This window comes from Musa acuminata, chromosome BXJ2-8 (genome assembly GCF_036884655.1).
Source record: "Musa acuminata AAA Group cultivar baxijiao chromosome BXJ2-8, Cavendish_Baxijiao_AAA, whole genome shotgun sequence".
Classification (NCBI taxonomy): Eukaryota; Viridiplantae; Streptophyta; class Magnoliopsida; order Zingiberales; family Musaceae; genus Musa; species Musa acuminata.
Window position 1 is genome coordinate 37,132,449 of NC_088345.1, and position 72,089 is coordinate 37,204,537.

Here is a 72,089-nt window from a genome sequence, read left to right on the forward strand (position 1 = left end):
TCCTTCATGGAGAAGTGTCTAGATAACCAAGTCTTTGTTGAATCTCGTATTTTGATGATGAAACTACTTGATATATGTTTATGATTTAATCTGCGTTTTGAGTGACGCAGGATGCTTCGATCAGGATGAGACAATTAAAGCAGGAAAATCATGTTGTGCCGAAGGAACATGTCAGAAGATTGGACGTCGGGCCGGTGGATCGGTCGGCGTATCGACAGAAGGCTTCGGGCCGTGGACTCGGGCATCGGGCCAAGAAGAGCGGGTATTGTGCCAAGGATATCGGAGTTGCGGAGTCAACTGGCCGATTGGGCAATAGGCTGCACGAGAGGACGATGCGCCGAAGAATCGGACGAAGCGTCGAGGGACCAATGACATGTCGGACAACTTGGTTAATTGCTTAGGATTAATTATCTCGATTGAAGTTTTGTTTTCATTCTGCAGGATTAACTATGATAACGATGAAGACATAAAGCGAAACAAAGTGTCGGAGTCAAGCGCGAAGGATTTGTTGCGAGTTCGAGAGTTCGACGGAAGTCCGAAGATTCGTTGGGAGTTCGCGGAGCTCGCCGAGAAAGATCGGAGCTTGCCGAAGAAGCTCGTTGGAACTCGCTAAGAACAAATCGTGAAGTCTAGGAGCTTGCCGGGAGTCCGCAGAATGGTTTCCGAGAGTTCATCGGAAGACCGCCGGAAGTTTGCCGGAAGCTCGCTAGAAGAAGTCTTGACTTGCGGACTTTGTAATAGCTTAGAAAATGTCTTTAAATTCATAGTTAGCACGTTAATTAGGGTTAGGATTAGGTGTTAATCCTATAACCCAAGTAGGGGCCAATTAGGCCCAAGTTCGGACTGGTTTGAACCAAGTTTGGAGCCAAACCAAGTGAGCTGGAATAGTGAAGAGGTGCCACCGCCAGGGTTGGAGGTAGCACCGCCCAGGCTATGTCTTCCTGCGAGGTTGGGAGGTGCAACCGCCCCAGCCAGGAGGTGCAACCGCCAGGGCTGCGAGGCTGGGAGGTGCAACCGCCCCAGCCGAGAGGTGCAACCGCCCAGAGCTCAGTCTTCGAGCTAGACTGGGCGGTGCAACCTCCTCTGTCAAGAGGTAGCACCGCCAGAGCTCAAGTTTCGAGCTCTGCCAGGCGATGCAACCACCGAGCTCTGGCAGAGAGGTGCATCAGCCTGAGCTCAGTCTCGAGCTCTGCCAGGTGATGCAACCACCAAGCTCAGTCTTCGAGCTTTGGCAGAGAGGTGCATCAGCCTGAGCTCAGTTTCGAGCTCTGCCAGGTGATGCAACCACCGAGCTCAGTTTCGAGCTCTGCCAGGTGATGCAACCACCAAGCTCAGTCTTCGAGCTCTGCCAGGTGATGCAACCATCGAGCTCAGTCTTCGAGCTCTGGCAGAGAGAAGCAATCGCCTGAGCTCAGTCTTCGAGCTCTGCCAGGCGGTGCCACCTCTCCAGTCAAGAGGTGCAACCGCCTGATCCCAGAATTCTGGGATTTGATCGATTTGATCGTTTTGAGCTCGAATTTTGAATTGGGTTGGGGCCTATAAATACCCCACCCATTCAGCACTGAAAAGATATAGATCCACACCGAATTCTTGATCTTTTCAGTGATTCTAAGAGCTCAAATTTGTGTAAAGTCCTAAAGTTCTTCTCCTTCTGTTCTTCAAGTTTTGAGTTGTAAAGAGAGGAGAGAAAGGATCTGTAAAGGTTGTCTCCTGAGCCTGTCAAAAGGAGAGAAATTGTAAAAGGGCAGTTTGGCCTTCGCCTATTGAAGGAAGGCCCCTAGTTGACGTCGGCAACCTCGTCGGTGGAGGAAGCCAAAAGTGGAGTAGGTCAAGGCTGACCGAACCACTCTAAATCTCTGGTTTGCGTTTATTTTCGAGCACTTTATCATTACTGCAAACCCCCTTCATTACTACTGCTCTCTGCGCTTTCACGAACAAGTTCTAAGTGCTGTTCTTCCGAATCTGCATTCAGACGTAAATTCGTATTTTCATACATTACTGTTTACGTTTACGTTTGATTCTGCAGAACTGTCTTCCGTGCTTTTACGAACGAGTTTCTTTGCAGTTTACACTTACATTTTGATCCTATTGATAACTGCAAACTTTCCTCTACGATTTTACGAACGAGTTTCAGCATTTAGACGTAAAACTGCATTCAGACGTAAATCGGCTTTCCTCGCTCAATCATCAGATCTCAGTTCACGTTTACGTCTTGATTTCAACTGCATACTGCCTTCTGCGAGTATACAAACAAGTTTCAAAGTTTAGACGTAAATCTGCGTTTAGACGTAAATCTGAGTTTAAGACGTAAATCTGAGTTTAGACGTAAATCTGCGTTTAGACGTAAAACTGCGTTTAGACGTAAATCTACGTTTAGACGTAAATCTGCGTTTAGACGTAAATCTGCGTTTAGACGTAAATCTGCGTTTAGACGTAAAACTGCGTTTAGACGTAAATCTGCGTTTAGACGTAAATCTGCGTTTAGACGTAAAACTGCGTTTAGACGTAAATCTGAGTTTAGACGTAAACTGCGCTTAGACGCAAAACTGCGCTTAGACGCAATCTGCGCTTAGACGCAAACTGCACTTAGATACAAACTGAGAATTTGCTTTTGCATCATAATAGTTTTTGAACGAACGCAGCTTTTGGTTTTTAATCGCTGTAAGATTTCCGCTGCACTAATTCACCCCCCCCCCCCTCTTAGTGCTCTCGATCCTAACAATTGATATCAGAGCGGGGTATTTCTCATTTCGGATTTACACCCGAGAGAAATGACTTTTCAAGAGGGCTGTTCGGTCTTTCGTCCACCGTTCTTTAACGGATTGGACTACACTTATTGGAAAACTCGAATGAGAGTTTTCTTAATTTCTCTAAATCTGGATTTATGGAATATCATTGAAAACGGTTTTCAACTTCCCTCTAAACTGATGAACGAATGGTCGGTTTTGAAGAAGAAGAATTTTTCTTTAAACGCAAAGGCTATGAATGCCTTATTTTGCGCATTGGACAAAAATGAGTTCAATCGGATTTCTACGTGTGAAACGGCTTTCGATATTTGGCGCACTCTTGAAATCACGCACGAGGGAACTAGTAGAGTCAAAGACTCGAAAGTTAATATTCTACTGCTTGATTTCGAGCTTTTTCATATGAAACCAAGCGAAACCGTTGTTGACATGTACACCCGTTTTACGGATGTCGTCAATGGTTTAAAATCACTTGGTAAAAGCTTTTCGGATTTTGAACTCGTTAACAAAGTTTTGCGCTCACTTTCTAAAACTTGGGATTCAAAAGTAACTGCTATTCAAGAATCAAAAAACTTGAACCATTTTCCACTTGAAGAACTAATTGGTTCATTGATCACATATGAAATGACGTGCAATGCACGTGAAGAACTTGAGAACCACCTTCCAAAGAACAGGAAGGATTTGGAACTCTGGACAAATGAATGTCACTTGAGCGATGACTCAAGTGATGAGGACAATGATGAACAAACCAACCTTCCAAAGAACAGGAAGGATTTGGGACATAGAACATTTGAAGACCACTCGAGCATAAGCTCAAGTGATGGTGAACTTAAAATGAAACGAAAATTAAAAAGCAAAAAGAATGGAACTACTTGCTTTAAACGCAAGAAGAAGAACAAAAATTGGGATGAATCGAGCTCATCTGAAGACGAGAAAGTCAACAAAAGCGAGGCGACAAAATACGCCTTACCAGCCTACGATGTTGAGGTAATTAAAATGCCTTTGGTTTATTTTGAAATTACTTGATGCTTTCATGATATATTTTTAGTTTAGAATTAATTTTCTTGAAAATTACATGTTTAAAAATAAAAATACAGAAATTATGATCATGCTGATAATTTCGAAAATAATATTATAAACAAACAAAATGATTTTGATCATGGTTAAGAAGTAATAATGTGTATCATGTTTGATTAACATTGTTGAATGAAATCACGTTTGATTTAAAGTAATGCATAAAGATGTAATATGAAATAGTTATTAACAATTTTATGCATGTGATTTTAAGTTATCCATGATCATGAGCTCGTTTGATCTTCTTGACTTAATTTCAAGATCTATAGCAAAAATCATGTTTGAATATATGAAAGTGTTAATTTCATTTTCGGATTCAGTTAACAATTGGTATCCTAACAATCGGATTTTCTCATACACTTATGAAAAATATTTTTCTAAAATGGATTTGATAAAATGATTCATGCTTATAAACTCCATCTTGAAATATGAATGATAGTGTTTTTGCTTGCAAAGATTTGTTTCACATTCATATCTCCTATGATTCGTGTACAGAAAAAGAATTTATAAATCATAACACAATGTGATTTCTTATGCAAAAATAAAGTGCTTTTGTGATTCTTTGCTAAAGAGAATAATTATCTAAATCATAATCTTGATCTTGCAAAATTGAAGTCACAAATAATATCTTGTGGTAGTCATGAATTGATACTCACAATATGAAAACATTGATATTCATGACTTAAAATGGATTGAAACATTGTATGCTTAATTTAATCATTCTCCTATGTTTCAAAAATTCCTTAAATGCCTTATGTGATGATTGAAAACTAATCTGCTTTATGATGAATTACGAATCATGACTTGATCTATGATATAAATGCCTTGAAATGATTGAAATATTTAACACTTTTATGCTCTTCTCCCTACTTTCTTCTTGTTTTCAATGATAAAATGGGGAGAAATTTTGATCATGCATGGTAGGATATAATTTGACAAAATTGATACCATCATGATATGAAACATTTATAATGTACAATTATCCATGCAATACTTATGCTTTCTAATTATGATGTGATGTATTGCATATGATGTAAATCATGATTTAAAATGCTATGAGTGCCAAGTTACACATTTTGAGAAGAAATTGTTATATTGAAATATTAATGTAATTATGAATGGTGATATGATATCATACATGTAATACTTCAATTTATGATAATGATGCATGCTATGATAAAATATTCATGATGAAAAATTATCTTGACATTCATAACTTGATTATTCATCATTTGTCATGATTTTGAAATCGTTGTAAAAGGAAAAGAGAACTACAAAACTGTATTCTCTCTTTCTTTTTTACAATGACAAAGGGAGAGATAGCTAGCTTGTACAAGTCAAGAATATGCAAAAACTTGATTTGCTAGCTTACCTATTTTAAGAAGCAAAGATTGCTAACTTGCTTATTTCAAGAAGAAAAATTGTCTTCTTGAACATCACTATCTTGAATATCTCAAGAAGCAAAACTTGCAATTTGCACATTGCAATAGGAAGCAAGAATCATGAGCTTACACAAGAAATTTATCTTGCATTTGCTTTCGAAATTTTTGCTAGCTTATATATTGTGAAACTTGTATATCGTAAAAATTGCTAGCTTGTTGGTCTAAAGAGAAGCAAAAAGTTGCTATCTCAAAAGAAGCAAATGTGCTATCTTGCCTATCTCAAGAGGCAAAAATGCTAACTTGCGCATCTAGCAAAGTGAGCAAAATTTTCAAGAAGCAAGAGTTGCCTTCTTGAACATCTCTAATTTGCTAGCTTGCATGATGTAGAACTTGCTATCTTGAACATTACCAAAAGTGCTATCTTATAAACTTGCATATCTAAAACTTGATAGCATGAATGTTCTAAGCATGATGTAACACTTGCTAAATCTTCTAGCTCCAAGATTGCATGATGATAAAACTTGATACTATGTTTTTCATGCAATGAGTTAAACCAATATCACACACACTTGATTGTAGTACTTCTCCTTTTTGTTGATGACAAAGGGGGAGAAGTATGTTGATGAAAGAATGTTGATGACATGACATGTGATGCATAAGTTTATGCATATGTTCATATTGACGTGTTGCAAGTATTTATGATGAATATTGCAATGACTTGAATTCAGTTTGAATTCAAGGTTCTATCAATATGGCATATTGATAGGGGGAGTTTGTTTAAACTCCGGGAGTTAAGTTTAACTCCGTCATCAAGTGGTTGTCATCATCAAAAAGGGGGAGATTGTTGAATCTCGTATTTTGATGATGAAACTACTTGATATATGTTTATGATTTAATCTGCGTTTTGAGTGACGCAGGATGCTTCGATCAGGATGAAACAATTAAAGCAGGAAAATCATGTTGTGCCGAAGGAACATGTCAGAAGATTGGACGTCGGGCCAGTGGATCGGTCGGCGTATCGACAGAAGGCTTCGGGCCGTGGACTCGGGCATCGGGCCAAGAAGAGCGGGTATTGTGCCAAGGATATCGGAGTTGCGGAGTCAACTGGCCGATTGGGCAATAGGCTGCACGAGAGGACGATGCGCCGAAGAATCGGACGAAGCGTCGAGGGACCAATGACATGTCGGACAACTTGGTTAATTGCTTAGGATTAATTGTCTCGATTGAAGTTTTGTTTTAATTGTGCAGGATTAACTATGATAACGATGAAGACATAAAGCGAAACAAAGTGTCGGAGTCAAGCGCGAAGGATTTGTTGCGAGTTCGAGAGTTCGACGGAAGTCCGAAGATTCGTTGGGAGTTCGCGGAGCTCGCCGAGAAAGATCGGAGCTTGCCGAAGAAGCTCGTTGGAACTCGCTAAGAACAAATCGTGAAGTCTAGGAGCTTGCCGGGAGTCCGCAGAATGGTTTCCGAGAGTTCATCGGAAGACCGTCGGAAGTTTGCCGGAAGCTCGCTAGAAGAAGTCTTGACTTGCGGACTTTGTAATAGCTTAGAAAATGTCTTTAAATTCATAGTTAGCACGTTAATTAGGGTTAGGATTAGGTGTTAATCCTATAACCCAAGTAGGGGCCAATTAGGCCCAAGTTCGGACTGGTTTGGACCAAGTTTGGAGCCAAACCAAGTGAGCTGGAATAGTGAAGAGGTGCCACCGCCAGGGTTGGAGGTAGCACCGCCCAGGCTATGTCTTCCTGCGAGGTTGGGAGGTGCAACCGCCCCAGCCAGGAGGTGCAACCGCCAGGGCTGCGAGGCTGGGAGGTGCAACCGCCCCAGCCGAGAGGTGCAACCGCCCAGAGCTTAGTCTTCGAGCTAGACTGGGCGGTGCAACCTCCTCTGTCAAGAGGTAGCACCGCCAGAGCTCAAGTTTCGAGCTCTGCCAGGCGATGCAACCACCGAGCTCAGTCTTCGAGCTCTGGCAGAGAGGTGCATCAGCCTGAGCTCAGTCTCGAGCTCTGCCAGGTGATGCAACCACCAAGCTCAGTCTTCGAGCTTTGGCAGAGAGGTGCATCAGCCTGAGCTCAGTTTCGAGCTCTGCCAGGTGATGCAACCACCGAGCTCAGTTTCGAGCTCTGCCAGGTGATGCAACCACCAAGCTCAGTCTTCGAGCTCTGCCAGGTGATGCAACCATCGAGCTCAGTCTTCGAGCTCTGGCAGAGAGAAGCAATCGCCTGAGCTCAGTCTTCGAGCTCTGCCAGGCGGTGCCACCTCTCCAGTCAAGAGGTGCAACCGCCTGATCCTAGAATTCTGGGATTTGATCGATTTGATCGTTTTGAGCCCGAATTTTGAATTGGGTTGGGGCCTATAAATACCCCACCCATTCAGCACTGAAAAGATATAGATCCACACCGAATTCTTGATCTTTTCAGTGATTCTAAGAGCTCAAATTTGTGTAAAGTCCTAAAGTTCTTCTCCTTCTGTTCTTCAAGTTTTGAGTTGTAAAGAGAGGAGAGAAAGGATCTGTAAAGGTTGTCTCCTGAGCCTGTCAAAAGGAGAGAAATTGTAAAAGGGCAGTTTGGCCTTCGCCTATTGAAGGAAGGCCCCTAGTTGACGTCGGCAACCTCGTCGGTGGAGGAAGCCAAAAGTGGAGTAGGTCAAGGCTGACCGAACCACTCTAAATCTCTGGTTTGCGTTTATTTTCGAGCACTTTATCATTACTGCAAACCCCCTTCATTACTACTGCTCTCTGCGCTTTCACGAACAAGTTCTAAGTGCTGTTCTTCCGAATCTGCATTCAAACGTAAATTCGTATTTTCATACATTACTGTTTACGTTTACGTTTGATTCTGCAGAACTGTCTTCCGTGCTTTTACGAACGAGTTTCTTTGCAGTTTACACTTACATTTTGATCCTATTGATAACTGCAAACTTTCCTCTACGATTTTACGAACGAGTTTCAGCATTTAGACGTAAAACTGCATTCAGACGTAAATCGGCTTTCCTCGCTCAATCATCAGATCTCAGTTCACGTTTACGTCTTGATTTCAACTGCATACTGCCTTCTGCGAGTATACAAACAAGTTTCAAAGTTTAGACGTAAATCTGCGTAAAACTGCGTTTAGACGTAAATCTGCGTTTAGACGTAAATCTGAGTTTAAGACGTAAATCTGAGTTTAGACGTAAATCTGCGTTTAGACGTAAAACTGCGTTTAGACGTAAATCTGCGTTTAGACGTAAATCTGCGTTTAGACGTAAATCTGCGTTTAGACGTAAATCTGCGTTTAGACGTAAAACTGCGTTTAGACGTAAATCTGCGTTTAGACGTAAATCTGCGTTTAGACGTAAAACTGCGTTTAGACGTAAATCTGAGTTTAGACGTAAACTGCGCTTAGACGCAAAACTGCGCTTAGACGCAATCTGCGCTTAGACGCAAACTGCACTTAGATACAAACTGAGAATTTGCTTTTGCATCATAATAGTTTTTGAACGAACGCAGCTTTTGGTTTTTAATCGCTGTAAGATTTCCGCTGCACTAATTCACCCCCCCCCCTCTTAGTGCTCTCGATCCTAACAGTCTTTACTATGGATAGCATTCCTATGTCATTCCCAATGATTAGGATGTCATCCACATATAATACCAAAAAGGTGACAGCACTCCCACTTACCTTCCTATACACACAAGGCTCATCTTCGTTCTTAACGAAGTCAAAAGATCTGATTGCCTCATCAAATCTTATATTCCAACTTCGAGAAGCTTGCTTTAGTCCATAAATGGATCTAAGCAACCTACACACCTTATCTGGGCAGTTTTTAGACACTAATCTCTCAGGTTGTATCATATACACCTCTTCCTCAAGGTTCCCATTGATGAATGTGGTTTTCACATCCATCTGCCAGATCTCATAATCATAGTGTGCTGCAATAGCCAATAGAATTCTGATGGATTTTAGCATTGCTACGGGTGAGAAATTTCATCGTAGTCAACACCTTGCCTTTGACGATACCCCTTAGCCACTAGCCTTGATTTATAGGTCTCTACCTTTCCATTTACTCCTATCTTTTTCTTAAAGATCCACATGCAACCGATGGGTACAATACCTTTGGGCGCATCAACTAGGTTCCAAACCTTGTTGGAGTACATAGAATCCATCTCAGAATTAATGGCTTCTTGCCACTTCCCGGAGTCTATACTCATAATAGCCTCCTCGTAGGTCTGAGGATCAATATCCTTAACATCCTCTCCTCTAATATGTCCCACATATCTCTCAGGAGGATGGGATACTCTATCAGACCTACGTAAAGTTGAAACTTGTGTATTAGGTACCTGAATAGACTCGGGCTATAGAGTGGTGCTTGAGCTTTGTTCTCCAAACTCGCTCAACTCTATCATTCTCCCACTATCTCCGCCAAGAATATGTTCCTTCTCAAGGAATACTACTCTCTTAGCTATGAAGACCGTTTGGTCCTCGAGATGATAAAAATAATACCCACAAGTTTCCTTGGGGTATCCCACAAATTTGCATCGCTCTGTCCTTGATTCTAACTTATCGGAGTTGTGTCTTTTAACGTGGGTAGGCAGCCCCAAATCTTAACAACCTTAAGATTAGGCTTCTTCCCTTTCCATATCTCATATGGTGTAGATACTATCGACTTAGTTGGAACTCTGTTCAGAAGGTAAGCTGTGGTTTCTTAGGCATATCCCCAGAATGAGATGGGTAGGTCAGCGAAACTCATCATGGACCGTACCATGTCTAATAGCATATGATTTCTCCTTTCAGAGACACTATTGAGCTGAGGTGTATAAGGAGGTGTCCATTGGGATAATATCCTATATTCCTTGAGGAACTAAATAAACTATGTACTTAAGTACTCACCTCCTCGATCTGATCGAATAGTTTTGATACTCTTTCTAGTCTAGTTCTCCACCTCATTCTTATACTCTCTGAATTTCTTAAAGACCTTGGACTTGTACTTCATTAAGTACACATATCCATAACTTGAGAAATCATCAGTAAAGGTAATGAAGTAGGAGTAACCACCAATGACATGAGTTGACATGGGTCAACATACATCACTATGTGTGAGTTCCAATAGCTCAGTGGCTCTCTCTCCAGTTCCACTAAATGGAGAGTTGGTCAGTTTTCTACGAAGGCAAGGCTCGCAAGTTGCATATGACACATAGTCGAATGGATCTAGATATCCATCATTTAGCAACTTTTGAATCCTTTTTTCATAGATGTGACCTAGCCTACAATGCATTGTTCATCTCATCTCGTTTTCTCTTGGACACATTTACATTCATGATATGTGGAGTAGTGTCTAACATAAATAAACCATTATGCAATGTTCCTTTCATGATGATCTTATCATCTAATAATATCGAACAACCATTGTTCTCAAAAACTAATTTATATCCACTAACTGTCAAACATTAAATAGAGATAATGTTTTTGATAATAGAATGAACAAAATAACATGCATCTAATGCAATAAAAGCTCCACCAAGCAGATGCAGGGTGACCTCACCAATAGCTACTACAGCAACTTTTGCTCCATTACCCATCTTGAGGTTCATCTTGCCTCTCTCTAGTCTCCTAGGCTTTGCTAGAACCTACAATGAATTGTATATATGATAAGCACTATCGGTATCCAATACCCATGTGTTATCATAAGAGTTTGACAAATGGAGACTGATCATGAATGTACCTGAAGCTTCATCAAGCTTTTGTTTTACCCTTTCTGTAAGGTACTCTTTGTAGTTCCTCTTCCAGTGCCCATCTTTACCACAGTGGAAGCACTGGCCTTTGTCCTTTGCTGGGTCTTTCTTAGCAACATTTGTTTTACCTGGTCTGCCCTTGCCCTTTCCCTTCTTAATGGACCTTTCTGCTTTCCTTTTCTTTCTGGTCTCACTAGTGTAGAGAACTGGCTTCTCTTTCTTAATAGTACTCTCTACCTCCCTCAACATATTGAGGAGCTCTGGGAGAGTCACCTCAAGCTTATTCATATTAAAATTCATTATGAACTATAAAAAGGAATCTGGTAGGGACTGAAGCACAATGTCCACACACAAGTTATCCTCTAGGACCATTCCTAGACCTGTGAGTTTCTTTATCCACTCAATCATCTTTAGGACATGGTTCTGAACCGATATCCCCTCGGTCATCCTAGCGCAAAAGAGGCTCTTGGATATCTCATATCGCTGAGTCTTTCCCTGTTTCTCAAACAATTTACAAACATGTAGGAGAATGGATCTGGCATCCATCTTTTCATGTTGTCTCTGAACTCAAGAGTCATAGAACCCAACATATAGCACTAAGCAAGAATGGAGTCATCAATGTACCTCATGTAGCGACCGATCTCATCCTCGCTTGCCCCTTCTTCGGGCGCAAGCATCATTGTATCAAGGACATACACGATTTTCTCCGCCGTGAGAACAATTCTCAAGTTACGGAGCCAATCCGTATAATTTGGACCAGTGAGGCGGTTGACATCAAGTATGCCACGTAAGGGATTTGAAAGCGACATTTTCTAAAAATAAAGATGCAATAGAAATGAAAAACATGCAGATTTTGTAAGAAATAAACTATCAAGATATGAACTTCTATCTTAATATGCTCCCACTATTTTACTAACGAGTCACGTGACACCCTCAACACGTGAAACGGAAATCTCCGGCAAACTTATAGTGGGGATTAGGATCCAATCAGCGTCTTAGTGTAACCTCGAGGGACTCGACCAATCACACTAAGCCTAAAAGGTAGGCAACTCTTGCCGATCACAAATCTTTGTGATTCCCATCCTATTCGACCTCCAAATCACCATAGTCTCGAGGGACTCGACCAACCATGATGCTCGGTTAAGTCAACATCTTCGTTACAAGATGAGTCTGATTTGATGATATACCCTCGAGGGACTCGACCAAGCATACCATGTCCTCAGGTCACCAGTGACATCTCTATGTCATAAGCAAGATAGCGAATCGCGATATAGGTGAGTCTCGAGGGACTCGACCAACTCAACCTACACCGGGAATCGGTTCCTACTTATAACAATGGAAGGCCACGTGGGTCAATCTAATTTCCTCACGTTTACCGACTTAATATTATCGAGAGAGATGTTTCTAGGATTTGGTCTCCTAATATGACATGTCACACAAATACATATTTAATGTATATCTACATCATATGCAAATATATATACATATCTAGTATGTGCATAAGCAATCACACCGGATGATCATGGACCACAACCTAATGTGATTAGGCCCGAGTCAGTAGGCCTAATCACTCACATTAAGATCTATATGTGCAACGGTGCATCTCCATATCCTGTGATCGTCCATCTCGTCCTTGTCGGTTCCGTCGACATCTCGATGCATCTTCATGCATCGCGATCATCCGTCTCGTGGGTCCCGCTATCGCATCCATGCTCCCGCTGCGCCTCCTCATGTAATTACAACTTAATCATAGGCACGCAAACTCGATAATAAATGAGAAATATAATGGAGGCTCGTAGACCCCAATAATAATAATTACAAGTACACACATCACACGGTCCATGATCATCCGTCCACACATCATACATCACATATATAAATAATCATTATCATGTAGGACTACTAGATAATAATAAACATAATAATCAACTAAACTTTTTAATTAATTAGTATTTTATGAAATCAGGGACATATAGGAAATTTCTTAATTCCTAGGGATATTTTTGTAATTTAGACAAAAGATAGAAACTATAATTTCTCAAATTCCGAGGGGCAAAACTATCTTTTGCTCAGAAAACCCTAATGCCCTCATCCTCCCCTGCTACTACTGCTGCCGCCGCCTCCGCCACCCTACCGGCGGTGGGTTGTGCGGCCGAGGGCGGGGTCGCTGCCCTCGCCTGCAGGCGGCACGCCCGCTAGCGACGCTGCCCTTGCAGCTGGGCGCCCCCGCGGGCATCGCCGCCTCTACGGACGGGCGCCCCTGTGGGCGTCGTCCCCCCCGCGGGCGGTTCTGCCCGTGAGGCAACGCCCGTAGGTGGTGCTACCTCGCCGGGCGGCTTCTCATGCATGGTTTTTGCTCGCGGGAGCAGCGGCCACAGGCGTCGCTGCCCTGCAGCGCGTCACCATGTGAGAGCAGCGGCCACAGGCACCACTGCCCTTGCGGCTACTGCTGTAGGTTGCCTGCCTGCATGCATATGGCAGTGCTGCCATCTGAGACGATAACGAGGGCAGCAACAGTTGCTGCCTTTTTCGCTTTTACGTCAACGATTTTGACGTCGAAAGCTTCTCCAAAACACAATACACACATTTTAAAATCAATCTATTGCACGAACAACCTGGCTATTATACCACTGTTGGGAAAATCTTTGGGGGCGATATCACATGCGCAGCAGAAGAACAAGAAAACAAAATCCCCGATTCCTAAAGAGATGTTCGTCGTCGTGCGAAGATTGGTGCGCAAAATTCGTGAAACTGAAAAACTGCATATATAATAGATTGTGTTACCTAGAGAGATCGTATATCCATATTTCCTTACAGATCCTTAGGAGAGGGTGAAGGAGGTCAAGTATCCTCCTCTCTAGTGGTGATCCACACAGCAGAGCTGCGACGACGCTCCTCAAAACTCCAAGTCTGCTCTGAGGTGGAGAGGGGAAGGAGAATAGGAGAGGCAAGCAAAGGCTCTAACTTATGAGGCTCTGAATCCCTCCTATTTATAGAGGTCCCCTGTCAAACCCTAATGGATCCTTGCCTAGTGGGTATTGGATCTGCATCCAATAACCCAAGCCTTTTAGATTAGTAGATCTCTATCCAATAATCTCTCATGGGCTCTTATTGGATCTCGTCCATGGGATCCAATAATTCAAGGGTTTATTGGATATCTAATAAGACAAGGGCTCTGTCAGATATCTCATATCCGAACCTCTACTCATTGCAATGCCTACCATATGTGTGTGACCCTCTGTTAGGATCGAGAGCACTAAGAGGGGGGGGGTGAATTAGTGCAGCGGAAATCTTACAATAATTTAAAAACCAAAAGCTGCGTTCGTTCAAAAACTATTATGATGCAAACTAAAATTCTCAGTTTGTATCTAAGTGCAGTTTGCGTCTAAGCGCAAATTGCGTTTAAGCGCAGTTTTGCGTCTAAGCGCAGTTTTGCGTCTAAACTCAGATTTACGTCTAAATGCAGATTTACGTCTAAACGCAGATTTACGTCTAAACGCAGATTTACGTCTAAACGCAGTTTTACGTCTAAACGCAGATTTACGTCTAAACGCAGTTTTACGTCTAAACGCAGTTTTACGTCTAAACGCAGATTTACGTCTAAACGCAGTTTTACGTCTAGACGCAGATTTACGTCTAAACTTTGAAACTCGTTTGTATACTCGCAGAAGGCAGTATGCAGTTGAAATCAAGACGTAAACGTGAACTGAAATCTGATGATTGAGCGAGGAAAGCCGATTTACGTCTGAATGCAGTTTTACGTCTAAATGTTGAAACTCGTTCGTAAAATCGTAGAGGACAGATTGCAGTTATTAATAGGATTAAAATGTAAGCGTAAACTGCAAAGAAGCTCGTTCGTAAAAGCACGGAAAACAGTTCTGCAGAATCAAACGTAAACGTAAACTGTAATGTATGAAAATACGAATTTACGTCTGAATGCAGATTTGGAAGAACAGCACTTAGAACTTGTTCGTGAAAGCGCAGAGAGCAGTAGTGATGAGGGAGGTTTGCAGTAATGATAAAGTGCTCGAAAATAAACGCAAACCAGAGATTTAGAGTGGTTCGGTCAGCCTTGACCTACTCCACTTTTGGCTTCCTCCACCGATGAGGTTGCCGACGTCAACTAGGTGCCTTCCTTCAATGGGCGAAGGCCAAACTGCCCTTTTACAATTTCTCTCCTTTTGACAGGCTCAGGAGACAACCTTTACAGACCTTTCTCTCCTCACTTTACAACTGAAAACTTGAAGAACAGAAGGAGGAGACTTAAAGGCTTTACAACACTTTTGAGCTCTTAGAATCACAGAAAAGATCAAGATTTCGGTGTAGGTCTGTATCTTTTCAGTGCTGAATGGGTGGGGTATTTATAGGCCCCAACCCAATTCAAAATTCGAGCTCAAAACGATCAAATCGATCAAATCCCAGAATTCTGGGATCAGGCGGTTGCACCTCTTGACTGGAGAGGTGGCACCGCCTGGCAGAGCTCGAAGACTGAGCTCAGGCGATTGCTTCTCTCTGCCAGAGCTCGAAGACTGAGCTCGATGGTTGCATCACCTGGCAGAGCTCGAAGACTGAGCTTGGTGATTGCATCACCTGGCAGAGCTCGAAACTGAGCTCGGTGGTTGCATCACCTGGCAGAGCTCCAAGCTGAGCTCAGGCTGATCCACCTCTCTGCCAGAGCTCGAAGACTGAGCTCGGTGATTGCATCACCTGGTAGAGCTCGAGACTGAGCTCAGGCTGATGCACCTCTCTGCCAGAGCTCGAAGACTGAGCTCGGTGGTTGCATCGCCTGGCAGAGCTCGAAACTTGAGCTCTGGCGGTGCTACCTCTTGGCAGAGGAGGTTGCACCGCCCAGTCTAGCTCGAAGACTGAGCTCTGGGCGGTTGCACCTCTCGGCTGGGGCGGTTGCACCTCCCAACCCCACAGCCCTGGCGGTTGCACCTCCTGGCTGGGGCGGTTGCACCTCCCAACCTCGCAGGAAGACATAGCCTGGGCGGTGCTACCTCCAACCCTGGCGGTGGCACCTCTTCACTATTCCAGCTCACTTGGTTTGGCTCCAAACTTGGTCCAAACCAGTCCGAACTTGGGCCTAATTGGCCCCTACTTGGGTTATAGGATTAACACCTAATCCTAACCCTAATTAACGTGCTAACTATGAATTTAAAGACATTTTCTAAGCTATTACAAAGTCCGCAAGTCAAGACTTCTTCTAGCGAGCTTCCGGCAAACTTCCGGCGGTCTTCCGATGAACTCTCGGAAACCATTCTGCGGACTCCCGGCAAGCTCCTAGACTTCACGATTTGTTCTTAGCGAGTTCCAACGAGCTTCTTCGGCAAGCTCCGATCTTTCTCGGCGAGCTCCGTGAACTCCCAACGAATCTTCGGACTTCCGTCGAACTCTCGAACTCGCAACAAATCCTTTACGCTTGACTCCGACACTTTGTTTCGCTTTATGTCTTCATCGTTATCATAGTTAATCCTGCACAATTAAAACAAAACTTCAATCGAGACAATTAATCCTAAGCAATTAACCAAGTTGTCCGACATGTCATTGGTCCCTCGACGCTTCGTCCGATTCTTCGGCGCATCGTCCTCTCGTGCAGCCTATTGCCCAATCGGCCAGTTGACTCCGCAACTCCGATATCCTTGGCACAATACCCGCTCTTCTTGGCCCGATGCCCGAGTCCACGGCCCGAAGCCTTCTGTCGATACGCCGACCGATCCACCGGCCCGACGTCCAATCTTCTGACATGTTCCTTCGGCACAAACATGATTTTCCTGCTTTAATTGTCTCATCCTGATCGAAGCATCCTGCGTCACTCAAAACGCAGATTAAATCATAAACATATATCAAGTAGTTTCATCATCAAAATACGAGATTCAACACCCTCTAGGCCCAATATCGAGCTGGCCGTGACTCATACCTGCCAGAACTCCTTCTAACTCAGTGAATTATTATCTTTGTAATAATTCACTTGACTCATCGACTACGGATGTACTAGGCCACTACGCCGTAGTCCCCAAACGATATAGGGGAATCCAATCCATTGGACCTGTCTGTCCTCAGTTACTGTGTACCTATAGTCCCTCATTCATCTAATATCCCAGAGACCATATATCGAGCAAGGTGCTATCAGACCCATATGGTTTCTACTCGAGTCTCGCTCTAATCGGATTCTCCCGGAGAACTCTTTCTCTCTCAACCCGAATGACCCTGGCCATGGATTTGTCTGAGCAAGAACACATGGGATATTCCTCTCATGATGCCGAGAGTGGATGATCCTCTATCGACACTCAATAGCCCTCGTAAGGTCGACTACCACTCCTAATGACCAGCTGTACTAGATCTGGGATATCGAAACCTATAAGTCTGGTATCAAATAGTGGAGCACTCATACAGGACATCCTTGGTGTCTCAAGTCTAAGGACCAGATATACCACTAGGACTACAGAATCATTGTATGACAATAAGGCATCATCAACCATCCAGCATTCCGTAAGCAGATCAATCAGTGAACTCATTCCACAATGAGTACTTGTACTGTGTCCCTAGTATCCCTACAAGAGCAGCTATGAGACCCGCTGCATCCATTATATAGACGGGTATATAGTGTTGAATCTCGGATTTTGATGATGAAACTAATTTATTGTGTTTAGATGTTTAACTGCATTTTGAGTGATGCAGGTCTACTCGATCAGGATGAGACAATTAAAGCGGGAGGAATTGACGTTGCGCCGGAGGAGATCACGTCAGGATATTGGATGGCAGAACGCTTCAGACGTCGGGCATCGGGCCAAGGAGAGCAGAATTACGCCAAGGATATTGGGGTTGCGGAGGTCAACCGCCGATTGGGCAACAAGCCGCAAGAGAGGACGATGCGCTAAAGAATCGGACGAAGCGCCAACCAATGACGTGCCGGGCAACAGAATGTCAATTCGCGTTGTAATAATTGTCTAGATCGGAGTAGAGTTTTAGTTTGTGTGTGTAGGAATAACTACGATAACGACAAAGACATAAAGTGAAACAAAGTGTTGGAGTCAAGCGCGAAGGATTCGTTGGGAGTTCGAGAGTTCGACGGAAGTCCAAAGGTTCGTCAGGAATGCTGCCGGAACTAGCCGAGAATGAGTAGGGAGCTTGCCGAAGGGTTTTTCGGAAGCTCTCCGGAAGGTTCATTGGAAGTTCGCGGAGCTTGCCGAGAAAGATCATAGCTTGCCGAAGAAGCTCGTCAGAACTCGCCAAGATCAAATCGTGAAGACTAGGAGCTTGCCGGGAGTCCGTAGAATGGTTTCTGAGAGTTTATCGGAAGACCACCGGAAGTTCGCCGGAAGAAGTCTTGACTTGCGGACTTTGTAATAGCTTAGGAAATGTCTTTAAATTCATAGTTAGCACATTAATTAGGGTTAGGATTAGGTGTTAATCCTATAACCTAAGTAGGGGCCAATTGGACCCGAGTTCGGACTAGTTTGGGCCAAGTTTGGAGCCCAACCAGTGAGCTAGAATAGTGTAGGCGGTGGCACTGCCTAGAACCTGAGAACTGAGCGGTGGCACCGCCAGCCTCGGAAACCCAAGAGAATTCAAAATTTGGAGCCCAAATTTGAATCCTCTTGGGGCCTATAAATACCCCTCAATTCTCAACTGAGACTACAACCTTTGAGAAGCAAGAGATTGAGATAAAAGTCTTAGCAAAGCCTTTAGCAAGTCTAGTGTTCAATTGCTTGAGTGTTCACCTCCTTCTTTCTCTTTAAAAATTTGTAAGAGAGTGAACCACTTGTAAAAGGTTATAAGAGGGGTATTTGTCCTTCCCCTTCAAAGTGATTTGCTAGTGGAAGTTGGGAGCCTCTTCGAAGAAGGCTTCGCAAGTGGATGTAGGTCATTTTGACCGAACCACTCTAAAATTGCTGTGTTATCTGGTTTGCATTTTATTATTGCCATTTACATACTGCAAACTACTTTTCTTAGTCACTACGCTTCCATACGCTTCTAAGTTATTAAGCTTCCAAAATCGGTTTTCATCAAAATTGGTTTTTATCATAGGAAAGTTTTTAAACCAACGTTATTTTACCGCTGCACTAATTCACCCCCCCCTCTTAGTTCCGCTCCGATCCTAACATACAACACATCAGTCTGTCCGGTTATCACGATGTCCCTCTCGAGTAACCTATTACCGGGATTATTTAGGATATGTGTTTAAAGGTGAATCGATCTCATTTTCGTGATCTCATCATGATCCGATTTTCATTGCACAAATCAAAGGACATCACAATATATATATATATATATATATATATATATATATATATATATATATATATATATATATATATATATATATATATATATATATATATATATATATATATATATATATATATATATATATATATGCATATATGCAATAGTTATAAAGTGATATATGCCAAAATATAATAAACAAAAAATATTCTGTATCAATTCACACGTGCCATCACTCACGTGATTGGCTTGTTGGGCACATATAACTAACAGGAATAACCTCTCTAATAAGATGGCATCTTCGAGGGTGTTTAAGCGGCGTCAGACGACACTGCCCTAATAGCAGACGACACCGCCCCCAACTCTGTGAACAAATGAACAAATGAGCAGATGGCACCGCTCCCAGCTCTTGGGGTGGTCAGGCCGCATAGTCGCACCTTTGGAGCTTGATGTGGCATGCACCCCACGGTTCTGGAGGTGTACGGTGTTACGTCGATCTACAGCGTCTATCGGTGGTTCACATAGGGCCAAAATATACTTCACAGTGTCTAAGGACATCACAATATATATATATATATATATATATATATATATATATATATATATATATATATATATATATATATATATATATATATATATATGTAATAGTTATAAAGTGATATATGCCAAAATATAATAAACAAAAAAGATTCTGTATCAAGTCACACGTGTCATCACTCACGTGATTGGCTTGTTGGGCACCTATGACTATCAGGAATAACCTTTCTAACAAGATGGCATCTTCGGGGGTGCTTAAGCGGCATCAGACGACACTACCCTAATAGCAGACGACACCGCCCCCAGCTCTATGAACAAATGAACAAATGAACAGATGGCACCGCCCCCAGCTCTTGGGGTGGTCAGGCCGCATAGTCGCACCTTTAGAGCTTGATGTGGCATGCACCCCACGGTTCTGGAGGTGTACGGTGTTGCGTCGGTCTACAACGTTTATCGATGGTTCACATAGGGCCAAAATACACCCTATCACTTCCCCCCCTCCGAGGCGTGCCGACAGATCGCTAGCGGTCCAGGAGGCATGCTTGGGTTTGAGGGTTATGACAACACTGGACTTTTTGTGGGAGGAATGAATTGATTTGTCGGGGGTAATTTAGGGGGGCGGTGCCCCATCATTCAGGCAGGACTGACCCTGCTGGTTGAACGATAGGGGCCTGGTGAGGCAAAACCGAAGCGTCGAAACCAGCGAAGCGAAAACAATGTGTCGTAGGTCGGATAACGGGTTTGGCATGGCTCGGAGTTACGGTTGCCGAGTTTGCAAGTCGGCAAGTGAGTCGAGGGTCGACGTGGAGCGACTTTGATTAACGAACTAGGCCAGTGATTCGGGCACTAGATTGACCGAGATGTGACTCGAGCATAGGATTGGCCGAGATGCGACGTAGGTGTTGGATTGGCCGAGATGCGTGGCTCGAACGTTGGATTTGGTTGAGATGTGACTCGAGCGTTGGATGGTCGATATGCGTGGCTCGGACGCTGGATTTGGTCGAGATGTGACTCGGGCGTTGGATTGCCGATGTGCATAGATTCGGCTCTGTATCGAGTCTGGGGATCGAGTTGTGAGCTCGACTTCGAATTGAATCTAGGGACCGAATTGTGAGCTCGACTCTGAATTGAATCTAGGGACTGAGTTGTGAGCTCAGCTCCAGATTATGTCTGGGGACTGAGTTGTGAGCTCGGCACCGAATTGATTCTGGGGACCGAGCTATGAGCTTGGCTCCGGATTGTGTCTAGGGACCGAGTTGTGAGCTCGGCACCGAATTGAGTTCGGGGACCGAGTTGTGAGCTTGGCTCTGAATTGAGTATGGGGACAAAGTTGCGAGCTCGGCTCTGAATTGAGTATGGGGACCGAGTTGTGAGCTCGGCTCCGAATTAATTCTGGGGATCGAGTTGTGAGCACGACTCCATATTGAACCTGGGGACCTAGTTGTGAGCTCGGCTCTATATTGAACCTGGGGACCGAGTTGTGAGCTTGGCTCCGTATGGGGTTGGGTTGCCGACGGATCACTTGTTGGGGGCGATCTGGAGTGACCCGGGCAGGATTTGAGCTTGGGTTACCGACGTATACTTGAACGACGCTCGGCGTCATGCCACTTGGCGGGTCAAGCGAAACGCAGTGGGACTTGGTGGGAAACTCCTTTTTGAACGACGCTTGGCGAGGTGATGGGACGACGCTAGTGGGGGGTCCGAGGTGGGCGAATCTGGCGGATCCAAGGGGTTGTGATGGGTCGCCAGTCGGGAGCAATCTGGAGCGATCCGGGCAGGAATCGAGCTTGGGTTGCTGATAGGTCACCAGTCAGGAGCGATCTAGAGCGACCCAGGCAGGAATCGAGCTTGGGTTGCTGATGGATCGCCAGTCAGGAACCGATCTAGAGAGGCTCGGACAAGAGCTGGGCCTGTGGGCTGCAGGTCGAGAACCGATCTGGAGAGGCTCGGGCAAGAGCTAGGCCTACGAGCCATAGGTCGGGAACCGATCTAGAGGGGCTCGGGCAAGAGCTGGGCTTGCGTGCTGCAGGTCGGGAATTGATCTGGAGAGGCTCGGGAAAGAGCTGGTCCAATGAGCCGCAGGTCGGGAACCGATCTGGAGAGGCTCGGGAAAGAGCTGGGCTTGCGGGCTGCAAGTCGGAAATCGATCTAGAGGGGCTCGGGCAAGAGCTGGGCTTGCGTGCTGCAGGTCGGGAACCGATCTGGAGAGGCTCGGGCAAGAGTTGGGCCTACGGGCTGCAGGTCAGGAACTGATCTGGAGAGGCTCGGGCAAGAGCTGGGCCTACAGGCTGCAGGTTGGGAACTGATCTAGAGGGGCTCAGTTGAGAGTTGGGCTTGCGTGCTGCAGGTCAGAAATCGATCTCAAGAGCTGGACCTGCATCTTTCGATGGGTCCTCTGGGACGTGGAGTTGCTTCTTGGGGTTTCTCGAGATAGCGCACGAGGTGACCTTTTCGAATGAAGTCCTCGCTTCGATTCTGGAGGTCACGATAATCTTCCATGCCATGGCCGTAGTCCCAGTGGAACATGCTCAAAGGGAGAGGCGGATGCCTCGGGAGCAATAGCTCTTGTCAGTCGAGCCTCTAGTGGGGTTGCACGAGGGCTGTTGAAGTTGTTCCCCAGGATTGCTCCGCCCTTGGCCTCTTGTTGTTCATGTGCTTTCCCACCACTAGAGCTTCGGCGGCGACATACTGGTTGGCGCGCTGGAGCATCTCGGGGATGGCTACTGGCAGCCTCTCGATCAGTGACCAGAAGAACCTTGAAGTTTTCAAGCCCATCAGAAATGCCTGCATGATAAGAGAAGGGTGAGCATCCGGGAATCCTCGGATCTCAGTGGCAAAGTGTGCCACGAATTGAGAAAGCGACTCGTCTTTGTGTTGAGATAGCACGAGCAGGGTGGCCATGGAAGGCCTAGGTTGTGCACTGGCAAGGAAGTTATGCTCAAACTCTCCAGTGAGTTGGTCGAAGGACGAGACCGAGGATTGGTATAGCCGGCTGAACCATGCTAGTGCCGGTCCCCTTAGAGTGCTCGGAAATGCTCGGCACATCAATGCATCGAAGGTGCCATAGAGGGCCATTTGAGCCCGGAATGTGGATACATGCTCCGTGGGATCGGAGCCACCGTCGTATGTCTCTAATGTCGACAGCCTAAAGTTGAGATGTATCGGCTTGTCCTGAACTTCCTGAGTGAAAGGGGACTCGCCCCGCGATTTTCGAAACTCACGCTGGAACACATCCAGACATCGGTTGACCTAGGACAATTGGGCCCTAAACGAGTCGTCCGTCGAGTCAAATGATACGGTGTTAGGCTCGAAGTGGGGTAGTGTGACTTGGCAGGGTGCAGGTATGCTCTGCTCAAGCGGACTTCTCAAGTCTGTCATTTGGTCTCAGGCTTCTATCATCTCGACCTGCTCCCTGCTTGGCCTTTGCCAAGTTGGGCCAATCGAGGGAGCTGCTAGTTGCACGATTTGGGGAATAAGCGAGACGAGCATCTGCATCATCCTTGCCATCACTTGTACTTGGTTGGTTAGGCTGAGGAATGCCTCGGGCGACACAGTCGAGGATCTTGCAGCAAGTCCGAGAGGTGGTAACCTCGAGTCATTGAATGGGCGCTAGCAGCGATCTGGCGTCGAGGCCGGGATCACCCCATCTCGAAGGATGATGAGGGGCTGATCTCCGGGCCCGACAAAAGGGTGACCGTGACCGGCCAGTGGTTCTTCCTCGGGGAGAGCTCCCGTGGGATGCTTCTGTGACATGACCCTCCTTCTAGTGCCAAAATGTTGGTGAACAAATGTGTCGTAGCTGATGAGTCAGCACGGCCTGGTTCCCGGGTCAATGTCGGGAGTCTTCTATCGGTTGAGCTAGATGTTGAGGTTGATCGGGCCCTCACAATGGGGTGTTGATCAGTGTTCCTTGTTGTGCCGATCCGAGCGCCGTGTATGCTGAGCCGCGTCTCTCCTCCGGGGTGGTTGACCAGCACTCCTTCCCAAGGGCACGACCATCTCGCAATGCTGGTTGGCATTGGTCAGGATCCAGACCGATCGGCTGTTCTCCTTCATGCACTGGATGGCGATTCCTAGGTGATTGGCAGCTCGTTTTTATGAGGCGGTCGTGTTTTCCTACAAAAATGGCCATCGTCAGGATCACCTGACGAGGCCCCTCCGACGAGCAAGTCAATAGAGTGATCAATTGATTTTTGTCTCCCCCTTTCCTGGATTAGGTCAGGGGTATTTATACCTGCGTGCGAGAATTGGTCGGGCCCTGGTCCGACATGGCCGTTGACTCTGGGGGCGGAATAACCTCTTTGACGAGATGACGTCTTTGGGGGTGCTCGAGCGACGTCAGACGGCACTGCCCTAACAGCAGACGACATCGCCCCTAGCTCTGTGAACAAATGAACAAATGAACAAATGAGCAGATGGCACCGCCCCCAGCTCTTGGGGTGGTCAGGCCGCACAGTCACACCATTGGAGCTTGACGTGGCGTGCACCCTGAGGCGTACGATGTTGCATCGGTCTGTAGCATCTGTCGATGATTTACATAGGGCCAAAATATATCGTATCGCTACCTAATTATGTTATATTTGTGAATTGAAGTAATATTATTTTCTGTTGTTTTGCCGAAAAAAACAACTAATGCGAGGTCATCGAAATTATGGACTACAACGTATAACTAATGGAGTCTGTAATAGTCGAATCTGACTATATTATGGATTACACCGTTCAATTAACGGAGTTTAGAATATCCAAAGTCCGACAAGATTTTGGACCACTTACCAAAAAAAAAAAGGATTTTGGACCACACCGTGCGGTTAACGGAATTTAGAAGACCAGAATCTGACAAGGTTGTAGACGACTACCCGTCTCCTTATACTGTCCCAAATAGGAGTCCAAACCGGCACCACATTTTGTCGGTACATTCTCTAAGAAGACGACGTGGTCTGGGGAAGACGGCGATGGCGGTCGAAGATGTCAAAAAACTCGGATGCGACGCCATGTTCACCAAGGACGACATCGTCGAATGGCTTCTGCCGATACCACGATTCCGTAAGAAAATCTGAAGAAAAAAACCATCTTTGCCCTCGATCTTTCCTCCGTCCTTTCTTGATCTATCGCTCGCTCTTTGATTCAGCTTCTCCGGAATCGTTCTTGATCTTTAATTGTCATACAGACCGCAGCTTTTTCTGTTATTATCTCGGGATTTCTGCTTCCATTGTTGATGTATTGTAAGCATTGTAGCTTTATGGGTTTTCCTAATTCATCTGTTTCGTTGATCTCGTGCATGATATAAAGGTTGCTGCACTCATTCGAATCTACTGTTCCCTAGTGAAATTTATTATGTTTCCCTAAGAAGGACCTTACATAATTAGCTGTAGGTGAAGTAGACAGCATCAATTTCTTTTGTTCTTCATTAACGATTGGCCATACCAGAGAAGGTGGAGCAATTTAGGTTACGAAATGGTTCTTCTTTTCCCACAGATCTTTATATGTCTAGTTATTGTACTTGTATTTCACAGGATTCTTTTGTTTTCTTTCTTTCTTATTTACATGCTAAATTAAATCCCAGAATAAATTTTGATCTTTGATATTGGGCTTCTCTTCTTCAACAGGAGTAGGTGAATTTCCACACATGCTGTGTAAGTGTTCTATGATCTTTCCGGCCTATATTTCATGATGGTATGAAAAAATGGAGCTGTTGCAAGCAAACAAGTCATGATTTAAGCTTTTTTTTGGTGATTCCAGTGTAAGCTGTTCCTCCTACCGACTGATAAGAGCATGTTGATTTTAGTAAAGCATAGTCTCATATGAAATTGTTTTATTAGATATCCTTTAACTGTATCATTCTTTAATTGCAGCCAAACTTATGATTCACCGTCATTGAAGTGAGCAGTGTCGAAATAAATCTTATCTCCTAGATGTTTTTTACCTAGTAAATTTAGTTCTTCCATGCATTACTTAAGACGTAAGTCTGGTAAGCATACAACTGGTTTCACAACTGAGAAACTAGTTACCAAGATCGTGTCCGCAAACACTCAAAAGCTAGTGGCAGTTCAGTTTTCCACTCAAAAGTATTAAAAAGTAGTGATTCTTATTCAAGGTGCCATCAAGGATGTTTCTGCTCTTGCCATGGTATATTCTTTCTGATATGAGATTGTTTTGTAATCTTTCTATAACTTGCTGGAAGGCTTAGATGTCATTAATCTCTTTGACATCAGCCTCTTGTAAGCTTAGGTTGAGGACTTTGGTATTCACAGTATACTGAAGTTGTAAATATTGGTTTAATACTAGTTTTGGAAGATTTTCGGAGCAGTATGGTATCGAGATACCGAATAATACACTGTGCTGCACCCTGGTATCATTGAAAAAATTATTCGAATTGGCTGGTACCGAGCTATATGTTTCATTGTGTTTGGTTGGAGTGGTAGATACCAGTAATTACCTACTGGTAAATCAGACCAGCATTTTCAACCATCATTTCTTTCAGAAATGTCTTTCTTTTGAGTTTACTTTGGTGGACTTGGCATTGGAACTTACTGATGGAACTTGATATACTTCAGGGTCACAGGGGAGACCTTTGAACCAAATTGTGGTGACCAGTACAACAAACACCACCAACAGTTCTACCCCAGTTGAGGAAAAAGGCTGGTATAAAATGAACCCAGCCTGATGTGTCAAAACATTCAAGGAGAAAAGAAAACCATGAAGCTGCATGTGAATACCATCTAGGCCCAGCAGTATTTCATGACTAGATGTGAGGCGTAAATTTTCTTTATTCTAGCAATCATTTATCAGATCATCATCCTGTTTTCTTCTCCCTTATGCAATGGAATTGTTGTGACATTCATGTGAAGGAATTTGACGAGTTCCTGAGCGTACCTCCATTCACAACAGGTTGGCACAATGCAGATACTGTATGGACTTTGAACAACCCAAATTTCCACCCTGGGATTTGAAATTGTTTTGGTGGCTTTTGTCGGAAAAGTTGAACTTTCTTTTTCCTAATTTGACTCACATGGTTTCTTAAGGTTGCTTTGCTTAATCAGATTTGAACCAACATGGAACTCTCATCAAAGAGCTCCATCATTCTTGCAATGTCACTTGAGGATTTGATTGTTCTTCGGAAACGACAAGTTCAGACTGGAAACAGGTTCTTGTCTGCAAATTCTAAATCATTTCATTCATTTGCTCATAGTTCCACTTAACAAAAAATAGGGGAAGAACTCTCAGCCTGTCGGAATCAGATCCGAATACACACCACTAGCATTACTATTATATGTCTTTTCATTTATTTAAATCCCTTACCTCCTTTTTCATCCTCACATTCCTCCTTTCCTTACTCTATTCCTCCCCCTCTCCCTCTTTCGTCTCCTCCCCGCCCTCTTCATCCTTTTTCTTCTATCCTTCTTCCCCTATTGTTCTTCTTTCTATGATCCTCCTATTGGATAGCAAGATATAAGTAGCACAACTATAAATCATTTGGCTGCAATAAATCAAATTTCATAAAATAAGGGTTCAAGATTGCAATAAGTTTTTTTTCTTCTTTCTTCTAACATTGCAGTAAGTTGGATCAATCCTTATCATGTAATTGGCGGGCTAAATATGAATTTTGAATTCTTGCAAAGAAACATGAAAATTCAGAATTGAAATTGGTGGGCTAAATATGAATTTTGAATTCATACAAAGGAACATGAAAATTCAGAAAATAGGGGTTGCCATTCTATGACTTCCATCCTATCAAAAGGGGAGGAAGACTGATATGAAGTATTTTGGTTTTAGTTAATTAGAAATATCTTATGAGCCCCATTCTTCATTTCTCTGGCTCCATGTTCCCTGGAACAGCTAAAAATGCTTAGCAACATGTTCTTGAACAGGGTAGAATGCTGCTATATCTTTAAGGTATTCTAGACATGTCATTTTTTGACAGATTGATCTTCTTCTTCCAGCAGAAATCTTTTCAAAGTTAAAATTGCAAATAATTAATCAACCCTGCCCTCCATACAATCTTTTCCTCAATTAAAAAATATAAACAAATATTTGTTGACCCCAACAATCATCTGTAAACTTTGTTGACAGGATATTCTGAAACCATTTGAAAGCAGAAAATTAAATAGTTGATTTCTGGGAAGAAAAAAGATTCCAACAAGTTTCATCATGAGGATTAAGATTTCCCTCTCATGCCTGAGTTCAAGATGGATCTGATGCCTGAGGTTTGTAGTTCTGTTCCACATCTTGTTAGTGCGTCTGAAACTGTGTGATCACAGATGTTGCTCTAATAGATTTCATGTGAGGAGCATAAATAATTGAGAGCATGGGTGGTTTACTAAATTAATAATTATAACATGAATCAAATCAAGGCATATACTGTAGAACACTTGCACTGTCCTCATTGCAATAATCTAAACTATGCAATGTAATTGTAGCTTTGTCAGCTCACTATCATCATTTTGGACATGAAAAATCCTTCTCATAATCTTTCCCCATCATTATAAAATGATTATTCTGATTTTTTTTAATAGATATGTTCTAGCTTTAGCAGCCATCAGCGCATATCCCATATCTAACTTCAGCATTGGAGAATTTCATCAGGCACATCCAAGCATCTTTTTATTCTTACAAAGTTTTCATAGTTCGATTTGACTTATTCTTACTAACTATCGTCTCCGAATCTATTATCGACTATCATACTCTTTACCTAGATAGGTTTTAGATTAGAAGGATCCACTCCGTACTTTCAGAAATTATGATGTGCATTGTACCAAACAAACCTAATTATGTTAGTTCTAATACCCTTAAAGAACAAATAGGCGCATGCTCAAAAACATGCTATGCTATCTTCCATGAGATAATTGCAGCTGGAGAGCGTAAGAGTGACCGGCTCTCTAATCTGCATATTGACACTTCTTCACCGAGATAGAAACAAGAATAATCTCACATGACTAAAATATCAGAACATATAAGCCTGCAATTTGATGTATGGTGGTATAAGTTCCATCCAAACTGGATTACTTCAATAAAAATTCTAAAATGGACTTCTCAATATTGTAATTTTTTTAAAATTTTCTATGAATGTATTCACCCGAGCTCTACCTAAAAGCATGTTATCTATGTTGGGATCGACAAATATTTTTTTTAGATTTTTTATTAAAAATAAATTACTCAGAAGATCAAATTTAGAAAGACAAGGGTAAATTATTCAGCTTGAAGAAATATAAACTCTTAAAAATTTCTTGGATATATTCATTCTCACATAAAGAAAATTTTGAGTCTTTCTTATATAAACGCAGGCAAAAGATATTTTTTAATTTTGACTCTATCTGTATATATTTCTTTTGAATTTCATATGTCACAGATATGAATCGCAAACAGACTTAATCCTCGATAGGACATTATACTAATGCTTGCGATATATCTATGTGAAGACATTACATCCATCTCAATCTTTATACTTCTTTAATGGAGAATAACACACAAGTTGTGGGGAGTAAAAGAGGAGACCTCAAGACCAAAAAAAAAAAAAATCATAGATCAATAAGTGAAATATAAATCAAAAAGTTCATAAAAAATCAACAAGGGTCGATATTGTATTGTTTACATTCATAGATAAAATTAAATTTTTCATCAAGTAAAATTAATTACATGCACAATTGAGTTAATCTCAAGTACAAACTATCTTCTAATATAAATCCAAAATAATTTCTCATATATGGGCACCTAAACTATTTCCTCATTTCTTATTTGTCCATCAAGATCTGAAGATACATAAGATATTTATAATAATAAATCCTAACTAAGTAAGAACTCTTTTTTTTAATTGGATCCCTAATCATATACCATTTCATAATCTAACAAATGCTTTGGATTTCAAAAATATTTGCCACCCTCAAAGACAAGTGATAAAGAAAATTTGTGTCCAACTAATTAGCATCAAAATCTTCCTCCTATCTACAAATCTAAATTCAATAAATGTTACTCAGTCAATCCGTGCTCGAGTAGATCAAGAGGATGGGAACGATGAAACCACAAACATAGTGGAACAAGTACTTTGAGGCATACATCATTCAAATGAATCAATTAAGATACATATATATATATATATACACGCGCGCAAAACGAGAGGTCACAGCATATTTACAAGTAAGAGGATGCGATTTTTCGCACGTCGGAAGGCATGAAAGCCAAGACGAGAAGCACACCGAGAAGGCCGAGAGGAAGCAGCAGCAACAGGGAAGGTGGCGGAGGCAGCACCAGTGGAAGTATCAACAGCGATGCTGTGAGGAAGAGAAGCAGCAGAAACGACGCCATGCTGAAGTAGGCCGACAGTGGAGCACTGAGATCCGACTCATGCGGTGGACTTCTCCTGTAGTAGATGTCTGAACCACCTTCCCATGTCTTCCTCCCTATTCTTCTTTCCATGAAACCACTACAATGAGCTCCTATAGGGATCGGTAGCTCCAAATACATTCAAAAGTCGGGTGATAATTAACAGCTACTTGAGGCAGGAACACAAGGAAGCAAGTTGGACGAGAATGGAGAGGAAGAGAAACAGAGTTATGATGCAAAGAAACAGATGCAGGCTGATCATGGTGGCTGCAGGTTCTGCCATTTATTTGGATTGGGTGAGGAGGATGGAAGTGTACGAACGTTTCTGTATGGGTACAGATGCACTGCACCCCATATTCTCAACGTGGAAATCCTATTGCAAGGTGGGTGGCGACCGGTGCACAAATCGTGTTTTATTTCTTCTTCTTCGTAGGAAGCAGTGGCAGATCGAGCTGTCCTAGTATTCCAAGGTTCCGCTCCCGTGCCCATCGTCCATGTCTCTCTCCATCTGCTGTCGCTTTTTTGGTCTTATCAGCAGCAGTCGAAAGCTTTCCCTTACCTTTTCTTGGACTAATGCCATCAGTTATAGTCCTGGGTAAGCTTTAACGAACAGTACGACACTCAGGTGCGTGGCATTATCGGTTTGCTTCACAAAAGTATTCTGCACTTGTGTAAAAAAAAAAAAAAATATATATATATATATATACATACATATATATATATACATACATATATATATATACATACATATATATATATACATATATATACTAAATCATCCATACATACTCAATTACGTGGGTGATGATATGTGTGACATAATATATATTCTTTTTATTTATTATATTATTTAATATTTTATTATTTTATATTATTTATTGTATATATGCATATTATGATGTCCATAGATCTATACAATGAGAATCAGATTATGACGAGATTACGATAATGATATTGAATCATCTTTAAACACATACCCTAAATATTCTTGATCATAATTTACTCGAGAGGAACATCGAGATAACTGGACATATTAGTGTATTGTATATCCATCCATATGATGGAGGCAACTAGTCTCATAGCAGCTCGTGTAGGGACACTAGGGCTATAATGTAAGTGCTCATTGGAGAATGAGTTTACTAATTGATCCGCTCACGAAATATTGGATGGTTAATAATACCTTATTATTAAACAGCGATTTTGTTATCCTAATGGTGTGTTAGGAACGAGTCGGCACTAAGAAGGGGGGGGGGGATGAATTAGTGCAGTGGTAAAAACATCGGTTTCGGAAATCTCGTTTCGTACGATTAAAACCGATCTCGGAAGATGTTAACTTGAAAGCATATGTGAGTGTAGGCGTAGTAAAAGCACAGTAAGGAGGAGAGGCAATTTGCTATAAAAGTAAATTGCTCAAAGTAAATGCAAACTGAGTTTATAGTGGTTCGGTCATCGTGACCTACATCCACTCCCGATTCCTCCTCGGTCGAGGCTACCGGTATCCACTATTGGTCTTCCTTCAATAGGCAAAGACCAACCACCTTTTACAGCTCTTTCTCCTTTTACCAGATTTAGGAGATAACCCTTACACCTCCACTTACTCCTCTCTCAAACTATTCTAACACTTAGAAGAAAGAGAGGAGTTCACACAAGATTGGTTTCTTTCTTTTTTCACTCTCAATACTTGTATAGTTTAACTAGGGATGAGAGGGATATTTATAGGCTTCAAGTTGATTCAAACTTGGAGCCTAAAAAGGTCTCATCCTAGGTTTCCTGGGTCTTGGCGGTACCACCGTCTATAGCACTAACACTGGGCGGTACCACCGCCTGTAAGACTATGTTTGGGTGGTACCACCTCCTGACACTGCCATTAGGCAGTACCACCACCCAAACTAGTGGTACCACCGCCTGACATAGTCTCGGAGACTGTGCCACGATGGTCCCACCTGTTGAGTCACTGTTTAGGCCTTTCATTAGGCCCAACACAGTCCATACATGGGCCCAACTGGTCCCTAATTGGGTTGGCCCAATTTCAATCCTAATTATGTGCTAACTATGAAATCTAAGATAATTACTAAGCTAAACAAGTCCGTAAGTCTAGGTTTCTTCTAGCGAGCTTCCAACGATCGTCCGGCGAACTTCCGACGATCTCTCGACAATGTTCCAGTGGACTCCCGGCAAGCTCTTGAACGAGTTCCGATGAGCTTCTTTGGCAAGCTCTTGGACTTCTCGGTTAATTCCAGCAGAACTTTCGACGAACGTCCAGACTTCCGATGAACTCTCGAACTCCCAACGAAATCGCATTCTTGAATCTGAGACTTCATTTTGCTTTATACCTTGTTATCGTAGTTAATTCTGCACACATAAAACCTACTTCAATCTAGACAATTAATGCTAAGCTAATCAGATGTTGTCCAGCACGTTATTGGTTCATCGATGCCTCGTCTAATTGTTTGACGTATCATCCTCTCTTGCAGCCTATTGCCCAATCAGCCAATTGACCTCCGTAACTTCGATTTCCTTGGCGCAATATCCGCTCTTCTTGGCCCGATGCCCAAACTCATGGCCTGAAGCCTTTTGTCGATACGTCGACCAATCCTTCGGCTCGACGTCCAATCTTTTGACATATTTTTCTCCGGCCCAATATGATTCTTCCTGCTTTAATTATCTCTCCCTGATTAAAGTATCCTGCATCACTCAAAATACAGATTAAATTATAAATACTATCAATTGATTTTATCATCAAAATATGAGATTCGATAATCTTTCCCTTTTTGATGATGACAACCAATTGATGACGGAGTTAACCTTAACTCCCCCTATCAATATGTCATATTGATAGAACTCTTGGATTCAAAAATCCAAGCAACATGTTATCATAAACTTATGTATAACATCATCATACTTCTCCCCCTTTGTCATCAACAAAAAAGTGAAGTTCAACTATCAAGTGTTTAGGACATATTATAGTTCAAATCATTACATTATAAATATAATCTTTAGTTTTATCATCATGCAAGCTAGCAAAAATTTGAGTTTTGCAAGTTTATAAATTTTGCTATATGTGCAAGTTTAGCATGTTTTGCTTCTTGAGATAGGCAAGATAGCACTATTACTTCTCTTGAGATTGCAAGCTAGCAAGTCTTGGTGATGTTCAAGATAACAAGTTCTACATCATGCAAGCTAGTAAATTTTTAAATTATTTTTAAATAATGTAAGCTAGCAATATTTGAGATGTTCAAGAAAGCAACTTCTTCTTGAAATATGCAAATTAGCAATCTTTGCTTCTCTTTTGAGATGTGCTAGTAATTCTTGCTTCTCTTTTAAGTTGGGCAATCTAATAATTTTTGGATATGCAAGCTAGTAAGATAGCAAGTTTTATATTAAGCTTTTTCACCATGTAAGCTAGCGAATTTTACATAATTTTAGAACAAGCATAGCTAGTTCTTTCTCCCCCTTTATCAATGTCAAAAAGAAGGGAAGAAATATGATTTTGTAATTCTTTTTCCTTTACAATAATTTTCAAATCATGACAAAAGATAAATAACAAATATGAAAAATTAAGTCATGAATGTCAAAATAATTTTTCATCTTGAATATTTTATCATTGCATGCATCATTATCATAAGTTGAAGTATTGTAAGCATAATATCAAATCATCATTCATAATTACATCAATATTTCAATCATAAAAAATGAAAGATCAAGTCTAAAATTCAAGAAATCAGGTGAAACCATGATTCATTTTAACAAATCTCCTCTTAAATAATTAACAAAAAGAATTCTTAGGAGATCATGATATAGATAAATTTCATTTAATCTTGTAGGAGAACAAGATCTCAATTCATGTATATAAAATCTCTCAATTCATTATGAATCATAAAAATTATAATTCTGAAAAATCATGATTCATTTAGATAGTAGATAGCAAAAAGAAACAAGAAGAAAATGATCTTAATTCATAGAAAGATTTCAAGTATCGAATATCGAAAATTCAAGATCATGAATTGAATTATTTTCCTCTTTAGTAAATGGCAAAGAGAAATATAAGAGATCAAATTAGAGATCTTGATTCATAAAAGATTTCATGTTATAAATCTCTAAAAATCAAGATAAAGCTCATTCAAATTCAAATCATCACATCAAAATTATTTTCAAGAGATTCATAAAAAATATAGATAGATTCGTTAATCTCTCCTTTTCGAAAATTGATAAAGTAGAGAAAATATTTTTTTTTCAAGGGGAAAGCTTTCCTCTTTTTAGTGTTTCAATTCATATGGTTGATTTCATATAAGCATGCCTCATTTTAATTTATGCCAAATAAAAACATGCATCAACATTTAAAACCATAAAAGTAACTTTCATTATGGTACAAACCGATAAGCCATAAATCACAAAAATCATCATGCATAATTTTGAAATATAAATTTATTAAGCATGATCATTATGCATAAAATAAAATCATCAATTATGGTATCAGAATATTTAATATTTTCCATATATCATTAAATATGTAATTTTCATAATCATTTTCAAAATTAGCTAAAAAAAGAAAAGCATGATCCCCAATTTTTTTTACATTTTCATTATATTATTAAACATATAATTTTTAAGAAAAATAATTTTTTTAAACTAAATTAAAAATAACTCATGAAAAGCATCATGTAATTTCGAAATAAACTAAGGAGATTTTGATTATCTCGTTGTTGAAAGCCATTAAGGCGTAGTTTGCCACCTCGCCTTTGTTGATTTTCGCCTCATCTTCGGATGAGCTCGATTCGTCCCAAAGTGCTTTCTTCTTCTTACGTTCATAGCTAATTGCATTCTTTTTGTTCTTTAATTTTTGTTTCATGAACTTTTTAAATTTCATAGTGAGGAGTTCAAGTTCACCATCACTTGAGCTTATGCTCGAGTGATCTTCAATTATTCTAAGTCTAAAATCCTTCTTGTTCTTTGGAAGGTTGTACTCAAGTTCGTTTTGTGCCACATTGGTAATTTCATAGGTCATTAAAGACCCAATTAGTTCTTCGAGTGGAAGCTTGTTTAAGTCTTTTGCCTCTTGTATGATAGTTATTTTTGAATCTTAATTGTTATGAAGAGAACGTAAAATTTTGTTTACAAGTTTAAAATCCAAAAAACTTTTACTAAGTACTTTTAGACTATTGATGACATTTATAAAACGGGTATACATATCTCCAATAGTCTCACTTGGTTTCATTCGATACAACTCAAAATCATGCATCAAAATATTAATCTTCGAATCTTTAACTCTACTAGTGCCTTCGTGTGTGATTTCAAGAGTGCGCCAAATATCGAAAACCATTTTGCAAGTAGAAACCTGATTGAATTTATTTTTGTCTAAGGCACAAAATAACGCATTCATAGCCTTTGCATTTAAAGAGAAAGTCTTCTTCTCTGACTCATTCCAATCGTTCATTGGAAGAGAAGACTTTTGAAAACCAAATTCGATTATATTCCATAAATCGAGATTCAACGAAAGCAACACAACTCTCATTCGAGTTTTTCAATATGAGTAGTCCATCCCATTGAACATGGGAGGACGAATGAGAGAGTGACCCTCTTGAAAGTCGAAAAAAGTAATTTCTCTTAGGTGTTAAACCAAATAAGAAAAACATGGCTCTGATACCAACTATTAAGAAAGAGTCGTTACTAAGAGAGAGTGGGGGGGGGGGGGGGGGGGTGTTGAATTAGTGCAGTGGTAAAAACGTCAGTTTCAGAAATCTCATTTCGTACGATTAAAACCGATCTAGAAAGATGTTAACTTGAAAGTGTATTCGAGCGTAGGAATAGTAAAAGCACAATAAGGATAAGAGGCAGTTTTCTATAAAAGTAAATTGCTTAAAGTAAATGCAAACCAAGTTTATAGTGGTTTGATCGTCATGACCTACATCCACTCCCGATTCCTCCTCTGTTGAGACCATCAGTATCCACTATCGGTTTTCCTTCAATAGGGAAAGACCAACCACCTTTTACAGCTCTTTTTCCTTTTACCGAGTTTAGGGGATAACCCTTACACCCCCACTTACTCCTCTCTCAAACTATTCTAACACTTAGAAGAATGAGAGGAGTTCACACAAGATTGGTTTCTTTCTTTTTTCACTCTCAATACTTATGTAGTTTAACCAGGGATGAGAGGGGTATTTATAGGCTTCAAGTTAATTCAAACTTGGAGCCTAAAAACGTCTTATCTCGAGTTTTTCGGGTCTTGGCGGTACCACCATCTGTGTTGGGCGGTACCACCGCTTGCAGCATTGACACTAGGCGGTACCACTACCCAGTTTAGCGGTACCACCACCTGGAAGACTGTGTCTGAGCGATATCACTGCCTAGACTGACAGTACCATCGCTTGACACTGCCACTGGGCGGTACCACCGCCTAACACAGTCTCGGAGACTATGCCACGATGGTGCCACCTGTTGGGTCATTGTTTGAGCCTTTTATTGGGCCCAACACAATCCATACATGGGCCCAACTAGCCCCTAATTGGGTTGTCCCAATTTCAATCCCAATTATGTACTAACTATGAAATCTAAGATAATTACTAAGCTAAACAAGTTTGTAAGTCTAGGTTTCTTCCAACGAGCTTCCGACGATCTTCTAGCGAACTTCGGACGATCTCTCAGCAATGTTCCAGCAGATTCCTTGCAAGCTCTTGGACTTCACGATGATCTTCTTGGCGAGTTTCGACGAGCTTCTTTGGCAAGCTCCTAGACTTCTCGGTTAATTCTGGTAAAACTTTCGACAAACGTCTGGACTTTCGACGAACTCACGAACTCCTAACGAAATCACGTCCTTGACTCTAAGACTTCATTTTGCTTTATACCTTGCTATCGTAGTTAATCCTGCATATATAAAACCTACTTCGATCTAGACAATTAATACTAAGCTAATCAGATGTTATCCGGCACATCATTGGTTCTTCGACGCCTCGTCCGATTGTTCGGTGCATCGTCTTCTCTTACGGCGTATTGTCCAACCGGCTAGTTGATCTCCGCAACTTTGATTTTCTTGGTGCAATATATGCTCTTTTTGGCCCGATGCCCAAACTTATGGCCTGAAGCCTTTTATCGATACGTCGACCGATCCTTTTGCTCGATGTCCAATTTTCTAACATGTTTTTCTCTGACCCTACATGATTCTTCATGCTTTAACTGTCTCTCCCTGATCAAAGCATCTTGCATCACTTAAAACATAGATTAAATCATAAATACTATCAATTGATTTCTTCATCAAATTATGAGATTCAACATGGTGTACCTAGTCCTTAGACTTGAGATACCAAGAATGTTCTGTATGAGTACTCCACTTTGATACCAAACTTATAGGTTTGGAAGTTCCAAATCTAGCACAGTCGGTAATTAAGAGTAGTAGTCAACCTTACGAGAACTATTAAGTATCGATAGAGGATTATCCGCTCTCGATGTCATGAGAGAAATATCTCATATATTCTTGCTCAAACAAATCCATAGCCATAGTCATTCAAATTGAGAGAGAAAGAGTTCTTTGGGAGAATCTAATTAGAGCGAGACTTGAGTAGAAACCGTATAGGTATATGATCTTCGAGATATTAGATAGATAAGAGACTCTAGGTACATGGTAATTGAGGACAGATAGGTCTAAAGGATTGGATTACCTTATATTGTTTGGGGGCTACGACGCAGTAGCCTAGTACATCCATAGTTGATGAGTCGAGTGAATTATTATAAAGATAATAATTCATTGAGCCAGAAGGAGTTCCGACATGTATGACTCACGGCAAGCTCTGTTGAATCTCGTATATTGATGATGAAACCAATTGATGATTATTTATGATTTAATCTATGTTTTGAGTGATGCAAGATGCTTCGATCAGGATAAGACAATTAAAGCAGGAAGAATCATGTTATGCTAGGGGAAAACATGTTAGAAGATTGGATGTTGGGTCGGAGGATCGGTCGACGTATCGACAGAAGGCTTCGAGCCATGGATTCGGGTATTGGGACAAGAAGAGTGGATATTGTGCCAAGGATATCACAGTTGCGGAGTTAACTGGTCGATTGGGTAATAGGCCGCAAGAGAGGACGATGCACCAAATAATTGGACGAAGCATCGAGGGACCAATGACATGTCGGACAACATGATTAATGCTTAGTATTAATTGTCTAGATCGAAGTATGTTTTTATATATGTAGGATTAACTACAATAGTAAGGAATGAAGCAAAATGAAGTCTCGGAATTAAGGATGCGATTTCGTTGGGAGTTCGAGAGTTCGTCGGAAGTTTGGACGTTCGTCGGAAGTTCTGTCGGAACCAGTCAAGAAGTCTCGGAGCTTACTAGAGAAGCTCGTCAGAACACACCAAGAAGATCTTCGTGAAGTCCAGGAGCTTGTCGGGAGTCCATCGGAATATTGCCAAGAAATCGTCGGAAGCTTGCTGGAAGAAACAAGACTTACGGACTTGTCTAGCTTAGATTATATCTTAGATTTCATAGTTAACACGTAATTGCTAGTCATAGGTGCCCATCAAGTCAATCACGTGAGTGATGGCACGTGTGACTTGATACAGAATCTTTTTGCTTATTATATTTTGGCGTATATCACTTTATAACTATTGCATAAATGCATACATATATTGTGATGTCCTTGGATTTGTGCAATGGGAATCGGATCGTGATGAGATCACGATAATGAGATCGATTCACCTTTAAACACATATCCTAAATAATCCCGGTCATAGGTTACTCGAGAGGGACATCGTGATAACCGGACAGATTGGTGTGCTGTATACCCGTCCATATGATAGATGCAGTTGGTCTCACAGCTGCTCGTGTAGGGACACTAGGGATACAGTACAGGTGCTCATTGGAGAATGAGTTCACTGATTGATCCGCTTACGGAATGCTGGATGGTTGATGATGCCTTATTGTCAGACAGCGATTCCGTAGTCCTAGTGGTGTATCTGGTCCTTAGACTTGAGACACCAAGGATGTTCTGTATGAGTGCTCCACTCTTTGATACCAGATTTATAGGTTTGGCTATCCCAGATCTAGTACAGCTGGTCATTGGGAGTGATAGTTGACCTTACGAGGGCTATTGAGTGTCGATAGTGTTGGGAAATCTTGGGGGCGACATCACATGCGCAGCGGAAGAACAAGAAAACAAAATCCTCGATTCCCAAAGAGATGTTCGTCGTCGTGTGAAGATTGGTGTGCAAAATCCGCGAAACTTAAAACTGCGTATAGAGTAGGTTGTGTGACCTAGGGAGATTGTATATCCCTGTTTCCTTGCAGATCCTTAGGAGAGGGTGAAGGAGGTCAAGCGTCCTCCTCTCTAGCGGTGATCCACACAGCAGGGTTGCAATGACGCTCCTCAAAACTCCAGGCTTGCTCTGAGGTGGAGAGGAAGAGGAGAATAGGCCTAATGGGTTCTCCCCTAGTGGGTATTGGATCTGCATCCAATAAGACAAGGGCTCCGTCGGATATCTCATATCCGAACCTCTACTCATCGCAATGCCTACCATATGTGTGTGACCCTCTAGGCCCAATATCGAGCTGGCCGTGAGTCATACCTGTCAGAACTCCTTCTAACTCAATGAATTATTATCTCTGTAATAATTCACTCGACTCATCGACTACGGACGTACTAGGCCACTACGCCGTAGTCCCCAGACGATACAGGGGAATCCAATCCATTGGACATGTCTATCCTCAGTTACCGTGTACCTATAATCCCTCATCCATCTAATATCCTAGAGACCATATATCGAGCATGGTGTTGTCAGACCCATACGGTTTCTACTCGAGTCTCGCTCTAATCGGATTCTCTTGGAGAACTCTTTCTCTCTCAACCCGAATGACCCTGGCCAGGGATTTGTCTGAGCGAGAACACATGTGATATTCCTCTCATGACTTCGAGAGTGGATGATCCTCTATCGACACTCAATAGCCCTCGTAAGGTCAACTACCACTCCCAATGACCAGTTGTACTAGATCTAGGACAGCAAAACCTATAAGTCTGGTATCAAAGAGTGGAGCACTTATACAGGACATCCTTGGTATCTCAAGTCTAAGGACTAGATACACCACTAGGACTACGGAATCGCTGTTTGACAATAAGGCATCATCAACCATCCAGCATTCCATAAGCGGATCAATCAGTGAACTCATTCTCCAATGAGCACCTGTACTGTATCCTTAGTGTCCCTACACAAGCAGCTATGAGACTAGCTGCATCCATCATCATATGGACGGGTATATAGCACACCAGTCTATCCGGTTATCACGATATCCCTCTCGAGTAACCTATGACCGGGATTATTTAGGATATGTGTTTAAAGGTGAATCGATCTCATTATCGTGATCTCATCACGATCCGATTCCCATTGCACAAATCCAAGGACATCACAATATATGTATGCATTTATGCAATAGTTATAAAGTGATATACGCCAAAATTGGTCCCTCGACTCTTCGTTTGATTCTTTAGGGCATCGTCCTCTCTTGCGGCCTATTGCCCAATCAGTCAGTTGACTCCGGAACTCTGATATCTTTGGCACAATATCTGCTCTTCTTGGCTCGATGCCCGAATCCACAGCCTGAAGCCTTTTGTCGATACGTCAACCGTTCCTCTAGCTCGACGTCCAATCTTCTGACATGTTTTCCCCCGGCACAACATGATTTTTCCTGCTTTAATTGTCTCATCCTGATCGAAGCATCCTATGTCACTCAAAACATAGATTAAAATAATAAACAATTACAATTGGTTTCATCATCAAAATACAAGATTCAATAATCTCTCCGTTTTTTATGATGACAACCAATCATGACGAAGTTAACCAAATTCCCGGAGTTTAAACAAACTCCCCCTATCAATATGTCTTATTGATAGAAACTCTTGGATTCATAAATCCAAGCAAACATGTCATGATCAAATCATGCATGACATCAATATACTTCTCCCCTTATGTCTTTAACAAAAAGGAGAAGTTCAATTCTCATATGTTTGGACATAGAAGTTCAAATCATTGCATAAAAAACATAATATCAAGTTTTATCATCATGCAATTTGAAGCTAGAAAATTTAAAGTGTTACATCATGCTTAGAACATTCAAGCTATCAAGTTTTAGATATGTAATTTTTACAATATACAAGCTAGCAAATTTAAAGATGTGCAAATTGGCATATTTGCTTTTCTTTACGATGTGCAAGATAGCATTTCTTTATAATGTTCAAGATAGCAAGTTCTACATCATGCTAGCTAGCAAATTAGAGATGTTCAAGAAAGCAACTCTTGCTTCTTGAAATGTGCAAGTTGCAAGCTAACAAATTTTTTCTTCCTTTGCAATGTTTGAGCTAGCAATTTTGCTTCCATTGCAAAGTGCAAGTTAGTATGTTTTGCATCTTAAGCTAGCAATATTTCTCCCCCTTTGTCATTGTCAAAAAGAAGGGAAGACCATTTACATCAATTTCTACATCATGACAAAGGTAAGTATTAATCTTATTTGTGCATCATTATATTTTCAAATTAAAACATACATAATTTCAAAACCATACATTTCATTTTTCATGCACGATACCGAATATATCAATCATCATTATGAGCATATCATACATATTAAGCATTTATCAACATTTTGATCATGATGTCAAACATTCATCATTTAAAGCATTCATGATACACATCATATGCATCACATATATCATCACAATAAAAAGCATAAGTATTGCATGCATCATTCTAAATTATTTCAAGGCATACATAAATACAAAGACATCATGTCATGGAAGATAAGACCTCTTAAATTACAAAAGACATGATTCATATAGTAAATCTCTTCTTTAAATAAAATGACAAAAAATTATAGGTGTACAAATAAGAGATATTGAAAAAGAAATCTCATGTAATTCCAAGAAATCAGGATCGTGATTTTGATGAAACTCATTCAAATTCAAATTGTCAAAATCATCAAAAACATTTTCAAAATCATTTTCAAGAGATTCACAAAAGTGATACAAATAGATTAATCTCCTTTTTGAAAAAATCAATAAAGTAGAGAAATTTTTCTAAGAGAAAGCTTTCCTCTTTTTAGTTTGTTTCATACAAGCATGCCTTTGTCCTTTTTATGGCAATAAAAAATATATATCATCAATCGTTTAGGATCAAAAAATAAATTTCATCATAAAAACCATCAAGATCAATAAACCATAAATTACTTGAAAATCATCATGCATAATTTCAAAATTTATTAAGCATGATCATTATGCATGACATCAAAACATAGTTTCAAAACATAATTACATCATTATAAATCATCGAAATTGATTTCATAAAGCATTTTTCTTTTTAGGTGAATCAACTTTTCACGCTTAGTTTTCCATACAAAAACCATGCATCATTATTAAGCATGATATCAAACTTCTTAATATTTTCATTAAGACATCAAGCATGGTTTCACTAAAATTCGGAAATCATCAAGATATACATTATTCATTCTTGAAAAAACTTACATATAATCATTATTAGATTTATATTTAATATTTTATTCCATTATAAAACATATAATTTTCATCATCATTTTTAAAATTACTAGCATGATCATGATTTTTACATTTTTATTTTTAAACATGTAATTTTCAAGAAAAATAATTATTCTAAATAAAAAAAATAAATGCATCATGAAAAGCATCATGTAATTTTGAAATAAATTAAGGGGGCTTCGATTACCTCATTATCGAAAGTCACTAAGGTGTAGTTTGCCACCTCGCCTTTGTTGATTTTCTCCTCATCTTCGGAGGAGCTCGATTCATCCCAATTTGTGTTCTTCTTCTTGTGTTCAAAGCAAGTAGTTGTATTTTTTTTATTTTTGTTCTTTAATTTTTGTTTCATTAACTTTTTAAATTTCATGAGTAGTTCAAGTTCACCATCACTTGAGCTTATACTCGAGTGGTCTTCAATTGTTCTATGTCCCAAATCCTTCCTGTTCTTTGGAAGGTGGTTTTGTTCATTATGTTCATCATGTGCATTGTGCACTATTTCATATGTCATCAATGAGCCAATTAGTTCTTCAAGTGGTAGGTTGTTTAGGTTTTTAGCCTCTTGTATCGCAGTTACTTTTGAATCCCAATCTTTAGAAAGAGAACATAAAATCTTGTTTATAAGTTCAAAATCCGAAAAACTTCTACCAAGTGCTTTTAAACCATTGATGACATCCGTAAAATGGGTGTACATGTCAACAACAGTTTTGTTGAATCTCGTATTTTGATGATGAAACTACTTGATATATGTTTATGATTTAATCTGCGTTTTGAGTGACGCAGGATGCTTCGATCAGGATGAGACAATTAAAGCAAGAAAATCATGTTGTGCCGAAGGAACATGTCAGAAGATTGGACGTCGGGCCGGTGGATCGGTCGACGTATCGACAGAAGGCTTCGGGCCGTGGAATCGGGCATCGGGCCAAGAAGAGCGGGTATTGTGCCAAGGATATTGGAGTTGCGGAGTCAACTGGCCGATTGGGCAATAGGCTGCAGGAGAGGACGATGCGCCGAAGAATCGGACGAAGCGTCGAGGGACCAATAACATGTCGGACAACTTGGTTAATTGCTTAGGATTAATTGTCTCGATCGAAGTTTTGTTTTTGTTGTGCAGGATTGACTATGATAACGATGAAGACATAAAGAGAAACAAAGTGTCGGAGTCAAGCGCGAAGGATTTGTTGCGAGTTCGAGAGTTCGACGGAAGTCCGAAGGTTCGTCGGGAATGCTACCGGAGCTCGCCGAGAAAGATCGGAGCTTGCCGAAGAAGCTCATTGGAACTTGCTAAGATCAAATCGTGAAGTCTAGGAGCTTGCCGAGAGTCCACAGAATGGTTTCCGAGAGTTCATCGGAAGACCGCCGGAAGTTTGCCGGAAGCTCGCCAGAAGAAGTCTTGACTTGTGGACTTTGTAATAGCTTAGAAAATGTCTTTAAATTCATAGTTAGCATGTTAATTAGGGTTAGGATTAGGTGTTAATCCTATAACCCAAGTAGGGGCCAATTAGGCTCAAGTTCGGACTGGTTTGGGCCAAGTTTGGAGCCAAACCAAGTGAGCTGAAATAGTGAAAGAGGTGGCACCGCTAGGGTTGGAGGTGGCACCGCCCAGGAGAGGATCTCCGAGCGAGACTGGGCGGTGCAACCTCTCTTGATAGAGGTAGCACCGCCTGAGCTCGGTCTTCGAGCTCTAGCAGGAGAGGTGCAACCGCCCCTGATAGAGAGGTGCAACCGCTTGGGCTCAATCTCCGAGCTCTGCCAGGCGGTGCAACCTCTCCAGTCAGGAGGTGCAACCGCCTGATCCCGGAATTCCGGGATTTGATCGTTTTGAGCTCCAAATTTGAATTGGGTTGGGGCCTATAAATACCCCACCCATTCATCACAGAAAGAGCAAGAGACCAACACCGAAATCTTGATCTTCTTTATGATTCTTGAGCTCAAAATTGTTGAAAAGCCTTTAAGTTCTCCTCCTTCTGTTCTTTAAAGTCTTGAGTTGTAAAGAGAGGAGAGAAAGGTTCTGTAAGGGTTGTCTCCTGATCCCATCAAAAGGAGTGAAATTGTAAAAGGGCAGTTGGCCTTCGCCTATTGAAGGAAGGCCTCTAGTTGACGTCGGTGACCTCGTCGGTGGAGGAAGCCAAAAGTGGAGTAGGTCAAGACTGATCGAACCACTCTAAATCTCTGGTTCGCTTTTACTTTGAGCACTTTATCATTACTGCAAACCTCCTACATAGCTACTGCCCTCTGCACTTTTATGAACAAGTCTCTAAGTTCTGATTTTTCCGAATCTGCATTCAGACGTAAATCGATGTTTTCGTACGATCTTTACATTGCAGTTTACGTTTACGTTCTGATTCCATTTATAATTGCAAACTGTCTTCTGTGCTTTTACGAACGAGTTTCTAAGTTCAGATCTTTCTAAAACTGCGCAAATTGCGTTTAGACGTAAAACTACGTTTAGACGTAAACTGCGCAAATTGTGTTTAGACGCAAACTGCGTTTAGACGTAAACTGAGTTTAGACGTAAACTGCATTTAGGCGCAAACTGTGTTTAGACGCAAACTGCATTTAGACGTAAACTGAGTTTAGACGTAAAACTGCGTTTAGACGCAAACTGCGTTTAGACGCAAACTGCGTAAACTGCGCTTAATCTTAAGATCGGCTTTTACATCGAAATCACTTTTATTGAACAAACGCAGCTTTCGTTTTTAATCGCTGAAAGATTTCCGCTGCACTAATTCACCCCCCCCCCTCTTAGTGCTCTCGATCCTAACATGTTTTGCTTGGTTTCATATGAAAAAGTTCAAAATCATGCATTAAAAAGTTGATTTTCGAATCTTTTAATCTACTTATGCCTTCGTGAGTGGTTTCAAGAATATGCCAAATGTTGAAAGTCGTTTCGCACATAGAAACCCGATTAAACTCGTTTTTGTCTAAGGCACAAAATAGAGCATTCATAGCTCTAGCATTTAAAGAAAATATCTTCTTCTCCAAATCATTCCAATGGTTCATTGGAAGTGAAGACATTCGAAAACCATTCTTGATAATATTTCATAAATTTAAATCCAATGAAAGCAAGAAAACTCTCATTCGAGTTTCCAATAAGTGTAGTCCGTCCCATTGAAAAAGGGAGGACAAATGAGAGAAAGTTCATCTTGAAAACCGAAATAAGCCATTTCTCTTGGGTATTAAATGAACTGAGAAATCACGAGGCTCTAATACCAATTATTAGGAATGGGGTCGGCACTAAGAGGGGGGGGGGGGGGGGGGGTGAATTAGTGCAGTAGTAAAAATCACATCTTCAAAAACTTTGTTGTGATAAAATCGTTTCCGATAAAAAACTGATTTCAGAAACTTAACTTGAAAGTGTATGTAATGAATTGAATGTAGTAAACACTTAAGGAAGTTTGCAGTAAGGAAATAGCAGGAATGAAATGCAAACCAGATAACACAGCAGTTTTAGAGTGGTTCGGTCAACGTGACCTACATCCACTTTCGGCTTTCTCCTCCGACAAGGTCACCAGCATCCACTAGAGGCCTTCCTTCAATAGGTGAAGGCCAATTACCTTTTACACCCCACTTCTCCTTTTACTGGGTTTAGGAGATAACCCTTACCAGCACTCACTCTCCTCTCTAAACAGAAATCTAAGTTTAAGCTAGAGGAGGGGATACACTTATGATCACAATAGTGTTTTCTCTCTTTTAATCTCTCTGTGCTTGTGTGCTTTAACCAGGGATGAGAGGGGTATTTATAGGCTTCAAGTTGATTCAAACTTGGAGCCTAAAACTTTCCCATCCCGGGTTCCTCGGGCACGGGCGATACCACCGCCTAGTGTTAGTCTGGCTGACACTGCCCTGGGCGGTACCATGTTAGGACTCTAGCTTGGAGAGTCCTAATTGAGAGGGACATTCATGTAAACTGTTAGGACTCTAGCTAGGAGAGTCCTAATTGAGAGGGACATTCTGTTAGGACTCTAGCTAGGAGAGTCCTAATTGAGAGGGGCATTCATGTAGGAGGTGTTTTCTTAGAGAAGAATTAGGAGTTGTAAGGGAATAGGAGTCTTGACTAGGAGTTGGTTAGAAGTAAGAGTCTTAAATAGGAGTCCTATTTAGAGTTAGGGTTTAGAAGCCCTATAAATAGCCATGTATTCCTTCTCTTTTGATAAGCAATAGATGAATCTTTTCTGCAGCCTTTGAGCAGCAACTTGGAGGTGCTAGTCATAAGTGCCCAGCAAGCCAATCACGTGAGTGATGGCACGTGTGACTTGATACAGAATCTTTTTGCTTATTATATTTTGGCGTATATCACTTTATAACTATTGCATAAATGCATATATATTGTGATGTCCTTGGATTTGTGCAATGGGAATCGGATCGTGATGAGATCACGATAATGAGATCGATTCACCTTTAAACACATATCCTAAATAATCCCGGTCATAGGTTACTCGAGAGTGACATCGTGATAACCGGATAGACTGGTGTGCTGTATACCCGTCCATATGATGGATGCATCTGGTCTCATAGCTGCTCGTGTAGGGACACTAGGGATACAGTACAGGTGCTCATTGGAGAATGAGTTCACTGATTGATCCGCTTACGGAATGCTGGATGGTTGATGATGCCTTATTGTCAGACAACGATTCCGTAGTCCTAGTGGTGTATCTGGTTCTTAGACTTGAGACACCAAGGATGTCCTGTATGAGTGCTCCACTCTTTGATACCAGACTTATAGGTTTGGCTGTTCCCAGATCTAGTACAGCTGGTCATTGGGAGTGGTAGTCGACCTTACGAGGGCTATTGAGTGTCGATAGAGGATCATCCACTCTCGGTATCATGAGAGGAATATCCCATGTGTTCTTGCTCAGACAAATCCCTGGCTAGGGTCATTCGGGTTGAGAGAGAAAGAGTTCTCCGGGAGAATCCGATTAGAGCGAGACTCGAGTAGAAACCGTATGGGTCTGACAGCACCATGCTCGATATACGGTCTCTGGGATATTAGATAGATGAGGGACTATAGGTACATGGTAACTGAGGACAGACAGGTCCAATGGATTGGATTCCCCTGTATCGTCTGGGGACTACGGCGTAGTGGCCTAGTACTTCCGTAGTCGATGAGTCGAGTGAATTATTACAGAGATAATAATTCACTGAGTTAGAAGGAGTTCTGACAGGTATGACTCACGGCCAGCTCGATATTGGGCCTAGAGGGTCACACACATATGGTAGGCATTGCGATGAGTAGAGGTTCGGATATGAGATATCCGACGGAGCCCTTGTCTTATTGGATGCAGATCCAATACCCACTAGGGAAAGGACCCATTAGGGTTTTGACACGGGATCTCTATAAATAGGAGGGATTCACAGCCTCATAGGCTAGAGTCTTTGCTTGCCTTTCCTATTCTCCTCTCCCTCTCCACCTCAGAGTAGGCCTGGAGTTTTGAGGAGCGTCGTCGCAACCCTGCTGTGTGGATCACCGCTAGAGAGGAGGACGCTTGACCTCCTTCACCCTCTCCTAAGGATCTGCAAGGAAACAGGGATATACGATCTCCCTAGGTAACACAATCTTTATACGCAGTTTTGTGTTTTGCGGATTTTTGCGCACCAATCTTCGCACGACGACGAACATCTTTTTGGGAATCGGGGATTTTTGTTTTCTTGTTCTTTCGCTGCGCATATGATGTCGCCCCCCTATGATTTCCCAACAGTGGTATCAGAGCCAGGTTGTTCGTGCGAATGATTGGTTTTTTGAACTGCGTGTGTTGTGTTTAGGAAGAATATTGACGTCAAAATCGTTGACGCAAAAGCAAGGAAGGGCAGCAACAGTTGCTGCCCTCGATCTGCATGCCTGCAGCCAGCCGCAGCCGCAGCCAGGCAGCACAGCGCCGGCGCATGCGCAAGCGCTGTGCCTGCAGCAGCCGGCCGGCGGTCTGCTTGCAGCAGGCTTGCGGCCAGCGGGGCTGGCAGCCCGCTCGGTAGAAGCGCCTGCGGCCACTGAGCCCGCGGGCAGAGGCGCCGCGGGGCAGCAGCGCGGGCTGAGGCACCGCAGGGCAGCGGCGCCTGTGGCCGCTGCTCCCACGGGCAAAAACCCCGCAGGGGCGGCCGCCAGCGAGACAGCACCACCTGCGGGCGCTGACTCGCGGGCAGAACCGCCCGCGGAGGCGGCGGCGCCCGCGGGGGCGCCCACCTGCAGCGGCAGCGACCCCAGCGGGCGTGCCACCTGCAGGCGAGGGCAGTGCCCTCGCCCTCGCCGCACAGGCCGCCGCCAGCAGGGTGGCGGCGGCGGCGCAGCAGCAGCAAAGGGGAGAAGGGCATTAGGGTTTTCTGGGCAAAAAGACAGTTTTGCCCCCTCGGAATTTGAGAAATTCCAGTTTCTGTCTTTTGTCCAAATTACGAAAATACCCTTAGGAATTGAGAAATTCCCTATATATCCCTGATTTCAGAAAATATTAATTAATTAAAAGGTTTAGTTGATTATTATTTTTATTATTATCTAGTAGTCCTACATGATGATGATTATTTATACATGTGATGTATGATGAGTGGACGGATGATCATGGACCGTGTGATGTGTGTACTTGTGATTATTATTATTGAGGTCTGCGAACCTCCATTATATTTCTCGTTTATTGTCGGGCCTGCGTGCCTATGATTAAGTTGTAATCACATGAGGAGGCGCAGCGGGAGCGTGGATGCCATAGCGGGACCCACGAGACGGACGATCGTGATGCATGGAGATGCATCAAGATGTCGACGGAACCGACGAGGACGAGATGGACGATCACAAGGCATGGAGATGCACCGTTGCACACATAGATCTTGATGTGAGTGATTAGGCCTACTGGCTCGGGCCTAATCATATTAGGTTGTGGTCCATGATCATCTGGTGTGATTGCTTATACACATACTAGATATGTATATATATTTGCATGCGATGTAGATATATATTAAATATGCATATGTGTGACATGTCATATTAGGAGACCAAATCATAGAAACATCTCTCGATAATATTAAGTCGGTAAACGTGAGGCAATTAGATTGACCCACGTGGCCTTCCATCGTTATGAGTAGGAACCGAATCCCGGTGTAGGTTGAGTTGGTCGAGTCCCTCGAGACTCACCTATATCGCGATTCGCTATCTTGCTTACGACATAGAGATGTCAACGGTGACCTGAGGGCATGATATGCTTGGTCGAGTCCCTCGAGGGTATATCATCAAATCAGACTCATCTTGTAACGAAGGTGTTGACTTAACCGAGCATCATGGTTGGTCGAGTCCCTCGAGGCCATGGTGATTCGGAGGCCGAACAGGATGGGAATCACAAGGAGTTGTGATCGGCAAGAGTTGTCTACCTTTTAGGCTTAGTGTGATTGGTCGAGTCCCTCGAGGTTACACTAAGACGCTGATTGGATCCTGATCCCCACTAGAAGTCTGCCGGAGACTTCTGTTTCACGTGCTGAGGGTGTCGCGTGACTCGTTAGTAAAATAGTGGGAGCATATTAAGATAGAAGTCCATATCTTGATAGTTTATTTCTTGCAAAATCTGCATGTTATTCATTTTTGCTACATCTTTATTTTTAGAAAATGTCGCTTTCAAATCCCTTACGTGGCATACTTGATGTCAACCGCCTCACTGGTCCAAATTATACGGATTGGCTCCGTAACTTGAGAATTGTTCTCACAGCGGAGAAAATCGTGTACGTCCTTGATACAGTGATGCCTACGCCCGAAGAAGGGACAAGCGAGGATGAGATCGCTCGCTACGTGAAGTACATTGATGACTCCACTCTTGCTCAGTGCTATATGTTGGGCTCTATGACTCCAGAGTTACAGAGACAACATGAAAAGATGGATGCCAGATCCATTCTCCTACATGTCCGTAAATTGTTTGAGGAACAGGGAAGGACTCAACGATATGAGATATCCAAGAGCCTTTTCCGCGCTAGGATAACTGAGGGGACACCGGTTCAGAACCATGTCCTAAAGATGATTGAGTGGATAGAGAAACTCACAGGTCTAGGAATGGTCCTAGAGGATAACTTGTGTGTGGACATTGTGCTTCAGTCCCTACCAGATTCCTTTTCACAGTTCATAATGAATTTTAATATGAACAAGCTTGAGGTGACTCTCCCAGAGCTCCTCAATATGTTGAGGGAGGCAGAGAATACTATTAAGAAAGAGAAGCCAGTTCTCTACACTGGTGAGACCAGAAAGAAAAGGAAAGCAGAAAGGTCCCTTAAGAAGGGAAAGGGCAAGGGCAAACAAGGTAAAGCAAAGGTTGCTAAGAAAGACCCAACAAAGGACAAAGGCCAGTGCTTCCACTGTGGTAAAGATGGGCACTGGAAGAGAAACTGCAAAGAGTACCTTGCAGAAAGGGCGAAACAAAAGCTTGATGAAGCTTCAGGTACATTCATGATCAGTCTCCATTTGTCAGACTCTTATGATAACACATGGGTATTAGATACCGGTAGTGCTTATCATATATGTAATTCGTTGCAGGTTTTGGCAAGGCCTAGGAGACTAGAGAGAGGCGAGATGGACCTCAAGATGGGTAATGGAGCAAAAGTTGCTGTATTAGCTGTTGGCGAGGTCGCCCTACATCTGCCTAGTGGAGCTTTTATTGCATTAGATGCATGTTATTTTGTTCCTTCTATTATCAAAAACATTATCTCCATTTCATGTTTAACAGTTAGTGGATATAAATTTGTTTTTGAGAACAATGGTTGTTCGATATTATTAGATGATAAGATCATCACGAAAGGAACATTGCATAATGGTTTATTTATGTTAGACACCACTCCACATATCATGAATATACATGTGTCCAAAAGGAAACGAGATGAGTTGAACAGTGCATACCTGTGGCATTGTAGGCTAGGTCACATCCATGAAAGAAGGATTCAAAAGTTGCTAAATGATGGATATCTAGATCCATTCGACTATGTGTCATATGCAACTTGTGAGCCTTGCATTCGTGGAAAACTGACCAACTCTCCATTTAGTGGAACTGGAGAGAGAGCCACTGAGTTGTTGGAACTCATACATAGTGATGTATGTGGACCCATGTCAACTCATGCCATTGGAGGTTACTCCTACTTCATTACATTTACTGATGATTTCTCAAGGTATGGATATGTGTACTTAATGAAGTACAAGTCCGAGGCCTTTGAGAAATTCAGAGAGTATAAGAATGAGGTGGAGAACCAGACTGGAAAGAGTATCAAAACTCTTCGATCAGATCGAGGAGGTGAGTACTTAAGTACAGAGTTTACTCACTTCCTCAAGGACCATGGGATATTATCCCAATGGACACCTCCTTATACACCTCAGCTCAATGGTGTCTCTGAAAGGAGAAATCGTACATTATTAGATATGGTACGGTCCATGATGAGTTTCGCTGACCTACCCATCTCATTCTGGGGATATGCCCTAGAAACCGCAGCTTACCTTCTGAACAGAGTTCCAACTAAGTCGGTGGTGTCTACACCATATGAGATATGGAAAGGGAAGAAGCCTGATCTTAAAGTAGTTAAGATTTGGGGCTGCTCTGCCCATGTTAAAAGACACAACCCCGATAAGTTAGAATCAAGGACAGGGCGATGTAAATTTGTGGGATACCCCAAGGAAACTTGTGGGTATTACTTCTATCATCTCGAGGACCAAAAGGTCTTTGTAGCTAAGAGAGCAGTGTTCCTTGAGAAGGAACACATTCTTGACGGAGACAGTGGGAGAATGATAGAATTGAGCGAGGTTGGAGAACCAAGCTCAAGCACCACTCTACAGCCCGAGTCTGTTCAGGTATCTAATACACAAGTTTCAACTTTACGCAGGTCTGATAGAGTATCCCATCCTCCTGAGAGATATGTGGGACATATTAGAGCAGAGGATGTAGAGGATATTGATCCTCAGACCTACGAGGAGGCTATTATGAGTATAGACTCCGGGAAGTGGAAAGAAGCCATGAATTCTGAGATGGATTCTATGTACTCCAATAAGGTTTGGAACCTAGTTGATGCACCCGAAGGTATTGTACCCATCGGTTGCAAGTGGATCTTTAAGAAAAAGATCGGAGTAGATGGAAAGGTAGAGACCTATAAAGCAAGGCTAGTGGCTAAGGGGTATCGTCAAAGGCAAGGTGTTGACTACGACGAAACTTTCTCACCCGTAGCAATGCTAAAATCCATCAGAATTCTATTGGCTATTGCAGCACACTATGATTATGAGATCTGGCAGATGGATGTGAAAACCGCATTCCTCAACGGGAACCTGGAGGAGGAGGTGTATATGATGCAACCTGAGGGATTCGTGTCCAAAAACTGCCCAGATAAGGTGTGTAGGTTGCTTAGATCCATTTATGGACTAAAGCAAGCTTCCCGAAGTTGGAACATAAGATTTGATGAGGCAATCAGATCTTATGACTTCGTTAAGAACGAAGATGAGCCTTGTGTATACAGAAAGGTAAGTGGGAGCGCTATTAGCTTTTTGGTGTTATATGTGGATGACATCCTCATCATTGGGAATGACATAGGAATGCTATCCACAGTAAAGGCTTGGTTATCTAGACACTTCTCCATAAAGGACTTAGGGGAAGCATCCTATATCTTGGGGATTAGAATCTATAGAGATAGATCCAAAAGGATGCTTGGCTTGTCCCAGTCCAGGTACATAGAAACCATTGTCAAAAGGTTTGGCATGGAAAATTCCAAAAGAGGTCTCATACCGATGAGACATGGGATATCGCTTTCTACGAGTATGTCCCCAAAGACTCCAGAAGAAAGGGCGAACATGGATATGATACCTTATGCCTCAGCAATAGGGTCTATCATGTATGCCATGCTATGTACTAGGCCTGATATAGCGCATGCTCTGAGTGTCACGAGCAGGTATCAGGCGGATCCAGGCTTGGAGCACTGGAAAGCAATAAAGTGTATCCTTAAGTACTTGAGAAAGACTAAGGATCTTTTACTAGTATATGGAGGTAATAGCCTTAAGGTTGAAGGCTACACTGACTCAAGTTTTCAGTCTGATGTCGATGATAGCAAGTCGAATTCAGGGTATGTGTACACCTTGAATGGAGGAGCAGTGTGCTGGAAGAGTTCCAAGCAAGATACCACTGCTGACTCGACCATAGAGGCGGAGTACATTGCCGCATTAGATGCAGCAAAGGAGGGAGTTTGGGAGTCGATACAGATAGCGACAAGTCGACTTCCTTATATTGCGACCACTATGGGGTGATTACTCAAATAAGGGAACCCGGGTCTTATCAGAAGTGTTCTGAGGAGGTTCCAGCTTATAAGAGAGATCGTAACCCGAGGAGATGTAGCAGTGGAAAGAGTTCCATCCGAAGATAACATTGCAGATCCACTGACAAAGCCGTTGTCTCATTTTGTCTTTGAGCGTCACAGGGGTCTGATGGGGATCAGACACATAGGTGATTGGCTTTAGGTCAAGTGGGAGATTGCTAGTCATAAGTGCCCAGCAAGCCAATCACGTGAGTGATGGCACGTGTGACTTGATACAGAATCTTTTTGCTTATTATATTTTGGCGTATATCACTTTATAACTATTGCATAAATGCATATATATTGTGATGTCCTTGGATTTGTGCAATGGGAATCGGATCGTGATGAGATCACGATAATAAGATCGATTCACCTTTAAACACATATCCTAAATAATCCCGGTCATAGGTTACTCGAGAGGGACATCGTGATAACCGGATAGACTGGTGTGCTGTATACCCGTCCATATGATGGATGCAGCTGGTCTCATAGCCGCTCGTGTAGGGACACTAGGGATACAGTACAGGTGCTCATTGGAGAATGAGTTCACTGATTGATCCGCTTACGGAATGCTGGATGGTTGATGATGCCTTATTGTCAGACAACGATTCCGTAGTCCTAGTGGTGTATCTGGTTCTTAGACTTGAGACACCAAGGATGTCCTGTATGAGTGCTCCACTCTTTGATACCAGACTTATAGGTTTGGCTGTTCCCAGATCTAGTACAGCTGGTCATTGGGAGTGGTAGTCGACCTTACGAGGGCTATTGAGTGTCGATAGAGGATCATCCACTCTCGGTATCATGAGAGGAATATCCCATGTGTTCTTGCTCAGACAAATCCCTGGCCAGGGTCATTCGGGTTGAGAGAGAAAGAGTTCTCCGGGAGAATCCGATTAGAGCGAGACTCGAGTAGAAACCGTATGGGTCTGACAGCACCATGCTCGATATACGGTCTCTGGGATATTAGATGGATGAGGGACTATAGGTACATGGTAACTGAGGACAGACAGGTCCAATGGATTGGATTCCCCTGTATCGTATGGGGACTACGGCGTAGTGGCCTAGTACTTTCGTAGTCGATGAGTCGAGTGAATTATTACAGAGATAATAATTCACTGAGTTAGAAGGAGTTCTGACAGGTATGACTCACGGCCAGCTCGATATTGGGCCTAGAGGGTCACACACATATGGTAGGCATTGCGATGAGTAGAGGTTCGGATATGAGATATCCGACGGAGCCCTTGTCTTATTGGATGCAGATCCAATACCCACTAGGGAAAGGACCCATTAGGGTTTTGACACGGGATCTCTATAAATAGGAGGGATTCACAGCCTCATAGGCTAGAGTCTTTGCTTGCCTTTCCTATTCTCCTCTCCCTCTCCACCTCAGAGTAGGCCTGGAGTTTTGAGGAGCGTCGTCGCAACCCTGCTGTGTGGATCACCGCTAGAGAGGAGGACGCTTGACCTCCTTCACCCTCTCCTAAGGATCTGCAAGGAAACAGGGATATACGATCTCCCTAGGTAACACAATCTCTATACGCAGTTTTGTGTTTTGCGGATTTTTGCGCACCAATCTTCGCACGACGACGAACATCTTTTTGGGAATCGGGGATTTTTGTTTTCTTGTTCTTCCGCTGCGCATATGATGTCGCCCCCCTAAGATTTCCCAACAGGAGGGAGGAACCCCTATAGAGTTCCAAGGAGGCCGATCCCCTAAAGAGATCAACCCCAAGTTTAGAATCTGCAAGGGTTCTAACACCTGGTATCAGAGCAGCGTTCTTGGCGTCTCGCTGCCCTTCCACAGCCATCCATCAACCCTCTACAACAATCCAAAGCAATTCCCACAATTGCTTAAAAGATCGTCACCGAATTCCGTCATCATCTCCACCACCACGGATCATCCTTTGATCTCCCCGTGAATTGCAACAGGTTCTGGTTTCCTACCTTACTGCTGCTGCAATTTAGTTATCCTTATTCGAAAATCCAAAAAAAAAAAAAAAAATCGTTCCTATATTGCTGCATAAACTTTTCGTCACAAAGTTTTCATCTCTACGACGTAAGATACATTGCAGAATTCCAACCGCATAGCACCATCTGTTTGATCTTGCTACTGTGCTTTTTCTATCCAAATTTCTACGAAATTTTTATGACATCTTTGACACTTCTTAACAGTGGATTTCCCTTTAGTTTCATCAAAAAAATCTCAATATAAACTACTGATCTTTTATGTCCAATCTGCTGCACTTGAATTGCAGAATTCAAGCCGCATAGCACCATCTGTTTGATCTTGCTACTGTGCTTTTTCTATCCAAATTTCTACGAAATTTTTATGACATCTTTGACACTTCCTAACAGTAGATTTCCCTTTGGTTTCATTGAAAAATTCTCAATATAAACTACTGATCTTTTATGTCCAATCTGCTGCACTTGAAAATCTATGCTGCAGAAAATTTCAACTGCATATCGTTGCCTTAACCCATCTATTTGCAATATTTTTTGAATGAAATTTCTTATACACTTCATAGATCATCTTGGCTTCCATCTAAGATTGATCTATTAAGAAATTCATCTCTAAAAATGATTTTATGTTGCTGCAAATTTTCATCGTAACCCGCTGAAATTTTTCGACGATAATTCTGCAATTGCAACTTGCACCAATTTCCTTGCTGTTATACTGCCGAAATTTTCTTGATTAAATTAGATATCCTTTCTGTCATATAAATTGTGATTTTGCTATCAATTCCTTCCTCAATTCTCTCAAGTTTTTGGTGGAAATTACGTCGAGAAACCGTTGTTTCTTCGACGACAATTCTACTCTTACAAGACAGCACATACTTCTGCAACTTCCACGGATTTCTGTCAAACCTTTGCTACCATCTACCATAGATCCAGAACTTTCATCCACAGCCCTAAAACTCTACTAAACCACACCCTCAAACTGCACCCAAAACAGCCACAAAACAAGCCTAAACCGCAACCTACATCCACCAATCCACCAACCCTTTCGACCATCACTTCTCTCAACCTATACATGCCTTTAACCTGACAACAAAAGAGAGATCTTAACATCATAGATTTGGAGGCATATACTATGGCATCTAAGGAGGCAATCGATGCTAAATTCGAAGCCTTGGAGGCGCGAATGGAGGATAAGATTCGGACGCTCTTTACCGAACTCAGATTGGGCCGACTACTAAGCCCAAAGAAATCACATCAAGGAGAGAGCTTTGCCCAATCACACCAAGCCCGAAGATATGAATTCCAAGAGAGGGGAAGCTCTATGACCAACCCCAACTATCCATGCATGAGAGTGGACTTCCCTAGATGGGAAGAAGGAGACCCGATTGGTTGGATCTCGCGTGCGGAGCGATATTTTCGGTACCACAAAATCGCAGATGCATCTATGGTGAAAATTGCAGCTATATATCTTGAAGGGGATGCTATACAATGGTTTAAACAGTTTGAACATACTTATGGAGTCCTTTCATGGCAACAATTCAAAGAAGGACTGCTGATCCGCTTCAGACCAACCGATTACGAGAATATTGACGAACAATTAGCAAAGATCCAACAAACCTCCACCATTCAGGAGTACCAAACCAGGTTTGAAAGGTTATCTAATCAAACTCATGATTGGTCTCAAAAACAGCTATTATGGACCTTCATTGAGGGCTTGAAGCCAGAGATCCGAGGAGAAGTTAAAGCGCGACAACCGTATACGCTTATGGCAGCCATCTCTTTCGCACGACATCAAGAGGACCAATTGAACCATGAAGCTCGGAGGACTAGGGTCTCTCCTCAACCAGTAATATTAAAGCCCTTAGCCCCCCCTACTATTGACCAAGTCCCTACACTAAAGAGGTTAACAAGAGAAGAGCTTCGGGAGCGATATGCGAAGGGGTTATGTTGGCATTGTGACGAGCCGTGGAGCCGTGAGCATCGCTGTAGTAAAGGGGGACTTCTTATGATTGAACTGATAGAAGAAGAGGTCATTGAACATCCAAAAGAGAGCCTTGAACATGAAGAAGAAGATGCAGAAGAAGAGCCACAACCGACCGAAGTTACGGTACATACACTAGCTAGCTACTCAAACCCGCAAACGATAAAAATTGGAGGCCTTCTCAAACAACAACCAATCACTGTTCTCATCGACACGGGTAGTACTACTAACTTCCTAAATAGTAAGCTTGCTGTTCGGATATCATTACCTATCGAGAATCGCTGCAGGTTTGATGTTAAGGTCACCGACGGACGGATTTTGAATTGTGATCATAGGCGCTTGCAGGAGAAACTATTGCTGCAGGACCAAGAGATAATTGCAGATTTCTTCCTTCTCCCTCTTAACAATCATGAGGCCATGCTCAGAATTAAATGGTTGACAACATTAGGTGATATTTCTTGGAATTTTATGAAACTAATTATGAAATTTTACAGTAAGGAGAAACAGGTGACATTGCACGGGAAACGTGGGGGCGACATAACAACGATTTGCACACAACAAATGGAGAATGTTTTGCATAAAGCATGCAGCGACTTTTTGGTACAACTTGAGCAGCAAACTAAGGGAGAGCCAACAGAATTTGAAGATCCAAATCTGCTTCCTTTGCTTACTGAATTTTCAAATATATTTGACGAACCGCGTAACCTATCTCTTACCTGTCGGCATGATCATTGTATAATGATTCTTCTAGATAAATCTTCAGCAAATGCTCAGCCATATCAGTATCCACATCTCCAGAAGGATGAAATAGAAAGGATTATAAAAGAGATGCTCGAAACAGGAGTTATTCGGCCAAGTTGCAACCTCTACTCTTCGCTAGTGCTACTTGTACGCAAGAAGGACGGAACAAGGCGAATATGTGTTGATTACCGAGCTCTCAATGGCATAATCATCAAGGACAAATACTTTATTCCAATAGTATATGAATTGCTAGATGAAAGGGAGCACAAATCTTTACAAAACTGGACCTTTGATCCGGGTATCATCAAATACGAGCATGCGAAGAAGACATACGGAAAACCACCTTTTGAACACACAACAACCATGAATTTTTGCTTTCTTCAACAAAAGGTAGAATATCTTGGGCATATCATATCAGAGGAAGGTGTGGCAGTGGACCCCTTCAAAATTGGAGTAATGCAAAACTGGCCGACCTTGCGAAACATAAAATTGCTACATGGCTTTCTGGGTTTAACAGGCTACTACCGCAAGTTCGTGAAAAACTATGGAAAGATCAGTGCACCACTTACTTCCTTACTAGAAAAAGATGTCTTCCAATGGTTGGACAGAGCCTCCGCTGCCTTCGACAAACTTAAGGCAGCCATGACGACGACGCCGGTGCTAACACTACCATATTTCAACCGACCCTTCATTATTGAGGCCGACACATCTGGAGTCAGAATTGGAGCCATTCTCATGCAAGATGGTCGAAAACTCGCATACACTAGCAAGACATTATCTCCCTCCGATCAAAATATGTCAACATATGATAAGGAGATGCTCGCCATTGTGCGCGCAGCAACGAGGTGGAGATTGTACTTGATCAGGCGATACTTTCAAATCAAGACCGACCATAAAAGCCTAAAATATCTCTTGGAGCAGAAGATATCTTCCCCCGAGTAGCAAAAATGGGTAACAAAACTTCTTGAATTTGATTTTGAAATAACTTACAAAAAGGGGAAAGAGAATGTTCTTGCAGATGCGCTTTCGCAGCTACCCGAGCAAGTTGAAGTTTCGACCGTTTCACTTCCGACCAGCGACTTCCTTGAGGATATTAAGATGGAATGGTAGGAAGATTCAGATACTAGTAAGATTATAAAAAAATTGGAGGAAGCACCAAGCCCCATGGCTCATTACAATTGGGACTCAAAAGAATTACACTATAAGGGACGCATTGTGCTTGTGACAAATTCTACTTGCATCTTCAATAGCAGATTTTGGACAAAGTTATTCTATATGCAGGGTAATAAATTGAAAAGGAGTACGACATATCACCCACAAACCAACAGCCAACCGGAAGTTTTAAACAGGTGCTTGGAGACAGCCCAAAGCCACCCACCAAATATGACTACCCAAAGAGAACTCCAAACCCAGCCAAGTGCCATTATTGATCGACGGATCGTGACTCGACGACGACGACCCACTAATGAAGTGCTAATACAGTGGATGAACCTACCAATAGAAGATGCCACTTGGGAGAACTATGACGACTTGAAGATCAAATTCCCAGAATTCACGAATCATCAGCCTCGAGGACAAGGCTGATTTGAAGAGGGCGAGTCTGTTAGGACTCTAGCTTGGAGAGTCCTAATTGAGAGGGACATTCATGTAAACTGTTAGGACTCTAGCTAGGAGAGTCCTAATTGAGAGGGACATTCTGTTAGGACTCTAGCTAGGAGAGTCCTAATTGAGAGGGGCATTCATGTAGGAGGTGTTTTCTTAGAGAAGAATTAGGAGTTGTAAGGGAATAGGAGTCTTGACTAGGAGTTGGTTAGAAGTAAGAGTCTTAAATAGGAGTCCTATTTAGAGTTAGGGTTTAGAAGCCCTATAAATAGCCATGTATTCCTTCTCTTTTGATAAGCAATAGATGAATCTTTTCTGCAGCCTTTGAGCAGCAACTTGGAGGGAGGAACCCCTATAGAGTTCCAAGGAGGCCGATCCCCTAAAGAGATCAACCCCAAGTTTAGAATCTGCAAGGGTTCTAACATACCACCGCCTAGGGGGCAGTGTTGGGTGGTACCACCACCCAAACTAGCGGTACCACCGCTTAGGACCCTGCCAGGGGTAGTACAATCGCCCAGACTAGCGGTACCACTGCGTGACATAGTCTCGAAGACTGTGCCACGATGGTGAGAATTCTTGGGGCACTATTTGGGCATCTTATTGGGCCCAACAAAGTTCTTACATGGGCCTAACTAACCCTTAATTGGGTTGGCCCAAATCTAAGCCCAATTACGTGCTAACTACGAAATCTAAGGCATAATCTGTGCTAAACAAGTCTATAAGTCTATTCTTCTGATGAGCTTCCGACGAACTTCCGACGATCTCTTGGCAAAGTTCCGGTGGACTCTTGGCAAGCTCCTGGACTTCATGATGATCTTCTTGGCTTGTTTTGATGAGCTTCTCTAGCAAGCTCCGAGACTTCTCGGCTGGTTCCTCCAGAACTTCCGACGAACGTCCGGACTTCCGATGAACTCTCGAACTCCCAACGAAGTCGCATCCTTAACTTTGGAACTTTATTTTGCTTCATGCCTTGCTATCATAGTTAATCCTACACATGTAAAACATACTTCGATCTAGACAATTAATATAAGCATTTATCAAGTTGTCTAGCATGTCATTGGTCCCTCGATGCTTTGTCTGATTCTTCAGCGCATCGTCCTCTCTTGCGACCTATTGCCCAATCAGCTAGTTGACTCCGGAGCTTCAATATCTTTGGCATAATATCCGCTCTTCTTAGCTCAATGCCCGAATCCATGGCTCGAAGCCTTTTGTCGATGCGTCGACCGTTCCTCCGGCTCAACATCCAATCTTCTGACATGTTTTCCCCCGGCACAACATGATTTTTCCTGCTTTAATTGTCTCATCCTGATTGAAGCATCCTGCATCACTCAAAATATAGATTAAAATCATAAACAATTATCAATTTATTTCATCATCAAAATACAAGATTTAACATGTATGAAATCAATCAATAAGTTGAAACAAAAAGAGAGGAAAGTATTTTTCTTGAAATCTTCTCAAATCCCTACCTTATCGATTTTTCACTAAGAGATCAATAAAATTATTTATGCCATTTTGAATCTCTTGAAAGTAATGTTGAGATTTTGAAGACTTGAATTTAAAATGAGTTTTATCAAAATCATGATCTTGATTTCTTGAAATAACATGAGATTTCCTTTGATGATTTAAAAGGAGATTTGTCGAAATGATTCATGGAATTTTGGATACATGACTTGGATACATGACTTGATCCTTCATTTGTTTATAAGATGGTTGAAATCTTTGTTCCATTAAATTCTTCCCTCAATTTTTGAAATTATGCATGTTCTATGTTGAAGATTTAAACCATGTTTTAATATCATGCATACCCAAGAAATGTTGATTTGACAAATTGAATGAATTGAAAATGAATGATGATTTTTCTCTTGAATATAACTTGTGAAAATTTTTAATCATCATCTTGATTTCTCGATATTCGATACATGAGATTTTTCTATGAATCAAGATTTTTTCATGCTATGATTCTTCTTGGTATTCACTGAAAATGATATGTTCAAATTAACCATGATATACTACTTGATATCTTGAGAATTTATGACTTGAATTTTATTATATAAAATTCCTTATATTCATGAAATGTTTATCTCATCACCAAAATTCTCTTGATATTTTGAATGTGATTAAATGAAATTATGCATGAAATACAAATGAGAAGTTAATGATCATGCATGATAGGATGTAATGAATTTTGACATTTAGATACCATCATTTGAAAAGATATGATCATGTTGCCAAAATGATGTATCATGAATGCTCTAAATGAAAAATGTTTGGTATCATGATCAAAATGTTGATAAATGCTTAAAAATTTTAATATTTTAGTATCATGTATGATATGCTCATAATGATGATTAATTTATATTTCGTATCGTGCATAAAAAATGAAATGTAAAGTTTTAAAATTATGCATGTTAAAAATTGAAACTAGGATGATGCACAAACATATTGAAAAAGGATTAATTCTTTACCTTTGTTATAATCTGAAGATTGACATAAAGGGTCTTCCCTTCTTTTTGCCAATGATAAAGGGGGAGAAAGAATTTCTAGCGTGCACATCATGAAAAGAGGCAAACTTTAGTTTGCACAAGTCAAGAAGATGCAAAGCATGCTAACACACTTTGTAACGGACGCAAAATTGCTAGCCCAAACATTGCAAATGAAGCAAAAATTTGCTAGCTTGCAACTTACATATTTCAAGAAGCAAGAGTTACTTTCTTAGACATCTCTAATTTGCTAGCTAGCATGATGTAGAACTTGCTATCTTGAACATTATAAAGAAATGCTATCTTGCACATTGTAAAGAAAAGTAAATATGCCAACTTGTACATATTTAAATTTGCTAGCTTGTATGTTGTACTACCTTGCATATCTACAACTTGATAGCTTGAGTGTTCTAAGCATGATGTAATACTTGGTAAATTTTCTAACTACAAATTATATGATGATATTATGTTTTTTTCATGCAACGATTTGAACTTGTATGTTTAAACACTTGATAGTGGTACTTCTCCTTTTTGTTGATGACAAAGAGGGAGAAATATGATGTTATGCATAAGTTTTATGATGTCATGTTTGTTTGGATTTTTGAATCCAAGAGTTATATGGCATATTGATAGGGGGAGTTTGTTTAAACTTTGGGAGTTAAGGGTAATTCCGTCATCAATTGATTGCCATCATAAAAAAGGGGGAGATTGTTGAATCTCGTATTTTAATGATGAAACCAATTGATAATTTTTTATGATTTAATCTATATTTTGAGTGACGCAGGATGCTTTGATCAGGATGAGACAATTAAAGCAGGAAGAATCATGTTGTGCCGAGGGAAAACATGTCAGAAATTTGGACGTCAGGCCGGAGGATCGGTCGACGTATCGATAGAAGGCTTCGGGCCATGGATTCGGGCATCGGGCCAAGAAGAGCAGATATTGCACCAAGAATATCGAAGTTGCAGAGTCAACTGGCCGATTGGGCAATAGGCCGCAAGAGAGGACAATGCGCCGAAGAATCGAACAAAGCGTCGAGGGACCAATGACATACCGGACAACATGATTAATGCTTAGTATTAATTGTCTAGATCAAAGTATATTTTTATATGTGTAGGATTAACTACGATAGCAAGGCATGAAGAAAAATAAAATCCCGGAGTCAAGGACACGATTTTGTTGGGAGTTCGAAAGTTCGTTGGAAGTCCGGACGTTCGTCGGAAGTTCTATCGGAACCAATCGAGAAGTCTCGGAGCTTGTTAGAGAAGCTCATCGGAACTCGCCAAGAAGATTGTCGTGAAGTCTAGGAGCTTATCGGGAGTCCGCCAGAACATTGCCGAGAGATCGTTAGAAGTTCGTCGGAAGATCGTCGGAAGCTCGCCGGAAGAACAAAGACTTATGGACTTGTCTAGCTCCGATTATGTCTTAAATTTTGTACTTAACACGTAATTGGGTTTGGATTTGGGCCAACCCAATTAGGGGCTAGCTAGGCCTATGTAAGAACTGTGTTGGGCCCAATGAGAGGCCCAAATAGTGCCCCAAGAAGTCTCATCATCATGGCACAGTCTTTGAGACTATGTCAGGTGGTGGTACCACTAGTTTGGATGATGGTACCACTCAGCACTGCCCCCCAAGCGATGGTACGGCTAGACCTGGGTGGTGGTACCGCCTAGGGCAGTGTTAGTGTCAGATTGACACTGGGCGGTGGTACCACCCGTGCCAGGGGAACTCGAGATGGGAAAGTTTTAGGCTCCAAGTTTGAATCAACTTAAAGCCTATAAATACCCCTCTCATCCCTGGTTAAAGCATACAAGCACAGAGAGTTTAAAAGTCAAAAAACGCTGTAGAAATCTCAAGTGAGAATCCTCCTCTAATCTAAGTGTTAGAATTCTGTAAGAGAGGAGTGAGTGCTTATAAGGGTTGTCTCCTAAACCCGATAAAAGTTGAAGTGGGGTGTAAGAAGGAGGTTGATCTTCGCCTATTAAAGGAAGATCGATAGTGGATGCTAGAGACCACGACGGAGGAGGAATCGACGGAGTGGATGTAGGTCACGACGACCGAACCACTATAAAATTGGCGTGTTCTCTGGTTTGCATTTACTTCCTGCCATTTATCTTTACTTCAAACCTTTTTAATAGCTTACTGCCTTCAATATATTTACGAACATGTGTTTCAAGTTAAGCATTTCCGAGTTCAGGTTTTATCGTACGAAGGATTTTCCGAAACAGACGTTTTTATCCACTACACTAATTCACCCCCCTCTTTAGTGCCGACCCCGATCCTAACAAGCTTGATATTGGGCCTAGAGGGTCACACACATATGGTAGGTATTGTGACGAGTAGAGGTTCAGATATGAGTTATCTGCTGGAGCCCTTATCTTATTAGATATCCAATAAGCTCATGAATTATTGGATTTTATAGATGAGATCTAATAAGAGCCAATGAGAGATTATTGGATAGAAATCCATTAATTTAAGAGGTTTGGGTAGTTGGATAAAGATCCAATATCCAATAGGGTGGAATCCATTTATGTTAAGTTGACAGGGGGCTTCAATAAATATGAGGGAACCAAAGACTCAAGCTAGAGGCTTCTTGGTTACTACTTCCTATTCTTCTCTCCCCTTCTTCTCCTCAAAGAACAGGTGTGGAGATTTAGGTAGTGAATTGAGGAGCGTCATGATAGCCCTATTGTGTAGATCACCACTAGAGAGAAGGACGCTTAACTTCCTTCATCCTCTATTAGAGATTTACAGAGATTTAGATATATACGATATCCCAAGGTAATATAACTATCTCACATATGGATTTAAGTTTCATAGGTTTTGCGCATCAATTTTCGCACGACGAAGACTACCATTTTGGGAATTTGGGTTTCTTTTTTTCTGTTCTTCCATTGCGTATGTGATGTCACCCAAAGATTTTCCTATAGTGGTATTAGAGCCAGGTTGTTCGTGCGAAAGATTCGATTTAAACTACGTGTGTTGTATTTTAGAAAGACTTTTGACATCAAAATTATTGACGCAAAAGGCGAGAGAGGAAAAAGACGAGAGAGGGTAGCAACTATATGTATATATATATACATATATATATATATGTATAAAAATATATGTATATATATATGTATGTATATATATATGTATCTGTATGTGTATATATATACATATATATATATGTATATATATACATATAGATATATATATATATATATACATATATATATATATATATACAAATATATATGTATGTATATATACATATACATGTATATATATATATGTATATATATATGTATGTATATATATATATATATATATATATATATATATATATATATATATATATGTATATATGTATGTATATATATATATATATATATATATATATATATATATATGTATATATACATATATGTATATAGATATATATAAATGTATATATATATATGTATATATGTATATGTATATATATATATATATATATATATATATATATATGTATGTATGTATATATATATGTATTTATATATATATTTATGTATATATATATGTATGTATATATATGTATATATATGTATATATATATTTATACATACATATATGTATACATATACATATACATATACATATGTATATATATAAATACATATATATATGTATATGTATATTTATATAAATATATATATATATAATTATACATATATATATTGTTGAATCTCGTATTTTGATGATGAAACTACTTGATATATGTTTATGATTTAATCTGCGTTTTGAGTGACGCAGGATGCTTCGATCAGGATGAGACAATTAAAGCAGGAAAATCATGTTGTGCCGAAGGAACATGTCAGAAGATTGGACGTCGGGCCGGTGGATCGGTCGACGTATCGACAGAAGGCTTCGGGCCGTGAACTCGGGCATCGGGCCAAGAAGAGCGGGTATTGTGCCAAGGATATCGGAGTTGCGGAGTCAACTGGCCGATTGGGCAATAGGCTGCACGAGAGGACGATGCGCCGAAGAATCGGACGAAGCGTCGAGGGACCAATGATATGTCGGACAACTTGGTTAATTGCTTAGGATTAATTGTCTCGATTGAAGTTTTGTTTTGTTGTGCAGGATTAACTATGATAACGATGAAGACATAAAGCGAAACAAAGTGTCGGAGTCAAGCGCGATGGATTTGTTGCGAGTTCGAGAGTTCGACGGAAGTCCGAAGATTCGTTGGGAGTTCGCGGAGCTCGCCGAGAAAGATCGGAGCTTGCCGAAGAAGCTCGTTGGAACTCGCTAAGAACAAATCGTGAAGTCTAGGAGCTTGCCGGGAGTCCGCAGAATGGTTTCCGAGAGTTCATCGGAAGACCGCCGGAAGTTTGCCGGAAGCTCGCTAGAAGAAGTCTTGACTTGCGGACTTTGTAATAGCTTAGAAAATGTCTTTAAATTCATAGTTAGCACGTTAATTAGGGTTAGGAATAGGTGTTAATCCTATAACCCAAGTAGGGGCCAATTAGGCCCAAGTTCGGACTGGTTTGGACCAAGTTTGGAGCCAAACCAAGTGAGCTGGAATAGTGAAGAGGTGCCACCTCTCCAGCCTGGAGGTGCCACCGCCAGGGTTGAGAGGTGCAACCTCTCAAGCCTGGAGGTGCCACCGCCAGGGTTGGGAGGTGCAACCGCCCCAGCCAGGAGGTGCAACCGCCTGGGCTGTGGGGGTTGAGAGGTGCAACCGCCCCAGCCAGGAGGTGCAACCGCCTGGGCTGCGAGGCTGGGAGGTGCAACCGCCCCAGCCAAGAGGTTGCACCGCCAGAGCTCAAGTTCCGAGCTCTGCCAGGCGATGCAACCACCGAGCTCAGTCTTCGAGCTCTGGCAGAGAGGTGCATCAGCCTGAGCTCAGTCTCGAGCTCTGCCAGGTGATGCATTCACCAAGCTCAGTCTTCGAGCTCTGGCAGAGAGGTGGATCAGCCTGAGCTCAGCTTGGAGCTCTGCCAGGTGATGCAACCACCAAGCTCAGTTTCGAGCTCTGCCAGGTGATGCAATCACCAAGCTCAGTCTTCGAGCTCTGCCAGGTGATGCAACCATCGAGCTCAGTCTTCGAGCTCTGGCAGAGAGAAGCAATCGGCAGAGCTCAGTCTTCGAGCTCTGCCAGGCGGTGCCACCTCTCCAGTCGAGAGGTGCAACCGCCTGATCCCAGAATTCTGGGATTTGATCGATTTGATTGTTTTGAGCTCGAATTTTGAATTGGGTTGGGGCCTATAAATACCCCACCCATTCAGCACTGAATTGAGCTAGAACTGACCCGAAATCTTGATCTTTTCAGTGGTTCTTAGAGCTCAAAACTGCTAGTTTTCCTCCTCCTTCTGTTCTTCAAGTTTGAGTTGAAAAGAGAGGAGAGAAAACATCTGTAAAGGTTGTCTCCTAAGCCTGTCAAAAGGAGAGAAATTGTAAGAGGGAAGTTTGGCCTTCGCCCATTGAAGGAAGGCACCTAGTTGACGTCGGCAACCTCATCGGTGGAGGAAGCCAAAAGTGGAGTAGGTCAAGGCTGACCGAACCACTCTAAATCTCTGGTTTGCGTTTATTTTCGAGCACTTTATCATTACTGCAAACCTCCCTCATCACTACTGCTCTCTGCGCTTTCACGAACAAGTTCTAAGTGCTGTTCTTCCAAATCTGCATTCAGACGTAAACTCGTATTTTCATACATTACAGTTTACGTTTACGTTTGATTCTGCAGAACTGTTTTCCGCGCTTTTACGAACGAGCTTCCTTGCAGTTTACGCTTACATTTTAATCCTATTAATAACTGCAATCTGTCCTCTACGATTTTACGAACGAGTTTCAACATTTAGACGTAAAACTGCATTCAGACGTAAATCGGCTTTCCTCGCTCAATCATCAGATTTCAGTTCACGTTTACGTCTTGATTTCAACTGCATACTGCCTTCTGCGAGTATACAAACGAGTTTCAAAGTTTAGACGTAAATCTGCGTCTAGACGTAAAACTGCGTTTAGACGTAAATCTGCGTTTAGACGTAAAACTGCGTTTAGACGTAAAACTGCGTTTAGACGTAAATCTGCGTTTAGACGTAAAACTGCGTTTAGACGTAAATCTGCGTTTAGACGTAAATCTGCATTTAGACGTAAATCTGAGTTTAGACGCAAAACTGCGCTTAGACGCAAAACTGCGCTTAAACGCAATCTGCGCTTAGACGCAAACTGCACTTAGATACAAACTGAGAATTTGCTTTTGCATCATAATAGTTTTTGAACGAACGCAGCTTTTGGTTCTTAAATTATTATAAGATTTCCGCTGCACTAATTCACCCCCCCCCTCTTAGTGCTCTTGATCCTAACAATTGGTATCAGAGCGGGGTTTTTCTCATTTCGGATTTACACCCGAGAGAAATGACTTTTCAAGAGGGCTGTTCGGTCTTTCGTCCACCGTTCTTTAACGGATTGGACTACACTTATTGGAAAACTCGAATGAGAGTTTTCTTAATTTCTCTAAATCTGGATTTATGGAATATCATTGAAAACGGTTTTCAACTTCCCTCCAAACCGATGAACGAATGGTCGGTTTTGGAGAAGAAGAATTTTTCTTTAAACGCAAAGGCTATGAATGCCTTATTTTGCGCATTGGACAAAAATGAGTTCAATCGGATTTCTACGTGTGAAACAGCTTTCGATATTTGGCGCACTCTTGAAATCACGCACGAGGGAACTAGTAGAGTCAAAGACTCGAAAGTTAATATTCTACTGCTTGATTTCGAGCTTTTTCATATGAAACCAAGCGAAACCGTTGTTGACATGTACACCCGTTTTACGGATGTCGTCAATGGTTTAAAATCACTTGGTAAAAGCTTTTCGGATTTTGAACTCGTTAACAAAGTTTTGCGCTCACTTTCTAAAACTTGGGATTCAAAAGTAACTGCTATTCAAGAATCGAAAAACTTGAACCATTTTCCACTTGAAGAACTAATTGGTTCATTGATCACATATGAAATGACGTGCAATGCACGTGAAGAACTTGAGAACCACCTTCCAAAGAACAGGAAGGATTTGGAACTCTGGACAAATGAATGCCACTTGAGCGATGACTCAAGTGATGAGGACAATGATGAACAAACCAACCTTCCAAAGAACAGGAAGGATTTGGGACATAGATCATTTGAAGACCACTCGAGCATAAGCTCAAGTGATGGTGAACTTAAAATGAAACGAAAATTAAAAAGCAAAAAGAATGGAACTACTTGCTTTAAACGCAAGAAGAAGAACAAAAATTGGGATGAATCGAGCTCCTCCGAAGAAGAGAAAGTCAACAAAAGCAAGGCGGCAAACTACGCCTTAACAGCCTACAATGATGAGGTAATCGAAATCCCCCTAATTTACTTCGAAATTACATGATGCTTTTCATGATGCACTTTTCTTTTTCTTTAAATTTTGTTGAAAATTATATTTTTAATAATTTAACAATGAAAATGCAAAAATATGATCATGCTTGTAATCTTGAAAATGATAATGAAAATTGCATGTCTTATGTTAATGCAAGATAGAAATCTAATGATTTTACACCTAGTGAGATTAATCTTATAGAAGCAAGAATGTATATTTTGATGATTTTCATATTGCTTTTCAATGACGATACATGGCTTTTGTCTGGAAGGCTTGATATTTTTCATTGTCTTTGTTTATTAAATATAATGTATGGTTTTGACATAAAAATAAAGATTTGAGCATGCTATTATAAAGTCAATCATAAATTAAAACTAAAGAAGTTTTAGGCATTTATAAGAATCATTCAAAATTATGTTCAATGAAACCTTGCTTAATGTTGCAATGAAAATATTAAAGTTATACTTGATGATTTCAGATCTGACAAATGCTACACTTTAAATATGAATCATTCTTCAATCAGATTAAATGCTTCAATCATTTTCTATCTCTAAGAGTTTTCGATTTTGGTGAAATACAAGTGATAAATTCATTTATGATATCTTGTAAATCACTTGAATTATGAATGAGTTTTTCTTTTTTATGATGTGTTAAAAGAATCACTTAAAAAGAAAATGTTTTTCCCATTTTATCGAGATTAATGATTTCATGATATTATGTGAATCTCGAAACTGATTTTGATGAAATAGTAATAACGTTATTCATGTTATGAATCTTAAAAATGATAATATGCTTCATGTGATAATATGGATACATGAAACACTTATGATTTTCTGTGTATTCATAAAATATTTATCTCATCATCCAATAACTCTTCTTGATATTCCTTATGAGATGAAATGAAATAATGCATGAAATACAAATGAGGAGTTAATAATCATGCATAATAGGATGTAATGAATTCTAGATACCATCGTTTGAATATCTATGATCATGCTGCCAAAATGATATATCACGAATGCTTGAATATCATGTTTGATATGCTCATGATGATGATTGATTTTTCGGTATCATGCATAAATTTTTTGAAATGTAATGTTAATGAATCTGTGCATTGAAACTATAATGATGCACAAATAAAAATGATTACTTACCTTTGTCATGATTTAGAAATTGATGTAAAGGGTTTTTCCCTTGTTGACAATGACAAAGGGGGAGATAGCTAGCTTGTACAAGTCAAGAAGATGCAAAAACTTGATTTGCTAGCTTACCTATTTTAAGAAGCAAAGATTGCTAACTTGCTTATTTCAAGAAGAAAAATTGTCTTCTTGAACATCACTATCTTGAATATCTCAAGAAGCAAAACTTGCAATTTGCACATTGCAATAGGAAGCAAGAATCATGAGCTTACACAAGAAATTTATCTTGCATTTGCTTTCGAAATTTTTGCTAGCTTATATATTGTGAAACTTGTATATCGTAAAAATTGCTAGCTTGTTGGTCTAAAGAGAAGCAAAAAGTTGCTATCTCAAAAGAAGCAAATGTGCTATCTTGCCTATCTCAAGAGGCAAAAATGCTAACTTGCGCATCTAGCAAAGTGAGCAAAATTTTCAAGAAGCAAGAGTTGCCTTCTTGAACATCTCTAATTTGCTAGCTTGCATGATGTAGAACTTGCTATCTTGAACATTACCAAAAGTGCTATCTTATATGCTATAAAACTTGCATATCTAAAACTTGATAGCATGAATGTTCTAAGCATGATGTAACACTTGCTAAATCTTCTAGCTCCAAGATTGCATGATGATAAAACTTGATACTATGTTTTTCATGCAATGAGTTGAACCAATATCACACACACTTGATTGTAGTACTTCTCCTTTTTGTTGATGACAAAGGGGGAGAAGTATGTTGATGACATGACATGTGATGCATAAGTTTATGCATAAGTTCATGTTGACGTGTTGCAAGTATTCATGATGAATATTGCAATGACTTGAATTCAGTTTGAATTCAAGGTTCTATCAATATGGCATATTGATAGGGGGAGTTTGTTTAAACTCCGGGAGTTAAGTTTAACTCCGTCATCAAGTGGTTGTCATCATCAAAAAGGGGGAGATTGTTGAATCTCGTATTTTGATGATGAAA